Source organism: Gallinula chloropus (assembly GCF_964237585.1).
Source record: "Gallinula chloropus genome assembly, chromosome: 1".
In the NCBI taxonomy this organism is placed as follows: Eukaryota; Metazoa; Chordata; class Aves; order Gruiformes; family Rallidae; genus Gallinula; species Gallinula chloropus.
In genome coordinates, this window is record NC_140085.1 from 15,146,314 (window position 1) to 15,217,884 (window position 71,571).

Consider the following 71,571-nt stretch of genomic DNA (forward strand, 5'->3'; position numbering starts at 1 on the left):
CTCAGCAGCGACGTGCATGAGTGTGTGACCCGCTCACATCAGCTTCCTCCTTCAAGTGATCATCCTGAGGAATTTTTCCCGGATGACATCCACCATTCCACTCAGGACAGTACTTTGTTGTGTGCGAGTCGTTCTGCTGTGAGAATAGCCCGCACCTGAAAACTCTGGAGTGTTTCTGATCAACCTTCAATTCTTTTAACAGTTTGTATCGCTGAATAATCAGGATTTACAATTTTGTTTTAGAAACTTGAGATTTGTTTTGTTTCATCCTTTGGCAGGTTTCAGGATTTCATCGTTCTGAGTGGTGGGGTTTTTGCCCTCTAAAGACAATCACAAGCCGTCAAGAAGCCTTTACTACATTAGTGCTTTATAACCCAGGCTCCCTGAATTTGGGAACAAAGAAGAATGTGGAAATCCTGGTGAATTGCATCTCTTTTAGGTTTGATTAATATTTTTATTTTTAAAGAAGGATTTTATGCACTTTGGTTTCATTTGAGGACAAACTGAAATTGGTGCTTTCTGCTTGAAGGTACATTGGTTTCTAATTGTTCTGCTTGCCTCTGCATGTGTTTTGTCACTTCTCCAGGCATAAGCTTTTCTATCAGTCTCTCATTTCCCTTGTGTCCATTTTTTTTTTCTAGTGTCCGTTTTCAGTTCTTCATTTCAGCAAAACATTTTGGGTGTTTCTAAACAGTTTTTTGTGCCTCTTCACCCCAAGTTTGTGAACTCTACCAGGGAAAGTCCAGGTGATGAAGTCAGCAGCAGCTAACTTGTAACAGGTAACAACCCAGCATGTAGTGATTATCGAGTTAGTAATGAGTCTTCTTTTAAAATATACCCTTTACAGTTAAATAGAATATACTGTCTAGTGACTAGAGAAATAATATGGGATGATGCGTGTGGCTCTGAGATGCTGCTTTGTGCTTAGGCTATTTTCTTGGTAACAGTTGAATCCCCTTAATTTAGAAACTTGCCCGTTGTGGGCAAAACTGTCTTGACTCAGGGAGTTTAATTTATGGCCAGTTATCATAAACTTTTAATTATCAATTCAGCTAGTGAGACACAGTCAGCCAGTTAAACACTGGGAGGGAAGACTCCTTTCTTCCCCCTGCCCTTCATTGCCGACACCTCCCCTCCCCTGGTTGTCCCCATGGGTTACACTCTCTCCCTTGAGCGATGCAGTGCTGGTGCAGGAGGGTGGGGTTGCTGCTCCTTTGATGAGTTGGCGTTTTGTTGTGCAGTGGGTTTGGTCCATTATGGAGCAGCCGGAACTGGCCATGACCAGCACATGGCCTCTTCCCATGCAGCCCCCTGCTACCAAAACTTGTGGTGTATCCCCAATGCACTGTTGTGCCCATTGGATGGTGCTGGGCTTCTTTCATAAATAGAGACAAACATAAATAGAGACAAACATCTCTGCTGTAGCTTGCTAAATAGCAATATTGTGTTATGTCACTTGGGTGGTAAGACTTTTACAATTCTATTTGTTAACTTGTCTGCTGAGCAGTTGTTTCTGCTCTTGTAGAATTACTGATACCTGGGTTCAGAGGCACCAGCTTTCCATAATGATCACGTTGATACATGTTCTCACAGTCAGGCTTTTTTTCCCAAAACTTTCTCAAAGAGGTAGTTTTCCTCTTTTTTTCAGATCTGAAGGTACAAGTTGTTGCAAAGGTGACAGCTCAGGTTGCCAGAAAAGAGTCAGAGCTTTGCTCCACCAGTGTGAGTATTTATGTTCTCCTCGGAGAGAATTTCATTTCCTTCTTGGTTTGTTTCTCCCACTCATTGAACAATTTTGTTATCTCATTCCTTTTATCTTGGGATCTGAATTGCTGCCACCTGACTTCCATCTGGGATTGTGTATGTTAGAAGAGATGAGATTTCAGGTTTGGGGGAATTGAGCTGTCCTCCCAATCCTTGCAAGGTGAAATATGAGGAGAATGAGGAGTAATTGGGAACAGTCATATTTAACAGAAGGTTCAGGGGGGAAAAATTGTTCTTAGGTGCTAAATTGCTATTGACAGCAGAGCCTGTGTGCACAGAGCTGGATCCAGCTGTCATATGAGCTGGCAAGAGTGGCAGTAGTGGTAAACAGCCAGTAGGGTATATTGCTGTTGTGTAGTCTAACATGCATGCTGCCTTGGATGCGTAGTAAGACTCCCTTCCCAAGTCCATGTTGTTTTTAGCTGTACAAGATCTTTACTTAACTGTTTATCGTAAAAACGCTGAAAGTTATGTGGTTTTCCTGAACTTGTTGCAGGGGACAGAGTCCTTGGAGTGAAGAGACTGTGTATTGATATTGCTCTTGAGCAGACAGGAAAGAAGCCATTCTTCTTGCTCCTCAGGGCTTTCTGTCCTACACTGTGCCTTAAACATGGAAACTGTAGAAATGAATAGTGTATCCTTGAAACGTCCTCACGCTGAGGATGATGTGGCTACCGCAGACGAAATTAAAAGACAGAAGATCTCAGAGAAGTCTGAGGCAGGGAACGACTCTGGGCAGAGTGTTGAGACTGTGACAGAAGAAGCTGACAAACCTCTGCTTGAGGACACAAAAAATGAAATAATCCCCAGTGAGGAAAATGAGGAGCAGGAAGATGAGGAACTAGAGGACAGTGAAGAAGATGGAGACCCAGAGAGCTTTGCGGACATGATGAAGCATGGACTGACAGAAAGTGATGTTGGCATAACTAAATTTGTTAGCTCTCATAAAGGGTTTTCTGGAATCTTGAAAGAGAGGTAACTCTTTGTCTTGTTTTGTGTGTTAATTCCTTGCGTTAAGCAGCTGCTGTTCTCCATTTTCCTCTCTGACTTGTAGGCTGCAACTGGATTATGTGCAGTCACTTGGGAGGTTCATCGCCCTCTCTTTCTAGTGTTGAGACTGAAATAAAGGTCTAATTTGGGACCCTTCCAGGTGACGATTACATTGACCTTTGCCATTTGTGTTGCTCTCTAGTAGCAGCCTGCAGCATAAAAACTTGGGGGTACCCCCACCTTTTGTACCACTCTTCAGTGCTGATACAAGATGCACTGGAGAACAGCATTGAGACCACCACACTCTGGTGGTTCTTTGCTTTTCCCTGACTGTTTTGTGCTGATGTCTGGAGACGTGTGTATTGTCAGATGGTCTGTTGGGTTGAAAATGTATCTGATCAGTTGTAGTGTCATTTAGATAAAAGGGAATGATATAACTCAGGGTGTGGAATTTTGCATTGTGTGTTTAATAAGATGTTTGGGTTTTAGTAACTTTTTTATGAAACATCTAGGTTTTTCAAATTAAATAACAGCTTTGAATCAAAGAGAATGCAAATATAAAATCTCACTGAAATGAGAATCATTGTTGCCCTGATTTAGCAAAGCAGTTAAGGATGCTTTGTTTACACACCAAGAATTCCCTCTTTTTAAATATTGGCAAATGCTACTTAAATCACTTAGCAATTGCAACATAGACTGTGCTTTGTTACAGTCAAGATTTTTATTATGGACATAATGGCTTGATGGAAAATGTCACAACCAAATACTTTGTTGCTGTCATAGAGTATGCAAAGTAATGGTTTAAATGAAAAAAGTTCTCTCTTCCTGAATGTGTGCAGCAGAGGGGGATTTGTCCTGCTTTCCTTAAAGAGAGGGCTATGTGCACTTTATTCGGCAGGTTATTTGAAGTGACGGAGCTAATGCGTTAATGTTTGCAGTGTAGTGATGCAGCAGAGTCTTAATTCCCAGTAATGACTGGGACTGAGGGTGTGCATTACTGATCTCTGCAAGCTAGTGAGAAAATGACTCCAAATAAGGTCAGCAGGTGTTTGGTTATCTGCAAAGAAATCAGCTGTGTTGAGATGGGCCAGGCTTTCTCCTGTGTTCTCCTGGTGCCCTTCTGAGGGGTGAGAATAGGTACAGCTTTCTCATGGTTGAAGTTTCTTCTATGTGAATTCAGAATTCTTGAGTGATTTCTGCTAACAAACAGCTGCTTGGGAAAGGACTTTTACGTGATGTGAGACTTTTAACTTTCTTATTACAAATTTAACACGTGTTTCTTCCCATCAGATACTCAGACTTTGTTGTCCATGAAATAGGCAAAGACGGGCGTGTGAGCCATTTAGATGACTTTTCTGTTCCAGTGGATGCTGAGGTAAATTTTGAGGTAAAGATTTGGTAACAGCTGTGCTCTGTAAGCAGAAACATTCCAAAGCTGCAAGTTGTTCCATGTGGGTTACTGGATGTTTTTTTTTTCTCTGACAAATACATATTAGGACCCACCAGAAGAAACATTTACAGTTTTGTCGGAGGAAGACAAGAAGCGTTTAGAGGAGCTCCAGCTTGTTAAGAATAAGGAAACTAGTGTTGCCATAGAGGTAAAATCAATAAATAATGTAAAGTTTGGGGAGGGGGTAGGGGGGGACACGACAGTGAGGGAGTGAGTGGAAGGTATGTGCTTTCTGGTGTATGTAAGGTATAAGAGCGGCCTGAACATGATGCAGCAGGTGATACAGAAATGTTTGCAGTTTAGGGTCTAGTTCTGTAAAGCCTTACAGATATACTCAAATTCATGCACGTGAGTTTTCAGTTTGGTTTCAGTGGGACTGTACATGTGAATTTCTTAATTTCTGTGGTGTTAGAATTTTCTTGTAGTATTTTGGTTTTCTGTCTAGGGGTATTTTATAGAATAATTATGTAAAAAGATTAAATATCAGAGAGAATGATAAGGTGCTGGCACGAGCTGCCCAGAGAGGTGGTCGATGCCCCATCCCTGGAGGTGTTCAAGGCCAGGTTGGATGGGACCCTGGGCAACCTTGTCTAGATCATGCCTGGAGGTTGGTGGCCCTGCCTGTGGCAGGGGGGTTGGAAGTCTGTGATGCTTGGGGTCCCTTCCCACCCTGACCATTCTATGATCCATCCTGATGAAAGGCTCTTTTCAAGGTTAGTGTTCAGTCATTTAATAGAAAGGATCATCAATGTGCTTTTCTGTAACAAGAAAAATAGGATGCAAAATGAAATGAAAACTTGATTTTTTTAAGCATGTAGATACTCCATATACTTGAGGAATAACTGTTGAGCTATATTTGGGACACAGAGATGAGTAGGGATAAATCTGGCAATTTCAAATAAGCATTCACATGTTAAATATACTTATCTAGCCTCTTATTTTTTCCATTAATGCATATAGAAAGACAACTTTTGGCACAGTTTTCATTAGAAGAGGGAATTTTATTAAACACAGAAGCAGGGAATAAATCTTGACAATTTTCTTTTGGGAGTGTTGAGGCTGGGGTTTGTAGCAGTTATTTATTATTTTTCAAAATAATTTTAATACATAGGCCAGACTTTTAAAAGTATACCCGTTCAGTACTTTAGTGGGATCTGATAGGTTTTCTTTAAGCATACAGAACTTAACTAAGAGAAACCCTCCCCTGTTTGGTTTCTGCATGTGTGCATATTAACACAGGTAATTGAAGACACCAAAGAAAAAAGGACAGTTATCCATCAGGCTGTGAAGTCCTTGTTTCCTGGACTGGAGACCAAAACAGAAGATCGAGATGGGAAAAAATACATAATTGCTTATCATGCTGCTGGGAAGAAAGCACTGGCAAGTGAGTTTCAGTATGACAGCATTTGGGTAAAGTAAATGCTAAAATTATCCCCAAAGTAAAAATCGTTACTGAGTGCTTGACATGGAACGTACCTCCTAATGTAATCTGGCTTTTTTTTCCCTCTTTGCAGCTCATGCTGTGCATCTAAACTGGCTAGGAACTTAGTCTGAAATTTAACTTAAAATGTCTCAAATTTTTTTGTTTCCAAGTCATTCATTAAAAACAACTGTGTTAGAAGCAAGAACATCTTCTGCGATTTCGTGAGGAATAGGCAAAACAAGCCTTTATGTTCGGTATAGTTTGAACTTTGTTTTCATGAAGTTACCTGGATGTGCAGGTGTACGTTGTACACTGTAGTTGAAACGCATATGTTACGCTGACAGTGTCTTGAAAATCCATGCAAAATTCTCAGTGACTTGAGCAGACAGAAGTGCCTGTTTGCTTTCTCAGAGTTACGTTTTACGTAAACATATTTACCATGATCTTTAATGCTACTTTTGTTTCCATATTTGGAAGCTAAATACTACTTCTGTGTAGTCGTCTGTTTTTGCAGCGAATTGTCTTTATGGAGCACAGTTACTGTTTTGAAATAATGAAAATAATGGAGGAGTCTGAGAATGAAGTGTTACCCACTTGAATCCTGCCAAACACCATTTTGGTTACTGAGGATAAATTAATGTGTTCTACATCTTTTAATGTTATTACAAATTTGTTGCTTCTGTAAGTTCAGAGAATTCTCCGCATGGAGAATGTTTTACCAAAAGGTATTAAGGTTTGGTGTGAACTGATTATTTGTGTGCCATTTCAACCTTTTACAAATGACTACATAAGCCTAGCCCACTCATTTTATAGGTGAAGATGGAGAAAAGGGTAAGGAGATAAGATCTTTTAAAATTGGAAATAACACCATCTCCATGTTCAATTTAGTTACAATTTTTTAAAGGCTTATTCTAAGCAAGTATGGGAATCTTGTATTTTTTATTGGTACAATTATAATGTATGTATCTTGTTTAACCATGTTTAGAAAACTTGTATGTTTGCATGCTTTATGCATGGAGTATGTATATTTACCAGCACAAAATTCTCCTTGGCCAGTTTTGTTCTCTGTTTGTTTGTAATGGTTTTACCTCCACCTTTTCTTTATGCTGCTTCTGTTCTTGAACCATTGTTACAGTCAAGTGGTTAAGTCAAGTGTTAAGCTGCCCAGTCTGATTTAAGAAATACTGCATAAAAAAGAGTTTAAGTACTTGAAATAGCTGAAAAGAATTTAGTGATGTGTCTCTAGGATTAAAGTGTTATCTGGAGCACCATCTTGTGATGCAGAGAAGCATCATCCATTTAAATTGAATTCCTAAGTTGTGATGCTACAAAGACCTGTGCATGGAGACTGTGCAGTTGGAGTGAGTGTGTGTAAATACTTATGAATGTGCGATTTAAGAGTGCAAGTACTTTTTTTAGTCAGGATTATATTTATCTTTCATGCTTATTGTAGCCACTAAAATGTCTTTATCTTGAGTGGGTTCCCCAGGCAAGTAACACTTCAGAGATGTAGAATATTTGAATATTAGGTGAGATATCCGATTGCTTTTGTTGATAAAGTAAAAGTTTATCAAACATACTTTCCTAAAATTTAAAATTAGAAGCTGCTTTGTGTCTATGATGTTTACACCCCAAATAGTTAAAATACTGCCTCTCTAAATTGTCAGTAAACTGCTGTTTCATCATTGTCCACAAATGAAGTCTGTTGCATCTCCGATTGAAGCTTTCCATATGTTCACCGTATGCCTCTGCACGATTCCATTGCATAACTGTCTAAATTGCTGTCATCCACCACCTAACTGTTGGATGCCCCCAAAAGCATAAACAATCCCATAACCATAAACCTGCATGTTCACCTCTAAAAACCCTTCGACAGTCTAAAAATTAAATGCTACTCTCTTGTGCTCTTTATGCTATGCACTGGGACAGAGGTCAGAACTGCAACAGGTAAGAGATGTTGACATTTCATGCTAACAAAATGAAATGACAACCATTGTGACCTCCTAAATAGTGACAAGACTGGCCAAACCAGTAACAATTAATTCTTAAAAAACACCCTACCCATAAGTAATTCTTAAAATTCCCTGGAAGAGCCTTGTGCAGCCTCTTTTTCCTAGTGCAGTATGGGCAGTAGTCATTCAGTGCAGAGACAATCTGTCAGTAATAAGTGATGTGAATTATCAATTTTGACAATACTGTTTGACATCAATGGTAAAATTTCCATTGATTTCACCAAGCCTTTGCCCTTCATCCTTGTATTTCAGACACTACTGTCTGTATTTATACAGCTTTAAAACTGTATGTCATACACCCCTATATTTAAAAAGAGCTTCTAGCCCTTGAGTTGCACCAAAATGTTTGGGAAAAGGGCTGGGAAATACACTTTTAGTGTCAAAAATGTAACATCACTCTGAAACATAACCATGAGGACTGCAAGCTGTCCCTCTGGCCCACCTACCCAATTGAATACTTGGAAGTATTGGGTGAAGAACAGTTCAATACCAGGAACTGCAGCCTTCCGTTACCCAGCATGGCTGCAGTGATGCCCAAAGCGTAGGATCCCCTTGGTGTATATACAGCACACACATATATATATATACATACACACACTATATATAATATCTATGGAGTCTTTTTAGTGTAGCCCAGATTGGGGCTCACTTTTTGAAGATGTTTAAATGACCATGTGCAAGATGGATTAGTTAAATTGAAAGAATGATTCCAGCTGGAGAAGCCTTCCCTTGTGAAGCATGCTCTGTCTTCCTCTCTTCCCTGCTGATTACTGAGTTCTTCACAAAGGACCAAGCTGTTCAAGCTGAACGCAGTATTTCATGGACTGGATTGAAGAGTAGTGGTGGCTCAGAAGGGAGATCAGCAGGAATGTGAGGTCTTTTTAACTGGCTTTTTGGTCCAGTTTAGGTCCTCCAGAGAGAGGTCTTTGCTTAGAAACTGAGGGCGCAAGGCACATGTTGTAGTAGTTCTGAAACAACAACACATAAAGTATTGTTACTGTAGCATCCAAAATTGTTTTTGCAGAAGTGTGTGTATGGGTGGTATAAAAAAAAGCCAGAAGAATTCTTTTGCCAGCAAGCTTACTACAAATTAACCATACTTACTGTCTGTGATGTCTGGGATATCTGGGCTGTATTAAACTCATGTGAACCAAAAGAACAGAATCTCCCAAGTCCTTCCTTCCTTCCTGCATTGGTGTTCATCTACTGGAATAGGACTGGCTTTTTTCAGTCAGCTTTTGCTGCTTTAAGCCCTTACTGTACAAAACCAGGAATACCTGCTTTGAGAAATAAGGGGCTTCTTATTTAAAACAAAACAAATCCTTAGATTTGTTAATATAAAACAAAGAATTTATAAACAAAGCACCTCAAAATTGGGTGCTAAACCTGTGTAGAATCAGTCCCCCTTCCCAGGAATGCCATCAACAGTAGAAGATTGTAAAAGGAAGGTTTTATCTCTGGAGGCTTTTGTGTGCAACAAAATATTGACAAATACATTGACAGTTTTCATTTCTCTCCAGAGAAAGCCAAATAATTATACAGAATTGTTGTTAGTCTGAAGTTATCTCGCCCTCTGGGTTCTCTAAACACAGCACAGTATCTGGCATAAATTACTTGTCAATGCCTACTGTGACAGATGTTTCTCTCCCATAGGACTTTAAAAAATAATTCACCTTAAAGTAATTTTTTGTGAGCATACTTTTTTTTTTTTAGGCATTTTCAGAGGTACGGCTCAGGTATGACAGACAGCAACATCCTACAGAAATAAAGAATATGTTAGTTCTATAAATAATAATTGTAGTCTTCCCACAAACAGGGCTCCAGTGATCCTCATCCATTAATTATAGAGGGTGATAGATTAAATGTGGAGTGGCATTTATAGCTGAAAGTCAGTGCAATGTTAAGGTTTTTGAGACATTTAATTGGTCAATATGGCAGTTAAATGACTTGGATGTATTTTTAGATAATTTTGTGACAAAGGAACATGCACTGTTTGATTCTAGGAGGCAGAATTGATTACAGAAGTTTACAGCCCAGGGGAAAGGGAGGTCTCTTTCAATGCAATTTGCAGGTTTTGCTTTCAGTAACTCACTTTTCAATTGTCTTTTTCTTTTTTTCTTGAACAGATGGAAATTAGCAAAATTGACTCTTGTGCATTTGTTTTAAATGTAGCTGCAATGACAAAGATACTATTTTTTTTTTTAATTACACATCACAAATTTTAACCTTTTGTTTTTAAAGATCCAAGAAAACACTCTTGGCCAAAATCTAGGGGAAGCTACTGCCACTTTGTACTGTACAAGGAGAACAAGGATACTATGGATGCCATTAATGTCCTATCCAAATTTTTGAGGTAAGCCTGGCTGGCATGCAGTCCTCCCCCATCTGTTTCACATCACTATAAATGTTATGCTTCAGAACTATGTAAGAGCACCACAAGTGATGACTATTGCCTGATTTGTAGCCAGTGTTTTTTTTTTTTAAAAAAACAAATTATTTTAGCATATTAAATTTTGAAATTGCAAGTTTTGCAAGGAGGTGACAGTGGAACAAAATGATCCCAAGAAATTTGACTGAACTCTACTACTTCAGTGGGAAAATGTCTGTGATTGAAGTTGGCTGATTGAGAAAGGTTTGGCAGCTGAAAGCCTCAAGTGTGCATAACCTGAATTAAAAGCCATTTTTTCCCCAGTGTGTGAATATATGCAAGCATGTTTCAAACTTGTCAGATACTGTTGTGGCAATATGCTGATCAGTTCCTAAGCAGTTACAGTTGATAAACTGTTGTTCCATGAACTAATTTCTCCATGGCAACAGTCTTAGTTCCTCTCACCCTATCAACTGTGGCAACAAAAAGATTTGCCAAAGGCATGATGTGAGCACAGTGACTTGCAGAGGAAGAACTATTTTAACATTGAGTCAACTCAGTGATCTGCTTGTAGGGAAACTTCCCTGCTTCTCCCCTCCTTTTCCTTTCACCCTTCCTGTCAAAAAATAAATGCTTGTAGTCTGTACACTGCTAGTGTTTGAGAACAGATTGGAGGAGCATAGTTTGGTGGAAAAATGTATGTAATGGCATTCCTGGTTCCCCCTGGTGCCCGTAGCTGGAATAAGTGGAAATATTCCCTCCCAAGGAAAGAAATGGATCAAATTTAAATTAATTTCCTGTATTCTCACGTGATATGCATGCATGGTATTCAAACAGACATGTTACTTGAAGTTTAAGGAACAAATGGACATGAATTTATTTCTTTTTTAGTGAAATTAGTGGTGGCTGTGCATTTGAGTGGATCTGTGTGAGGAAGTACTTCAAAGCTGATATTCTGAAAGCACAGTTGTGGTAAAAGTGAATCTGCATCTAATTAAAACAGAAGTTTCCCTGTGGTTTATGCACTTACAGATGAGATTATAAAATGTCACATGCCAAAGTGTAGCCTAGTTCTGCAGAAAGGAAGGATGTATGTTTGCTATTTTTAATACAGAAGATTAATAAGTCTAGGTAATTATCCTTGAAAACTATGTTCACTCTGTGGCTATTTCAATATGCATAATATCTGTTACTGTTGCTTTTTAAGAGTGAAGCCAAACATATTTTCCTACATGGGAACTAAAGATAAAAGGGCTATAACAGTTCAAGAGATCGCTGTCCTTAGGTAAGTGAAAGTACACTGGAGTGTTTGCACTCCTACCATGATAGCTCAAATATCTCATGTGGTACCTTGGAGGCTCATTATGCATGTGACAGAAATGCTGGATTCAGGTTCTCATCGTGCAAGGCACGGGCATTAATGAAGATGATATAATGCTTTTTTTTTTTTTCTTATCCCATGGTAGTTGCTGGTATTTTCAGTCAGCGATGCTCCGAGTCATAGGCTGGATGCATACCTGCATTTGGCTGAGGCAGCAGCCCAGACTGCCTACCTGCTCTTAGGATACATGAGTCCCGTGCAACAGCAGCAGAACAGAATGACATGGGAAAACTACATCCTTCCTGAATTTCATTTTCTCCTTCTTCCAGCTGGAATCCTAATGTCTTTCTCGCTGAACTCTCTTAACAGCTCCAGAGGAAGCTAACCACTGCCTTTTGCTCACCTGTGAGCAACCAGAAGGGGCAAAACATGATGAGGATTACTTTTTCCTGCCTTAACCTACTCCCATAACTAACCTACTAAGAGAAAATAAAATTTAGCATATTCCAAGATAATTATGTGGTTTCTGGGCACTTGAAACTAGTGTTACATCCATAACTGAGAACGATGGATGCATCCGTCTCCATCTCTGGAGATACTAAAGACCTGTCTGGATGCCTGTCTGTGCAGTATGAGCTAGGGAGCTGCTTTGGCAGGGGGGTTGGACCCGATGATCTCTCAAGGTCCCTTCCAACCCCTGTGATTCTATGATCTCAGTCATACATTACAATATCTGTTCAGCTGTCTGGAATGCTCTGCCTGGACAATTATTTCAACTCTCTGAAAACCAAACTCAAGTGAGGAATTCCAATGTTTGAAAGCCAGAAATTTGATTAAATCCTTGTTAAAAGGAGGGCATTCACTGCTGAATTACTGATGTTTTCCATCCCAGTGGTTGGCATGTGCATCTGTTCACACTTACAAAAGGAATTACTAATTTGTGAGTCGTGCAGAGCCCCAGACCCCAGTAGTGCCACAGTACCCCACCCTCCTGCACAGCCTTGGAGAAGGGTGGTGTAGGAGAGGCAACATTACTGCTTGTTAGCCTGCTCTGAGATGAGTATGCTGGCCAAGCTACTTGATAAACATCTCTATCCTGCTGCAAATTTTAGTGGAAATACCAAAAGAGCAGTTCAGTGATGCAAAGAAGAGGGTATGCTTCCAGAATGTACTTGCAAAAGTGACAGATACCAGTGCCAGATTGAATTTTGTACTCCTTCATCTGTGTTAATTTTATGCAGTGGCTAATTACTTAACTATCATTTGTGACCAATACTAACTGGATTGTATTCACAGTGTAGTTACTCAAAGCAGAGTTCAGTTTGTAGGGTATAGTATATACATCAGTACTTTTTGTGAGTGCATGCAGTAACAGACATAAAGACAGTACTAACGGTCTTTGTCACAGTATACATGCTCTGTCTGTTCTTCTAGATATTTAATTAAAATACTTTGAAAAGGCAGCAATAGAAAATAAAGGTTACTCACTTTTTCTTTTTGAGGAGTTTTTTTGTGGATTGTTTTTTTTTTGTAAGTGGCAACATGTCTGTATTTATTTAACTATCTACTTTCCTAAGTGTAGGATGGTCACTGTGTCTGTCTTTTTTTTTAGAATCACTGCACAAAGACTTGCTCATTTGAATAAATGTTTAATGAACTTCAAATTAGGAAACTTCAGTTACAAGAACCATCCACTGAAACTGGGAGAACTGCAAGGGAACCATTTCACTGTTGTTCTCAGGTAATGTGTTAGTATGGATTTAGACAGTTCTGTTAGTATTTCTTTAAAGAGTTAAGGGATATCAGTGCATCTCTCGTTACAAAAAAGAAAAGTTCTGTTAGCAGAAGTCTGAATTTAAATGCTGTGTAATATTGCGCTTATTATGGGTCTCATAAAATAATGTAAGCCCTCAATAATCTGTCTATACCTTCTTTTTTAATGCTAGGAACATAACAGGAACTGATGACCAGATAGAGCAAGCAATGCACTCTCTCAGGGAAATAGGATTCATTAATTATTATGGAATGCAAAGATTTGGAACCACAGCAGTTCCTACATACCAAATTGGCAGGTATGTGTTGTTTCCATCTGCCACCCTCCTCCCCTTCTTTTTTTTTTTAAATTTTATTCAGTTTTTATCCCTGTTTTCTAATGCATTTCTGGGAATGTTTTTCTAGTGTCTTGAATGTGCTAGATTTAATTCTAGATTCAGAAAAGAACTTTTTTCTGAACTTGCTTTTCAGCAAGTGTCTTGCATAATACCACTACTTCTAATATTACATAAATCTAAACACTGATTCTTCTTTTTTTTTGATAATTTGGCTAAATCTTAAATATATTTTGCTGGCTTTTAAGAAACTTTTCTGTTTGAATCATAGAGCTATTCTACAGAACAACTGGAGTGAAGTAATGGATTTGATACTAAAACCACGACCAGGAGGTAAGGACTGAAAAAATTATACTTTAAATGTTTCTTCCTCTCCTCCTCCAAGAATTGTATGTTCAGGAGAAACACTTTCAGGTTCTTTCATTTTGAAAGTATGTTTGTGAGGACGGTGTTGTATGTGCTAAAATTTCATCCAGGCGAGCAATTTCAGACTCTCTGCCTTTCTCCTGTTTCCTCACTGTGCAGTTTCTTGCAATGGGAGTGAAAAGGGACCTGAATACTTAAACAGAGTCTGCTTAGCCTTCCAGCCTCAGTAATTCTCTTAATTACCCTGACTGAAACTTTGGTTTTTCAACTGTTTTAACAAAAGGTGAGATGGATGGCCTGTAGTTAAAATATTTTCATTTTACATCCTTATTCTAGCTGAAAAGGGATACTTGGTAAAATGCAGAGAAGAATGGGCAAAGACTAAAGATCCAGCAGCAGCCCTGAAGAAGCTACCCGTAAAAAGGTGCGTGGAAGGACAGCTTCTACGCGGGCTCTTAAAGTATGGAATGAAGAACATAATCTCTGCATTTGGCATAGTGAGTGTGAAAGTGCTGTGGGGTATTTACTTGAATCAACACGCTTTTCATGGTATCATGATGAATTTGGAATAGACTCGTAGATCCTTGATGAGTAGAAGGTTAAGTGCAAAATCTTTACATTTATGCTGCCTTTTTGCTTGAAGTACTGCTGCGTGGTAACTGATGACATCTGTAATTAATGTATACATAATGAGCTTTCCAATTTGTACAGTCTGTCTGGTACATTGGAAGCAATGCAGTTACACTTAGTAACCATGTATAATACAGCTCTGAGAATCCTGCAGAAGGTTGGTATCAGAGTTTTTCTGTTGCTTTAGAAGTATAAATCAAATTGATAGTGTGCTGATGAATCAGCTTGGCAAAGAGGTGGTGGGTTCAGTGTCATTTTCAAGTACTGTAATCAAGAGCAAGTGTTGGTAGAAAATACCTTATCATCAGCAATCTACTGGGCCCATTGTAGAAGCTGAGGAATAATCTCTTGTTTATGAAGAAGGTAATTAGAACTGTGCCTTTGCATCTGTAAAGTTCACTTAAGATTTTTGGTGGTTAAGTATGAACTCAGTGGTTCATGTATTTGAGCTGTTGAATAAAAAAAACCCCTTCTTTATTTAAGCACAGGGGTTTTGTGCAGATTTCAAGTGTATAAAAATGTTACTTCTTCACAACCCTCTTCCCCAAACAATGAACAAACCCAAAATCTATAGACTAAGAAATTGGGTTAGTCTTATTACCCAGAGAAGGTACATTTCAAATATATGCCTTTTGGGTTATGATTGACGAAAAAAACCCACAAGTACATCTTCCTAATGTTTCACTTCTTTTTTTTTTTTCTTTACCTCTAGATACCAAGAAATAATCGTTTAATGTATATTCATAGTTACCAGAGTTATGTGTGGAATAATATGGTGAGCAAGAGAATAGAAGAATACGGCCTTAGGGCGGTACCAGGAGATCTCACGCTTAAAGGAGGTAAAATTGGACGAACGAAGAGCCAGTGATTGTCTAGTTCAAACTCCTTGGAAACCAAGGCACATACCTGTTTATGTGATACTGCATACAAGTCTTCTTTTCCTATTTACCCATTATGGTCCAGTCACTTCTGTATCTGTTCACCAGTTTTAGTCAATTTTTGCAAGACATTGGAAGTTAGGTATTACTCTTCCATGAGCTATTAGTGTGCTTATTTTTCCAGTAGTTGGATAGGAAGGAGAGATTCTACAATGGACTGATAGTTCTTAAGAATGAACTCAAACCTGGTTCAACAGAACTACAGAAGGATGAGTGTTTTAATCAGACATTTTTATTTGTATGAGTATCTTGTAAAGCAAAGGTTTCACTCAGTTAAAACTTTCTTCACTTGGATTTGCTCTGGCATTTCCCTGGGGTGAAAATATCCACAGTATTTCTCCTCCTTGTATGCCTGATGCCGCCTTAGAGGACTGTTCACCTAGGAGTCCTTACTTAAGCTTCAGAAGTCACTGGAAACCAGGCTGTGGTTCTGACAGTAACTGTGACAACCTTGAATATTGTTATTTCTTCTCTTGGAAATTTTGTCTATTAAGTGGAGATAAAACACTGTAATTATCCCTCAAAGTAGGCTTGTTTCAATCAAATAGTTAATTTTAAATGTAGCTAATGTTAACTTTCACAGGTACCCATTCTGGTAACTCTTCATTTTTTCTGTCATGATTGTAGCCACAGCTGTTCATATCGAAGAAGGAGATGTCAATAACTACACTATCCATGATGTAGTGATGCCATTGCCTGGATTTGATGTTATTTACCCAAAGCATAAAAGTAAGTTTGACTGTTACATTTTCAGAGTGAGTATTTAAGTTAAGTCTGCTTTAAAATTTTTCTTGAAAGGAAGATTAGAACTTTGCAACCTTGGTGACCATTTAAAAGGTACACTGTTTCAGAGCTCCAATGCATTTGTCAGCCTTTATTATTGTGATAATAATCTGAATTGTAATTTGTTTCACTTCATGTAATCTGTTTCATATTTCTTCTCAGCAAGTAGCTTTTCCAAAAAAGAAATTTTTTACTGAGGTAAAATTATTTATCTTGGCACAATGGGGGAAAAAAAGGTGACATTTTTTAATTTATGTTTAAATATTAACCAATTTTTTTTTTTAAAAAAAGCATAGCTTTCATATCCTGTACATAAACTGTATTGGATCTAGAATGATCTGTAATTATCTGCATGTAGCATGGCGTCATTATTAAGGGACAGATCTGTAGAATCATTTTGGTTGGAAGGGACCTTAGGGGGCCATCTGGTCCAATCTTTCAGTGAAAGCAAGGTCCATTCAGGCTAGCTTGCTCAGGGCTTTGTCCTGTCAGGTGTGAAACTTTCAAGAACAAATATTCTCTAAGTCTTCTCTAAGCTGAAAAAGCTGTTATCTCAAACTCTTCTCGCAGGCCATATTGTACAACCCTTGGCCATTGGGCTGGTCCTCCATTGGACTTACTCAAGTTTATCATCTGGATGCATTATTCCAACTGTGGTCTCATGAGTGCCCAGTAAAGGGCAGTATTCATTTTCTTGGTGTTTCTAATAGCTACTGTTGCTATTAGCTTATTTTGCTGCCAGGGCAAAGTCTCCTTTCCAATGGGAGTCCCAGGTGACTGTGAGCAGAGTTGCTCTGTAGCCTGTACTGTTGAGAAAAGTTAATTGCTTTCAGGTACGAGACTTTGTCCTTACTGAATGTGATGAGGTTCATCTTGGCCCATTCCTTGAGCCTGCCTGGTTCTCTCTGAGTAGCAGTCCTGTCCTTTGGTATATCAACTGCTACCCTAGCTTGATTGTGCCCACAAACTTCTTGGGGTGAATTCCAGCTCCTCTTCCATGTATTTAAATACCTTTAGGTATTTAAACAACACATCCTGGCTCCCTGAGGAGCTCTGCTTGTAAGGAGCTTCTAGGTAGAGCTCGAACTGATAGCGACTATGAGCCAGATAGTTCTTAGCCCATCTAGCAATCCACCTACTTAATTTTATACCTTTGGATACAAGGATGTTGTGAGAACATATTGACAGCTTTGCTAAAGGCAAGGTAGGCAACAGTCACTACTCTCACCTCATCTACAGGTGTAATAATTTCATCATAGAAGGCAGTGAGGCAGGTGGGGTTTTGTTTTTTCTTCCCCCTTTGGAAAAGCCACGCTCTTTTATTCTCACTGTGTGCCCAGAAACGTGTCCCAAGATTAGCTCCATTTTTTTCCCAGGGACCAAAGTGATTCCCTAGATCATCCTTCTTTCTGAAGATGGGTGCAACACTTGGTTTTCTGTAGTTGCCTGGGACCTCCCCAGATCTCCATAATCTTTCAGAGATGATAGAGAAAAGCTGTACGAGGATATGAGCCAGCTGTCTCAGCCTGTGTCTTCCTCCAGTACTGGTGGACCCTCTCTTTCCTGAACCTGACCTCTAGGACCAGAGGCCTGGGAGACCTTACTTGTCAAGGCTGAGGCAGAGGAGGTGCTGAGACCATCAGCCTCATGTCTGTCACTAGACCACCTGCCCTGTTTAGCAGCAGGCCAATGTTTTCCTTCTTATATTTCATTCCTGTTGTTGCCACTTAACCCCTGTTGATGTCTGTTGCTGATTTGAACTCCAGCTGAGCTTTGGCTTTCCTAATGCTATCCCTACATGCCTGGACTATTTATCACCCATCTCTGAAACGCTTGGAAGGTAAAGATCTGTTTGCAGTGAGGTGTGGCTGTGAACCACACTGAGTTAAATGTTTGGAAAAAAACCTGAAGTTTCTAACATTGAATATATCTACACTGGGATTTATTCCTGTTTAAAATTCTGAACTGCATGAAGTAATGCTGGCAATCTCACTGCACATCAAAGGCAGGAGGCATTATTTAGATGCAGTGTGTTCTTGTATTTCCATTCCCTTCCTGTCTTCCCAGTGTGTGTACATGCATGCCCTTACTTTAGGATACAAGACTGTAATAGAATTGCTTCTCCGTTTTGCAGTGTATTTAAAGGTCCCTACAGGCTAATTTATTATTATTTGTTTTACCAGCTGCTAATTCAAAGATCCACCAATAGATAGCCTGGCTTGTTTGGGTTTTTTTTTCCTTCATATACCCGAGCTTTATCTGTGAAATTTGGAAAGCATGTGTCAGATGTCAATAAAATAAGTTGTAAAATTTGTTTTCAGCTGAAATTTTTATTTGCTAAGATTGTTTCCTGGTTATTGCTTCTACTGTTCAGGTTGTAGAAGTAAACATTGTTAGGTAGTAGGATTTGAAATAAGTAATTTTAAACTGCTATGGGACATTTATCCTTTAAATTTAGCAGTTTTCAGCATATAAGGGAAGGAATGATCCATGAATGTGCTGTACTACGGTCTCCCCTATTTAATATTTCCCTCTCTTGCAGTTGGAGAGGCCTACAAGGACATGCTGGTAGCTGACAATCTTGATATCAATAACATGAGGCATAAGATCAGAGATTATTCACTTTCTGGAGCATACAGAAAGATTATCATTCGACCTCAGAATGTCAGTTGGTAAGTAGGAGGATAAAGGAAATTACACTTGAATTGGCAGCCTAGAGTGTATGTGGGATGACTAAGTGCAAGAACCATTAGACTGACCCATGGGATGTAAGTGCGGGTTGCAGCGTAAGCAGGGAGGAACCTCTTTGCACCTTCCCTCAGGTTTTGTGTGCAGGTAAAGTTCTTCCTTGGACCTCTGGTTCTGTGATGCCTGAGCATCAAGACATGCACCTAGTTGTTACACTCCTTATGAGGGCTTGCCCAAACGCTTTATAGATAATTTATGTTGCAACCATGATGGGTAATATTAAAACCATTTTTTTGTCATCTTGCTATGAGAAAGTTGGTCTGTAATTACCTGTCACTGAGAAAGATCTGTATCACTTAAACCTACTAAATCACTTTTGTTTGAGAGACAGCCTAGTTGTAACATGGCAACTGAATAAATCCCTTTAAACAGGTGACTGTATAAATGTGCAGAAAGATTTCATCACTGATGCATAGAAACAACTATAGTGGGCTTAGGAAGGAGACAAAAAAATACTAATGTTTACACTGGATTTTAGTTAGTGCTGATGTTTGAAGCTTACCTACTTCCCAGGTAGTTTTTCAGCCTCGACATTATATATTGAATGATCTCTGTGAAATGAATAGCAGCAAGAGTAGAATATATATTTAAGCCCTTCCAAATAAGTTTAGGTGGCTTTCTTCAAAATGAACGTGGTTTGGTTTGGGGTTGGGGTTTTTTCTTTTCCCCCCCTCAAGAATTCTTAAAGCTAACACCATACTTCCTATAACTTCCTAAGCTATACTTCTTGTATAGCTGGAAATCTTGACAGCCCATGAAGGAAACCAGATGAGTCGATAATCTTCATCAAACAGAGTCAAGTCTTTAAAGCTTTATCAGTTACTGGACCACTAATGCACCTTACGTTATTTGATTAGAAAATCAATTCTATTTCAGCTGCAACTTCTGAATTGGAATAATAATATTATAAGAAAAACAACAGCTTATTATTTCTATAAAGTAATAAAGTTATAAATTTTATTCCAATTATTTTAAACTTGTAATTTTAAAATATTTTGCATATTATAAAGGGAGGTTGTTGCATATGACGATCCCAGAATCCCCTTATTTACTACGGATTTGGATAAGCTGGAGGGAAAACCATTACCAGTTCTTCCTACAGGTAAGTTGATTATTCTGCTGATGGTTAAAAACCAGAAGTTTGATCTGGCTGTTGAACTGCTACATATTGAAGGCTCTTTTAAGGAAGAGCTTTCTTTTAACTGGACTGTTCAGCAATGACGTTAAAGGTCGCTGAAGTTAGGTGTCTAAATGAGGACTCTTCTCAAGAGTGCAAATGATTCTTCTACCAGTCTCTATTGACTGTTACATTTCTTATAGGAGTATGTAAAGTCAAGCAAACATCTAGCTATAAATGTCTGTGAAATGCATGAAGGTGGAATTAAGCCACAAATTGTCTGTGAGTGTGTATTATCTGTGCTGAACATAAGAGACTACTCAAATATTTATTTCTTTTTAAATGTAACTGTAGCACAAGGTCCTTTGACACTCCTTTCCAGAAAAAGTGAAGAGAGGCTAGGAATTCAGTTTTGAAAGAACGGAAGTTTATTTTGCTTTTAAAACAAACACCCCCAAACACCACTCCCTAATGAGAGGAAGTATTAAAAATAAGTTGTTTTATGAAATTACACTACGGATGGTAAATTGCAGGGTGGTGGTGGACGTGGGTTTGTTTTATGGGTTGGGGGGGTGGTGGTTGTGGAAAACTTTGTAGTTTAGATGACATCCAGAGTAATCATTACTTACATCCTTAACTTTTTCTTGCTTTGTGTTTCCTCTTGCCCCTTATGATAGATGGTAAATTCAGGGCACTGAAGATGGAGTTCTCCCTTCCCCCATCCACTTATGCTACCATGGCAATCCGAGAAGTTTTAAAAATGGACACAAGCATAAAAAACCAGACACAACTGAATACTACCTGGCTACGCTGAATGAACTGCAAAAATTACTTAGATTTTAACATATATAAAGTGTTTTCCCTTTTACATGTTCTGTACAAATCTTTACAGATTGGTAGTAAGAGATTTGTATTTTTTTAAGTTTTTATTAGCTCTGGCATTTAACTTCAGTAGTGATTTGCAAGATGGTGGCTGTTAATATATTATAGATCTTAGTGACTGGTGCTTTTTTAATAAGTTGCTTGAGCTGTAACATAGGTGCATCTTTAAGAGAGGAGCTTACAGTATGTTTCAGAGGTAGAAGAATGTTTAGCTTGCCTTTTTTTCTTCTCTGGCAAGCACCATACTCATGGAAACACCTTTAACTCTCTTCCAATATGTTAAATTATGTCTTGGGAAAATAAGTGACAAAAAAATGAGGTAAGGATGACTGTTTGTATCACAGGGGCTCCTGCTGGTAGCGTTGGTGCTGATGCAGTAGAGGGTTCTGTTACAAGTCTCGTTGTGCACTGGGGAGAGGTGACAGCTGGTTTCATTTGTTGGTCTCTTCAATGAGAAAATTCTTGTGCCTATTTTCCAGTTTCTCTGGTGCCTGTACCAGAGAGCAGGTACTGAAAATAAAGTAACCTAACAGTCCAACTCTAACTCTTTCCTTTACATGGTTAATCTGGCCGGAGCCGGCACAAATACTCCATCACCCTTCTAAAACGCCACCGCATTTTGCACCCCTTCTGAACCAAAACAGAACTCGCTGTAGCGGTGCGAACGCCGGCGCAGCCGGGCGCCAGGCGGCACCGGTGTGTACCGTGGTGCCTGGAAGCCCCTTCGCGCCCCTCAGACGAGGACGGGTCTGAGGCGGCACGAAACGGTGGAGGCTCCCCCAGGAGCGGGGCTCCGCTTCCCGCCGCTCCTCCCACCCACCATCACGGGCCGCGCTGCTGCCGCCGCGGAGCTGTGTGCGAGCCGGCAGCGCGAGCCGGCTGCTCTCCGGCACATGCGCAGTGCTGACCGGACGCCTCACCTGCGCCGCGCCGGGCTGTTGTGAAAGAGGTCGGGCAATGCGCATGCGCCCTGTGGTCCGCCAGCCGCGCCTACAGGCGGTGTTGTGATCACGGGACCGGCCGGTCGGCACTGGGCTGCTGACGCGGCAGGGGCGGGGCCGCGGCCGGTGAGGGAGCCGCGGTTCTGTCAGCGGCGTGGCGGGTCGCCCGGTCCGTCCCCCGCCGCCGGGAGGGCGCTGAGGGACCGCTGCGGCTTCGAGGGTCGCTGCGGGACCCGGTCTAGTAGTTGTCCCTCCGGAGGGCTGAAGTCTAGCGGGAAGCGGCCGGCCGGGGACAGCCCTGGCCTGGCTCGGCGGGCCTGCGCGACCTCCGCTGCCCGTCGCCCCGAGCGAAAAACCGGCGCCGCGGAGGCAGAACCCGGGGCGGGGGAAGGGGCTGCTTTGTCGCCTGGCCCGGGCCGCGGGCGGCAGGGGGCTCGCCCGGAGCCAGCCCGGGGCCCGCGAAGGCTTTAACGCTCCTTGAAAAGGCCTGGTGCTCTGGCGAAGGTGGGTGCAGAGCTGCGTGTTGGAGCAGGGAGATTGAGGATGCTCTCCAGGGCTCTATTCGTCTCCCTGTGTCCCGATCCTTTAGTAAGAGTACCATTTGGCTAGCAGTCATCTGCAGTCCTGTTTTTCCTTTCTGCAAACAGCGTGTTGCTTTTTGCTACTCTAATTTATTTGCTTCTTCCTCAGCAGCACACTTGATCTCCCTCTGCTTTGATCTCTGCTGTCTGGTACTCTGTCTTGCTTCTACAGCTTTAGCTGATCAGTTGCACCGTTTTCTGACTCCTGTTGTCTGCTTAATAAGGGAATTCACTTAATCAAAGCTTGTAGCAGATGGAAGTGTGTAAATTACATTTTTAAATACTTTTGAAAGTCATATTATAAAGTTGAGAATTGAACTAGCCAAACACTGCTGCCTTTTTGTGTTTCGTTGTGCACGACCATCCTCTCAATTTCAAGTCTGATTTTCTCTGGCTGCTGCCAGGCGTGTGGATCAGCATGTGCCACTTGTGTTACACTGTGTGAGTTTCCTCATAAATGTGTCAGGAGCACATTTACTTTACAAATCATTGCAAGACCTGAGCGGATACTTTGTTAGTAATGTGTCACTCATCAATCGATACCTTTGATGCATCCTAAACTGTGTGAACAGGCAAAGCAGAACATTGTTACCTGTCTTTGTATTTTACAAAAATGCTGTTCAAGTACATCTCATTAAGTTGACTGTATTACCTATATAGATGATATATATATTTACACATATAGAAACTATATATCTATATTAAACTATTTTAAACAAAATTCACGATTTGGAGGAAGACAGAAATTAACAAGCATGTTTTTCTTCAGTAATTAATACATGATAAATCATCAGTTGAATGTGTAAGCAAGGTTTTAGAATATCTCAGGTAAGATTTATGCCAGCAAATTATCTCATTTAAAGCAGTATATTTACTGAATGTCTTATTTAAGTTTCAGTTTAAATTGAACTGCCCAGCTTTTCATGGAGCTTTCTGTCTTCCATAGATCAATAGTTGTTTGTGCTGTCTTAGTGGTAACTAATTAGAAACTGTATAATCAGTATTGCAGAGAAAGAAAACATGACAACCGTTGCTGTTAAGAAGAAAGAAGTCCCTAGAGATCTGGATCATTGTGACATCCCATACTATGTTTCTGAATTTGTGGAAAGAGAAGTTGGAAATAACTATGATTCTCTGAGGAAGCTAGACGACCTTATTGATAAGCTATCTGAAAACAAAAAGCTGTTAGAAGAACAGGTAAGTGTATTTTTTCCCCTCTTCTGAATATGCTTTATGATTAAGCTTATTTAACTAAAATAAAGCAATTTATTGATATCTCAAATGGCACTACTTTACGTAGTGCAGTGTTTTTATGTCAGACTTAATACTTCCCTGTGCATGTAGGTACTTACAGTTTCATCAGAAGTCCCTAAAAGAATTCAGCATGCCTTAAAGAATGCAGAAGACTCTAAAAAGTCTCTGACTCGGCTTCTAGAGGAAGAAACTCTTCTATCTGATTCAATCAATAGCCACTTACTGAAAGCTCAACCATGGATGGAGGATCTTGATGTACTGATTAGCCAGGTAGAAGAGATAGAACGACACCTGTCCTATCTTAAATGGATTTCACGAATAGAAGAGTTAAGGTAAAGTTTGAGTGCTGCATATATATTCTGAGACTGGTAACCTAGTTTGTCTCATCACTAAAATATTTTACATTTGAGAGATACTTAATTTTAACTTCTGAATACACAAATGATTCTCTTCTGTTATATTTAATGAATTTTTGACCTTGACTTTTCTTGTCTTTTAGTGATAGCATTCAGCAATACCTCCTAACCAACAATGTTCCAGAGGCAGCCAGTACTCTAGCATTCATGGCAGAATTAGATATTAAACTTCAGGAGTCGTCTTGTTCTCATCTTCTTGCTTTTGTGAGATCCACTGTTAAATTCTGGCATAAAATTCTGAAGGACAAATTGTCGAGGTAAGAGTCGTACTGTAACTCCATCATCTTTGTGTTGCAAAGTAAGCTTGTGTTAAAGTGCCTAGTTTGTGTTGCAGTGACTTTGAAGAAGTGCTAACCCAGCTTCGATGGCCATTTGTGGGGCCACCACAGTCACAGGCATTTGGCATTGGTGCTCCAGCCGTTGCTTCTGATGTATACAACAATTTGGAGATGCTCTTTTGCCAGCTTCTGAAATTGCAAACCTCGTATCCTTTGCAACAGGTGGAGTACATTTTAGTTAGAATAGTAAATGTCAGAGATGCTCATTCTCAAGACCTTTAAAAATCTTGTGCTCCCTAAAGACAGGGTAATTTGAATTTATGTTACTTTGTATTAACATCAGAATCTTGCTGGGGGTTTTTTGTTGTGGTTAATTTTTTTTATTTTTTTTTTTTCTTCAAAAAATGCCAGGTGCTAAAGTTGCAGTAGCAACATTTTAACTCTAAGTCATCAGATCTAGTGAACTCATGGTAGCTGACAGTTCAGATTTCATTATGAGGATCAGGCCTTAAATGCTTCAGCAAGATTATCCATGTTAATAAAAAATTGGTGATGTGTGTTTTATTATATCCACTATGCTTTTCCTTTTATAGCCTTATTTGAAATCACTTTAACTTTCCCTCCTGTCATTCAGGGACATATTAAAGATACATGTCTCTAAAGGAGACTCTGCAAAATGGGGAGACTACAGAAGGGTTTTCATTGTGCAGTGATGGTAGTCTGTCTTTAAGATTAATCAGAAAGCACTGCTGCTCTTTCTGTCAAAAGCTCAACTAGGCAATTCTTCCTCAAATGATTGTGACTGGTTTTTATAACTTTTTTTTATTATTTTTTTTATTTTTAAACCCCATGTAGCAGGAAGAAACAAGCCTGTTCTGCACAACCCTGAGTTGGTAACAGTTTCGGTATGGCATACTTGGTCACTTAAGTTAGTTGCATGAAAATGGGAAATCATGTATTGCATTTCTTAATCTCAGGAGTCTTTTATCCTCCTTTAACAAATATGAACAACCTTGGACAGACCCTGCCTTTGGTACTGATAATAGTGGTTTTCTGTGGGGTTTTTGTTTGTTTGTTTTTCAAATTATATGGGTTTTCTTAAGAGAAACACTTAAATGACTTGTGTTGTCATTGAATAAATAATCTGTACCAGCCCAGGTTGTACTAAATATTATCTAAATGCAAACATTTTTAGTATTGCATAATCCTGTCTTCATCCATTGAGGTTTAGAACTAAGAAATGTTAATTTTAATAAATTTTTTCTGTTGAGATTATGATGATGTGAGAATCAAGCACCATCCTTGACTGTCAAACTTAGAGATGAACTGTTAACCAAACCTAAACAATTGCCAGAAAAATACTCTTTACCCCCATCACCACCCATTATCCTTCCAATGCAAATCATGCTGAATCCTCTGCAGAAAAGATTCAAATATCATTTCACTGGGAATAAACAAACCAACGTTTTAAACAAGGTATGGGAGAAAACAGTTGTGGTTTGGTTTTGGGTTTTTTTTTAAGCAACAGATAGATTGTTGTTTTTAAATTCTATAGCTTTAACACTTTCCTTTCTGAAATTATGATTCTTCAAAACCATACAGTTCAGTGTGCATGGGCAAGAGAGCACTTGGAGACCTTTTGGAGGCACAAACATTTTCCCTGGGCCAGGTGATATTTGTCCCTTGCCCAGACCCATCAGAAAGCATTAATACAACCTTAGGCCGACTCCCATAATTTCAGAAGCTTTGATTAATTTCCTCTGTCTCCTTGCAAACAGTATTGCTTGAGCTCAGAGGCTGGACAGAGCCCTGACTGATTTTTGGCATTGTTTTTTGTTACCGCCATTTAACCGATAAAGTTGGATTCTGCTGTTGGTGTAAAAAATGTGTCTGGTTTAAAGGCATTCTTAGGTAATTAGTTTTCAGGTTTGGGGTTTTTTTATTGGTGTGAGAAGACATGTCCAGTTTACCAGTTGGAAACTGACTCGGTTTTTGTATGAATTATTTCCAAAGACTGAGGATTTTGATTGGAGACTTGTCACTGGAACAGGTTGTTAATGCTGCCATAACGCATCTGCGGCAGAGCCGGAGAGCTGTTTTGTAACAGTTGAGTTGCACAGGTCTCTGTGCTCACATTGACAATCCTGAGTAGATGTAAATGTATTTGCAGTCTCAATAATTGCAACTGCGGTGCTTTTAAAAATAATATTGCATGTATTAGTGGGGAAGAGGTGTTTTAGACATGAATGAAATGATTTCATGAGCAAACAGGAAAATGAGATGGAATTTGTGAACTAGTTTAAAAAAGTCATGAAGAAAAGTTTGCAGGTAATCTAGTGTCAGATCAGAAAGATATTCCAACAAGGCCTTGTGCAGATTTGGGTTGGGGTTTTTGTTTTGTTTGTTTGTGGGGTTTTTTAACAACTTGGATAATAGATTAAAGAAAATACCCATGGAAAATGTTGGAGCGACATCAACCTGAAAGAGGTTACAAGTATATCAGAGGACAGACTTAGAGTTTACAATGATCTGGGCATGTGTTAAATAAATAAATAAATCAGTAGATAAGGGCAAATAAATACAGAAGTGAGAAACAGACAAGCGAAATGTGCAGAATGTGAGTGCACTTCAGCAGAAGGTTCTTTGGCGATTGGAAGTGATGGGGGCAGGAACTGCTTACTCTTCCATTAACATTGAAAGAAGCATTCATCAAAAAATACAGCCCACATTTTGAGGTGTGGAAATTAAAAAAGCTTAAAGGCATTATGGTGTGAAATAAGAAGGTGGTAGATTCCCCACTTTCAGTGTGGGTTGTGGTTGGGTACAGTGACAGTAAGAACAGAGCTCCTGGGAAGAGTTTTCTGAAGAGTTCATCCTCTTTGCTGCACCAGAAAATAAAGAACAGACAGAAGGGGGACGTAGGCGAAGCAGAAAAGATGACCTCGTGAGCAAGAAGTCAGTAGAGAAGGGGGAGACAAAAATGAAGCTTTTGCTTGAGAAGAAACAGAATAATTGATGTATTTAAGACAAATGAAATCCAGCAATACTTCTCTGATACTGCTTTTCTAAAAATCAAAGCTCAGTAAAACATGGCAAAAGACTTGTGTGATCTGGGATCAAGGGAAGGCAGGGGAAGAGACTTGTATTTTTTGAGTTTGTCTTAAAATATTAGTAGCTCTTGAATCAGTGTATTTTGGATGCATTTAATATTTTCTTTTTTAAATAAGCCCGAGTGGTATTTAACACAAGTACTTATGTGGATTGGAAATCATTCAAAGTTCCTTGATGACAAAATCCAGCCAATACTGGACAAGGCAGGATCTTCAGTGAATGCTGGGGTAAGCACTTCCATGGTTTTATGTATCTGTATACCTAAATCAACTTCTGAAAGGCATTTGTGTGAGCCCACTGCCATGGATTTCATGACGTGTGTAGTGAGACTTAGCTCAGTCTAGTAGCAGTTTGTAACATGCATGCTTGAAAATGTTAATACTTCCAATCTCTGATTTTTTATGCCCTTTTTTTTCTTTCCAAAGCTTGAATTCTCTCGTGCACTGGTAATGCTGATTTTGGAGAAGCTGGCTGTTGATATTCCCTGCGTTTTGTATGATGATACACTCTTTTGCCACCTTGTGGATGAGGTACTTCTGTTTGAGAGAGAGTTATACAGCGTTCATGGTTACCTCAGCAGCTTTCCCAGTTGCATGCATATTCTCTCAGAAGAATCCTGCTTCCAAAGGTGGCTAACAGTGGAAAAGAAATGTAAGACTCCCAGTGGGTTTGTTGGCCTTTGTACTGCACAATCAGAAAGTATGTGTAGACTTAGACAAATAGCCTCCTCAAAGAGGATGTCACTTGTGCATATTTTTATACTCTGTGATTGTTTTGACTAAAAATTGGTCAGAATCTAATAGGTTTTTTAACAAAATATTAAATACACAAGCAATTTACGAGTTTTTTGCATCTCAGTTGCTCTTCAGAAAATGGACTCTATGCTTTCATCAGAGGCTGCATGGATATCACAATACAAAGATATCACTGATGTAGATGAAATGAAAGTCCCAGACTGCGCTGAAACTTTTATGACTCTGTTGTTAGTTATAACAGGTAATTATTAATCTATGGGCATTGCTGTTATTTGTAACTAATAGTAAAAAACTTCAGCTAACAGATTTAATTACTAATTCTCCGTTGTAAGCAGTAGTCACCAAATAACATTGCAGAGTTGTGGTATTTGCAACTTAATAAAATCTTTCCTGTTCTTTTTGCATTTTGGACACTGAAGAATGAATCATCTTGATGTAGTGACATGTTTACACAATAACTGTTAAAACCAACATTTGATATTTAACATATTAAAACTCATACTTGAGAGAGTATAATTTTTTACAGTGCAGTAAAAAATCCTACTACTCCATTTGAATCTGTGAAAATTTAGAGGATTTTAAGTAACATCTGCTTTCTTGGAACAGAACACAAGAGCAAGGAAGTTTTCAGGAGACAATTGCATATTGAGTGGCTTTATTGCACTCTGTGCAAGTATGCTTTAGGAGCTGCACTGGGTGGTGTATAATCACCTCCTGCTTCAAGTTTTAGAATACAAAATGCTGGGGGAATCAGGAGGGGAGGAATGTCCTGTCTTTATATGCTTAGCTTTGGCATTGAGTAGCTTCCCTGAAATTCTAGAAATGTCAGCTGTTCTAAATACTGTTTGATGTTCTCATGGGTGTCTTGTTCTGTAGCAAGATGACCATAATGTTTGTTTTTGAAAAGTTTTTATTCAGTGCTGGAAAACCTAAAAGCATTCTATTAATGTCTTTCCAGACAGGTATAAGAATCTTCCAACAGCTTCCAGGAAACTGCAGTTCCTGGGCTTACAGAAGGAGTTAGTTGATGATTTCAGGATACGATTAACTCAAGTAATGAAGGAAGAGACTAGAGCTTCCTTAGGATTCCGGTACTGTGCAATCCTTAATGCTGTTAACTATATAGCAACAGTGTTGGCAGACTGGGCTGACAATGTGGTAAGTAAATATTTTACTTTAAAACAAAATTTAAAAAATGCATTTTAAGTGTTTGTTTCATAGCATTGTATTTCCAGCACTCTAAGCATATTCAGAGGAATTAATTACTGAAAATATGCAATGATATATAAATTCAGATTTAATAAAAGGTGCATAAATAAGGGCAGATTTGTAGTTTGAGCTCTAAGTTGTATTAATTATACAGTTTTTAGGGAAGTGCAATGAGAGCCTGGGGAACAGAGTAATCTGAACAGACGAAGACGTAATCTTCTTTTCGTGCTTCGTATTGTGACAAAAGTAGTGAGTTGATTTTGGAGATCTCTGGGCCAGTGTTAACAGCACTGAGGTTGAAGTCCATGCAATAGTCCATGCACAACACTTGAACTACCCCCAAGGCAGGTGACCTAAAATGGATTCAGAATGGGTATCTGTGTTCCAAACCTGTTTAGGCATTGCTCAGAAAAACCACTTGCTGATAACTGGGAAGTGGGCGTGAATTATTTTGCTGTGTTAGCGCCTAGTGGCAGCATGGCTGTTCAGCTTTTCTGTGGTTATTGGTACAAAAGGACAAAAAAATCTCTTTCTGTGTGAAGTGTGTAGAAGTAGGCATTGTGTGTGAGATGGGCAGCCTCCAAGCTGTTCTTGTTTTCACAGGTACTGTGGCTCTATGGCAAAGGATAACCTTGACTCAGCACAGCAGCCTTTATGTTGAATTGCTGTGTTTACTTAGGTCTGTTTAAAGCAAAACCCACAATTTGATACTACTATGTCATATTAAACTCAATCCCTTTTCTTGCTGTTGTCAGCACAGTGAATTTATGCTTTAGTGAACGATTACTGTGATTTGTTTTAGAAATAAATATTCTAGTTAACTTTTGCAAAGGTCAAAATCAGATTTAAGGTTTTTTAGGCATTCTGCTCTGAGTTTTAAAGTTTTAGTATTTCTCTAGATATCTTCCAATTACCTGTCTGCTGTTGCATCTGAAATCTGTATCAGTTCCATCACTACGACTTAAACCACTGTGGGTTCTGGTTTTTTTGTGCCCCCCTGCCCAAGTCAGGACCACAGGGAAAAATAAGAAAGTGGTTTTAAAAATCTTAAAATTTTAAGTTGTGTAAATCTTAACATTTTAAGTTAATGTTTTCTAGAACTTTGTAAAAAAGTTAAACCAGTAACTTTTTATGAGGAAAGGCTGAATGAACTGGGACTGTTCAGCTTTGAGAAAAGAAGACTGAGAGGGGATCTTATTAATGTTTATAAATATCTGAAGGGTGGGACAGAGAGGGAAGTGGCCAACCCCTTTTCAATGGTCTGTGGAGAAGGGGCAAGAGGAGGACAAGGGGAAATGGCTTCAAGTTGGAGCACAGGAAGTCCTGCAGCGATATGTGGAAGAACTTTTTCACAGTGAGGGTGACAGAGCCCTGGGACAGGCTGCCCAGGGGCGTTGTGGAGTCTCCATCTCTGGAGATATTCAAGACCCGTCTGGATGCTGACCTATGCGACCCATCCTAGGGACCCTGCTTTGGCGGGGGGGTTGGACTCAATGGCCTCTGGAGGTCCCTTCCAACCCCTACAATTCTGTGAATCTGTGAACTTTCTACAGTAATATTATTTTTTGTAGTATTCATATCTGGTTTTGTTTCTCTAGTTCTTCCTGCAGCTGCAGCAGGCTGAACTGGAGGTTCGTGCAGAAAGCAGTGCTGTCAGCCAACTGCAGCTAGGGCAGCTGGCCTCGATGGAGAGTTCTGTGTTTGATGAAATGATCAACCTCCTGGAACGCCTGAAACATGACATGCTGACGCGACAAGTAGATCACGTCTTCAGAGAAGTCAAAGATGCTGCAAAGCTGTACAAAAAGGAGAGGTGATTCTGTCTGTTTATTCTCTTCCCATATTACAGTATTATTTCCAAATAAAATACTGAGCTAAATAAAGGCAGGAGTAGCTAATTGGCAAAATTATTTTCCTGAATAGGAATGCCACAGGGTAGTAAGTTTTGTAAAATAGTCTTGACATAAGTGGTAAGAGAATTTTAATGTTTTGCCTTCTAAAGTACCTCTGCAGTTAGTTGGCGTGTTGTCTTAAAAACCCTGGAAAGGATTCTGAATCACTGTAGTTGGGACAAGAATTATTATCTTCACAGTATTATTAAAGAGTTAATGCAAAGTGGCCTGTAATGACTGTCTTCACGTGCTCATAGGGCTTCTTGAATGTTTGCTCCTGAATAGAATGGCTGAAGTGTTTCATAGAAGGAATGCAACTCCTGAGTGATTTTCTAGAGTAGCTGGGGTTTCTTTGAATGGCATGATTGGAGCTTTATAACTAAAGCATGAGTTTGCTATTAATGAAATTGAAACATAGCATTTGACTGATTACTTTTAGATTTGAAATAGGAAGGGAGAAGTCTCTCTAAACCATTGTAAATTGGTAAGATTTTTTTTTAAAGGATAGTTTTAACTTCAGTTGTTGTAATATGAATCATTTCATTCTAATGACTTCAGTACTTTATTTCTTTCAGGTGGTTATCTTTGCCATCTCAAGCAGAGCAAGCAGTAATGTCTTTATCCAGCACAGCCTGCCCAATGTTGCTGACCCTACGAGACCGCTTGCTACAGCTAGAACAGCAGCTCTGTCACTCACTGTTCAAAATTTTCTGGCAAATGCTTGCAGAGAAGGTGGATGTATACATTTATCAGGAAGTAAGTATCAGCAAAACGTGACCAGTGCTAGGTATAAGTGACTGGTCCAAACAGCAACTGCTCTTTGTGTTTGTAGATAATTATGGCAAATCATTTCAATGAAGGAGGAGCAGCACAACTCCAGTTTGACATGAGTAGAAATCTGTTCCCTTTATTTTCACACTACTGCAAGAGGCCAGAAAACTACTTCAAGCAGTAAGTTGGCAAACTTCTGATTTACCGGTATTTCAGAAATAAGTGTCCAGATGAACACACGTGTCTTACCTATCACCAGGATTTTCTCACAGGTAGTTTTGATCCACACTTAAAATCTGTGGCTCATCTATGCTTCCTATTTACAACTAGGGGAGTTTTGATTCTGCAGCGTGTACTCCAATAGCAATTTTGTGCAGTCAGGATGTCGAGATAAATTAATTTACGGAAGGAATATGCGAAGCACAGACTTCTGAAACTGGGCCCAAAGAAACTACTCAAAAGATAGAGTTACAACACAGTTTATTGTTAACAGAAAGGCTATTTTAAGCTATGTTCCTGCTCAGAATTGCCTTGCATATCATAGCAGCCCAGTTGCTTTCATTGATGAGAAGCTACCTGCCTTGTGGTTAGTCTTTTTTAAATAGCTCACAGTCTTCTATAGACTCCAGCACTGAACTCCTCAGCTAGTTGGGGCGGAAATCTTAATATCATCTTGAACTCTCGAAGACAAAGACCATATACTGGCATTTTTAAATTGGAATATTCATGTAGGATCTTTGGGTTTGAGTTTTTTTGAGAACATGACCTTCATAAAGGTGGTTGATACATACATATTATTCCAGTATAAGAGGACACAGATGCCCAAAGGGACCATTAAAAATAGCGCATGATGGGTACATGGCCACTGTATTTAGGCTGAAAACCAGAATGACAAAGACAGGGTATCTGTTGGCTCCCCAGTGATACGAATTATCAACTGTCCATTAAACTGTGTTCTTAAAATATACCAAATAAGAAGTTTCTAATTATTTTAGGGAAAAATGTAGTTAGGGGAAGATAGATTAAGTGGTAAATTCTAATCTGTATTTTTAATACTGGTGGAAGAACTTAAGAACCAAAAACCAGGCTGAGCACTGGGAGGCAAAATGTTGATACTTGAAAGATAGGCATACATAACGGAAAAGGCTCAGGCAGTAAGAACAAATCTTCTGTTCCCCTTGATCTAAGCAGTACTTTCAGTCCAGTACTTCTGATCCTTTTCAGAAGTCTGTGGAGGGTTGTTTTTTTTTTGGTTAGACACTGTATGCACAAAACTAAGTGAGCTCATGGGTGCTTGCCATGTTAATCTGTGAACTTTTTCCTCTAGCATAAAAGAAGCCTGCATTATCCTGAACCTGAACGTCGGCTCTGCCTTGCTTCTGAAGGATGTACTACAGTCAGCTTCAGAAAGTGAGACATTAAAGCCAAACCAGCCATCTGCAACTGCAGCACTAAATGAACTTGGAGTTTATAAATTAGCTCAAAGCGATGTTGAGATTCTTCTCAATTTGAGAGCTAGTTGGCCAAACACAGGAAAATAAAGACTTCTTCAGAAATGGTTAAGAATGGTCTAGATCACCTATTTCAAACAAAAGCAAAGCAAATACGTTGTAACACACCTGGCTTCTTTTTTTTGATACTGCATGCTGAACCACTGGTTTAATCGAATCTTACACCTGGTACAGAGTTTAAAAAAAACCTAGGAAATGCTCCAGACTTAGTTTCAAACTGTGCAGATCTGATTTTCCATAGCCACCTTGGCATGGCAGCTAGAAGCTAAACCTATCTTCATGTCTAATGAACATGTTGTGTGCTGTAACTTCATGCTAAGGAATACAGAGTAGTAACAGTGTAAACACACTTCTGTACAATATGGACAACTGTCCCCTGTCGACTGCTCCACCTTCACTTAAACACCGATGTTTTACATCTCTAAATGCCAGGTAAGGGATGTTGGGATTAAAATGTGTATATGTAGGACAGAGAAGGAAGGAATGAAGGAATAGGTTGCTTTGGGTTTTTTTATTCATACTTTTTTTTTTTTTGCTGTACCAGAGTTTCTCCTCTTTTTAAAAATTTCTCCTTAAACATTGCATAAAAACTGTAAGTTTGGAAATAACATTTTACTTGGAAGTGCTGCCTTTGGTTAACCAGGGACAGTTGTCATGAGTTGCTGAAGTTGGTCTTTCCTTACAAAAACCACACCCCACACCCTCCCCCCAAAAAATTTTACTCAATGGTAATGAGCCCACAAGTCACAATTCCCTTTCCTGTAAGCTACATACTGAAACAGGAAATTCTGAAATGCTATTCTAGCTGTCTAAAAGAGATCTTTAATTTAACTAATTGTATTAAGCGGTTCTCAATACTTTTCCAGTGCCTGGTAAACATGAACAAGTTCTTGTCATTTGTCCTTTTCAGCTGATTGCTCAAATGGAGGGGGGATGAGAGGTGGGGAATGAGGAAGAGGACTGCACGAAAGCAGCTGTCCAGAGCAGACAAAATGCAGCAGAGCTGAGCAAGATGCCTATTTTTAATATATACAGCAAACCACTACTCAAACTAATACACAGCCCAGCTCTCCAGCATCTTTTTCTTCCTAGGACACAAAAAAAAAGGGGAATTGTAGTTAGGTAACAACAAGGATAATTGATGTAAGTTACCTTTCAGTGATTGCAATAGTTAACAAAAACTTGCCCCATGAACCCTACCTTGACCACGAGAAATTATTACAACTGTGAGCTGTTTCACCTACAGCCATGTTACTGCCTCTGGCAAAGATGGTAACGCTGCTGCGTCACTATTCCACATTTCTGGATCAGTATTTGAACCCCTGGGCTACCTGGTGACCTGTCTGACAGGAAGGGTATTATAACATGAGAAGCTGCTTTGAGAGGATCCTGGAACTGAGACGCTGGTGAGATGGCTATAGCAGGCCAGGCAAGGTCAGACAGTAACTGACCTTTTTTAAATCTTGCAGCACAGAGTAAAGGGATTAAGCTTAAGCCAGCAAGTCCTTTAAATGCATAGTTTTATACATAATAAATAAATCTCAGTAAAATACCTCTTGTGCATGTCCTTGCCCCCCCAAAACTTTTCAGTTAAACTTACACTTCTTCCTTGAATACGTCCAGTGTGATATTCATGTCATCTCCAAGCTGCAGATCTTCAGTGCTTAGACCCAAAGTTTTAAGAGCTAAAGAAAGAGAATTTCCTACACAAACCTTGGAAAGATTCATTTGACATCATAAAGCGATCGAAATACAAGCAAAGGTAAACACATCTAACAAGCACAGGGTTGGGGCTTTTTTTATAACTTTCTGAGTTCTGGGTTGTGTATTGCCAGCAGTGAGGATGGCTTTAAGGTACACATAAGCATAGGTTTGAAGGGATTTTAGTAATTCTGTGCAAATAGGCACAGCTCGACATGCCTGGCTGTTCAGGGGAGACGCACCTTCTCTGTACTGCGCTGGCCTGATGTGGCCTTGGCCCACAACATCCAGCAGCTCGAACATGGCGCCCAGGTTGGCCTCGTCCATCAGGTAAGGGTACTCCCCCTCCGCCCGCCTTCCAGCCTTCACCCTTTCCAGCGCCTGGATCAGGAACTCGCGTGGGTTTTCTGCAACGAGGTAAAATCGCCCCGAGCAAGTAATGACCGAAGGGCACACAGCCCCCTCCTCGCTCCCGCCCCATCCCCGCCCCGCTTTTCCCGGTGGGGGAGATCCCCACGGCTTCCCCGGCCAAGACGGAGGGCCCTGCCCGCCCCGCCCCGGGCCGCGGTGCCGCACCGGGGCGGTGGTAGAGCAGCAGCGCGCCGAGGCGCTGGAGCAGCTCGGGGATCCGGTGGCGCTGCAGGTAGTCGTGGCCTTGCTGCTCGCGCGCCGCCATCCCGCGTTGCCCGGAGACCGCGAGCGCCGCCCCGCCGCCGCGCGCGCGCAGGCCGTTAACCGTTCCCGCCTCACCGAGGCGTTGCGCGCGGTGAGGGCGGCGGGGCCGCCTCCGGGAGGTGAGCGGGGAGGGGACAGCGGGAGCAGGAAGCAAACGGCCGTGGGGGCTCGGCGGGAGGAGAAGCCAGAGCCGGCGGGGCGGCCCTTCACTCGGCTCGGGGCACCGGACGAGTAAATGGCGTTGCCGAGGCTTGGCTGACCGCGCAGCCCCTGCTCCAGCGGGCGGAAAGCGGGACGCAAAAGTTAATCTGCCGAGCTGTCATCACGTTAGCACTGGCACGGAAAACCCGCCGCTTCCAGCCAGGTTGTTAGTTTGCACCGCAGTTGCGTTAATTCACGGGGAAGGCGAGTTACACGCCGTTGCTTTTCACGTTCACTCAAGTCTTCTCAGTGTCAGCGCCACTTCCTCCCACATGCGGTAACGCGGAGCGCTCCTGCCGCGTTTCCCCGGGCTCCCGCCGAAGGCCAATCCTCCCACCTGCAGCCGGGCAGCCGAGCCCTCAGCTGCCGCCTAGCGGGGCGGGCGGGGCGTGCTGGGCGCTGCCGGGACCAGCAGAATCCCTGAATGGCAACCGGCAGCAGAAAGGTGACGTTCGTTTCAGTGGTCTGCGGGGACCGGACAAGGGGCAACCGTTTCCAGCTGGAGCACAGGAAGTTCCGCACCAACATGCGGAAGGACTTTTTCACAGTGAGGGTGACAGAGCCCTGGGACAGGCTGCCCAGGGGGGTTGTGGAGTCTCCTTCTCTGGAGATATTCAAGACCCGTCTGGACGCCTCCCTGTGCGACCTGTCCTAGGGAACCTGCTTTGGCGGGGGGTGGGGGGTGGGACACACACGACACGACTCGATGACCTCTGGAGGGGCCCTTCCAACCCCTCGGATTCTGTGATTTTTAAGTCGTTATTGAGGTGTGCAGCACAGCCTGTGCAGACAGAGAAGAGGCACCAAAGAACCTTGCTATTGTACTTCCCAAACAAAGCGAGTAGGAGAATGATAAAGGGTCCCACTAAAAACAAATTCAAACATAACCATCTGCCACCAAATAAAAATAGACAATGAATAAATGAGCATATAGTAAATAAAAAACATGGGTTCCTGTGAAAAGTCTAGCACTGTCTATATTTAACTATTTGCTGCAACCGTGATATCACATTAATAGAATGCTTTTGTTTTTCTTAGAGAAAAATTGGGCAGAATATTCAAAACTGAAGGGATTGTACAGCTACGCTGTGCAAGTATTATTTAGTATTTTTAACTCATTGTACTAGGTGCTTCCAGTCTTAATTAGAGCTAGAGGAAGTGTAGGTTTGTAACAGTTACCTCCCTTGACAGCTACCTGGCAGTAATGGAAATCTCCTTTTCCTAAGGAATATGATTCATAGGTACTGAACGTATGCCTGCATTTTGTCTATGTTTTTGCAAAGCACTAGCTAAGGGTTGGTTTTGTTTGTCTGGTTCTCCCCACCCCCAAGAAGGGCGATGGGGGAAAGTGTAGATTGTAGTGTCAAGTACAAATAAGACTGAGCTGGCCATCAGAGGAGAAATAAACACACAGAAGATATTTTGAAAATGAGAACCTAAGGATAGGGACATTGATTAGAAAGGAAGGAGCAAAGGAAAGACAGTGAAAATCTGTGATTTGGGCAGGGAAAGCAGCATTTAGCAAAGGAAGTTTCTCCTTTTTAATGGTCAAAGATAGCCAGTACTACATACATATGTTAAAGGCTGAAATTTTAAGATTGAACACGGGAATTAGATTGAAGTGTGTTTCTCTGAGGAATAGTTCAACAATCACTAGAGCAAACCAAAATTCCATTTACAACTGGGACTAATTTTTTTAAAACTTCTGGTTCACTGTTAAGCACCATTTATTTCCATGAAAAGATGTTTTGATAATAAATCACGTATTTATTATTTAATAAATTATTATCAGTTCATATGATGATAGTATCAGGTATATATATGAGTCCTGAAAGTATGATAGTTTAGGACAATTTGTGAGCAGTTGACATGGACTCTTGTAAGAAAAATTGAACTTCTGGTAGCTGGAAAAAATAGGATTTGACAAGCATCTGAAAGTTTTCTGGTTCTGTTACAGACATGCTGCTTATTGAATTTTAATCAGGAATTCAGGATCAAATCTATTTTCATGTCTTCAAAATGCCCTGGTTATTTAAAATTGTGTCATGCCATTTGTCCACCAGCCCCTTTTCCTGAAAAGTTGCTTTCTTGCCAATCATCACCCACCTTGTTCAATGGTCTTGGGTTACGCCCCCTCTCAAATGCAGGGCTCTGCATTTGTTGTTCATTTGCTGCACCTAATGGCAATCCCATCAGCCTAACTTTCTAGCCTGTTGTGGTCCCTCTTAAGGACAGCCCTGGCTCTACCCCCAATTTGTTGTTATCCATGAATTTGCCACCCATCCCAGCACCCAGGATGGTAATGAAACCCTTCAGTATTATTTTGCCCAGTGTTAACCCATGAGGCACGTATTACTAGTAACAATCAACCCACTGGACTTGTGAGCCGTGCTGTTAAGACAATTTTCCACCCACCTTTTTAGTTCCCACCTTGAATCCATATCTCTCCAATTTGTTGTAGGAATATAAAAACCTTGTTAAAAGCCTTCCTTTGGTCAAAGTAAACAACATTCACTGTGCTCTGCGGGCATTTCATCAGGGGAGGCAAGCAGGTTGGTCAGGTGTGGCTTCCCCTTGGTAAATGCATGTTGTCTGGGCATGGCTTCTGTAACCTGCCTGGGCTCAAGGTTGGGCTGAGCAGCCCGTTGTTCCCCGGGTCTTTCCTGAAAGCAGGCATTGCCTTTGCCTTTTTCCAGGCCTTAGAAACCCTGTCCCCTTCTCACCATGATCTTTCTCACTCCCCAGACTCCGCCCAAGTATCTGAGCACAGACGTCTTCAGTTAAAACCTGAAGCAAAGGCAACACTGAGTCCTTCCCATGTCCTTTGTCACTAGGTTACCCACCCCACATAGCGGAGCCCACAATGTCCTTAGCCTGCCTTCCACGTTAATATAAAGAAAGGGCCTTCCAACTCCAAATGAGCTGGCTGTCCTAGTGCTGCTTCAGCATGCCTGGGCAGCATTTCTCTATTCCTCTGGGGTAGCCTACCCCTGCCTCCACAGTCTGCATACTTGCCTTTTGGATTTGATTTCAACCAGGAGTTCCCCAGTCAGCCATGCTGGCCTTTTCCCACGTCTGCTCAACTTCCTGCATGTCAGAATGGACTGTTCTTGCCTTCAGCTAGCTCCCCTGGGCCCTTCAGGGCAGTCTTCTGTGGGGCTCTGCCAACTAAGTGTCGGCTGGAGACAAAGTCTGCTCTCCTGAATTCCAGGGCTGCAGCTCGACTATTTATCTTCCTCACTTCCCTCAGAATCTGAAGCATTGCTATCTCATAGTCACTACTGCCAAGGCTGCCACCAGTGTCACTGTTCCCAGCCAGCCCGCCCTTATGTGTGAGCAGCACGTCTAGCATAGCCAGACTCGGCCTGCCGAGCACTTCTGTCAAGAAATTGTCCTTGATGTAGTACAGAAGTACCCTGGATCAGTGTGTCTCCACCATGTTACCATCCAGTCCCCACTACAAGCGTGAGAGCCGGCAGGTTTAAGGCTAAGCTGTGACTGTGGACTGGTTTTTTTCAGCCAATGCGAAGTAAAGACTAAACCTGTCATCAGAAATCCTACACTGAGAAAAACATAGTATTGGGAATTGGACTAATACTCCCAGTTACTGTTTGTACATCAAAGAGAAGTAAAAACATGTCACAAAAGAAGCTACTTTAGTATCAGGAAACATGATTCTCTTACGGAACCGGCTACTTCCCAGTTGACTGAAAACCCAAGAAATTGATTTCCTAGAACTACAGTAGGACATTTGCTGAAGTCAAAGGGGAAAAAAGAAGATGTTAAGCAGGAGCCTTCATTCTTTCAGATATACAAGTATATTTGTCTGTTTAACTGTGGCTCTGAGCCCATAAGACCACAGATGCTTTTATTGTAGTAGTATCTGTAGAGCAAATTCACACTACACATCTCCATTGCGTTTTGAAAAAATGACCCTATGAGGTGAGCTGTTGAGAGAAGAGTTAGATCATCACTATTGCTTTCTTCCCATCTGGATCACAGGACAAGAAGGTCTGTAGTCCAGCTTCCATCTCTGAGGTCTGACGAGGTTGCTCAGAGCTTTACCCAGTTTGGGTCTGAAAGTCTCAAAAGCTGGAGATTTCACCTACCCCTCTAAGCAACTTTTTCTAATGCTTATCTCCATGGAAGGCAGGCTTTTTTTCCTTTGTATCCAGTCTAAACCTCCCTTATGTCCACTTAGGCTCATTGTGTCTCATTTTCCCACTGTGTAGCACTGAAGAGTCTGGCTCTCATCTTCTACTGAGTGACCCCCTCACAGGATTTGGCAGGCTGCTGACATGTCCTCGTAAGTCAGGGCAAGTGGGGAGATTACAGTTCATTACAGTGCTCACTCATTCGCTTTGTGCTTCAATTTCTTTCCCTTTCTTGGGATTTTGAAGGCCAGTGTGAGCACAAAGACTCTGGACAGAAGCTCAAAATGGAAAAGCAAGTATGTTTCAGGTTTTATTGGCATTTAACTGCAGATGAAAGGAGGTCAGGATTAGAAGATCAATAGTCAAGGTCACGGGAGTGAGTGGTCCAGTAATATGCTAGGGGCAAAGTAGAAGAGGCATTAGAGAACTGTCTGTAGGAATGAAAGGCCCAGCACCAAGTCTGTTATGTATTCCAGGAGCAAACAGGCAACTTGGTTTGTTCTAGGTTAAGGAGCACAAATGGAGCATTTTCCTTTTGAATGTTTTGTTTCTTGGGAAGCATCCATGCTCAGAGTGTGAAGCAGTAGCTTTGGAAGCACTCTGCAAAATAACACACGTGAAAAACAGCTTTCTGCACGTTCTTGGTGTCTCCTTGATAATGAAGCAGCAAGCCCGATGTGTTGGCATTACTGTTCAGGATATGTGATCCAACCACAAATCCTAAAGGGAATTAAGGAGGAAGGAGTAACATGAAGCAAGATTAAAAACCATCCCCACAAAAACCCAAACACAAAACATGCCACAAAACCACCCAATGGATTATGGGTCAAAGGAAGAGAGAACTAAAGAAAAAGGAAGTGAAATACTTGCAATTTAAGAGTGGAACTGACCAGAAGAGTTTCTTCTGCAGGCTGTTGAGAGAGTGTCTTCAGAACTAAGGCGACAGGCCTATATATTCTGCTTCTGCAGTGGAAATGTGAAAGAGTTAAGCCCCAGTAATCCATTTGCAGTGACCTGTCTGCTCACCCATGATACAGCTCTCCACATCGACACTGAGAAAATTTGCCACTGGGAAGGGATGATGGTTTCTCTTCTGCAGTGATGTCACCAGTCACCCCTCTGCCAGGCTGGAAGTTGCTGACAGAGACACAGGACTCAGGGGGTTGCACTCATGAGTTCATCAAGCCATTTGTTGTATTTACACCTTTACCCTTGTAGCCTTCTGCAAGCTGGACAGCTCTGAAAAACTGGTTTCTTGTGGTGTTGCATGAACCATGCTAGCAACTGCTCCAAGCTAATCAAACAACGAAGCTTCACTTCTCCCTTCTGTAGGGAGAGCAGATCACAGTCTAGATCTAAATATTTCAGCAGGTCAACAAAAGCCACACACACAAGAATCCTGCCAATGCCACTTGTGACGCCTTGCAAAATGAGGACAGGAACACGCACACATCTGCCATCGATTCTCCAGTCGAGGGGAAAACAGGGACCTGTGGCTGAACCACCAGTTGTATCTTTTGCAAATTCAGGAAAGTAGGTTTTAAAGGAGGTCTATGCTTGCTTCGAGTAGCGGCTTTCAAGAGGTACTCAAGGAGCAAAGCAGCATAAAAATTTGCATGAAATAAACATCTTTTTTTGTGTTCTGAATTCTGAATCTGTTGTATGAATCTTCTCCAAATATTTCTGGAATTGGTATCTGGCATTGTGAATCCTGACAGATTTGGAAGAGTAAAACAGATACTGGTTGCAGACAGCAACAACCTTCTTCTAAAATAAATATTTCTGTGGTAAAAACAGAAGCATAAAAACTAGAGTGAAGAAAAAGTTACACTGTGATCCACTTCCCTCCAAAACCAGTGGTATTGAGAGCGCATTAGACAGGAAAATACAAGCAAAAGAGTACAGCTACAAGCAAAATCATAGTTGCATAACTGAAAAAAAAGGGTGGGGGAAACAAGCTCCAAAGAGAGAACAGCCTGTAAATCGCTCTAATGAACCTGCGAGTGCTAAAAGGTGACTCAGTCACATTTGGAAAAGAAATGTAGCGGTCTTCAGCCTTCGCTGGCCATGGGCAGTGATGGGAAGCAACCCAGAACTCATGGCTGCAATGCTCCGTTTTCTTGGCTGTAGCTTTAATTTTTAATGGCTGCTGGAAATAGCAACGTGTCTCACAAAGGCGGCGTCACTCTTCGGCCGTATGCAAGGACCACTCGCTATCAGATGAAACTTCACTAGCTACTGTTTCTTCCCGATGGCCAGTCTTTCTGTACTAGAAAACATAAACTCAAGACTAAAAAAAGATAAAAGAGTTTTCAAAACATCAGCAGCTCAGACCAAGGCAGGAAGCGGACAGTAAGGAGGAAGTGCAGGATTAGCTTTTGCCACATGCACCAGAACACGACAGACATGACACAAAAAGCTAGAAGGTAAAATGCTCCTTTTCCGATGACTGCACCCTGTGATGCAGGACAGCTCTACCTCCTCTCCCATGTCGCAGTGTATGCATACAAAAATGCAGTTTGCAGTCCAAATGTCTTGCTTTAAAAAAAAAATCATACCATAATTGTAAACATCTTCTCTACAGTATCTCCAAGAATGAGTTTCCAGATACTTCAGTAAAAGGAGCATGTACATCTTCCCCAGCTTTGCAGAAGAGGTTTGCTGCGGGAGGAAAAAAACCGCAATCCTCTCTGCAGAGCTGTCAAGCCAGTGAACAATTTAAGTCTCATTTGATCTGTAATTGGAACAGGCTTTACACAGAACAAGAATCTTAATGCCTAGATAAAAGTTGCGTTTTTAGTATTAACCATGATAAAAAGACTGGTTATAAATTTGTGCTGCCCATTGAAGCGAGAATTCCTAAATCTAGCAGCTCAAGCAAAGTTAATTCTTACGCTGATAAGGAATGAGAAAACGCATTCAGCTAAGCAAAGGAGTTTAAAAATGATTTCTCAGTCCAAAAACCTCAGCAGCTGATCGTCACACATGTCCTGACATGTAAATACAGAAATATTTTAGAGGGGAATGCCAAAATGAATCCCAGAGCAATGCAGCCCCTACCGAGAGGTGGGCAGATGTGCGGAACTACCAGCGCAATCCTCAGCGCTGGCTGTCGGCACGGAGTACTCCAGCCTCTGGGAAGGAAAAGGGCAGTCTTGCTACAGACAGCATTTTTGCTTTGCAAAGGTAAATAATGACAACACCCGTCTGTTTCTTACAAACATATAAATTATTTTATTTACAAAGCCATGTTACAAAAAAAAATAATAATAATAAAGCAAAAAAACAAAAAATACAATCGCTCACTAGAGAATATCTCCAGGCCCGGTGTTGAACCATGGCAGTATCAATCAGATACATGTTTGTTCTGTTTTTCCTTTTTTAAACTGTAAGCCATAGAATTTACTATTTACACCTACTTTAGACATTTATTCTGCTTACAATTATCACAAGCATGGAATGAATTCTATTTGATACTGCTAATACATAAAGGTGCAGGACAAAGAATGAAAATACTTAGTGTTACAAAATATGGATTGTAGAAAAGAAATTGGCTGTACAAGTATGGCATTTTTTTTTTTCTTAGAATGATTGGACATGCTTTCTTCAAAAGTCTTCTGGAAAAGGTTCTAAAATCTGTAGTAGGAAAGCACAATATAGCAGGTGCAAATTCATTTCTGTGCAACAACAGTTATTTAATATATCCCATGACTGACCAGCTATGCAAAACCCACAGAGTTTTGTTAAAGTGCCATGGGTCAACAGCATAACAAAATATAAGGTGTAAATAGAAAAATTTCTTTTTTTCTTCTTTTTTTTAAAACAATAGTTCACTGAGAATCAGCAATAATAGAATATGCTGTATAAACTATTCTCTACAAAGGTCGATCAGCACTATTTACAATTGTTACATCGATACAAAAGAAGGCATACAAGTTATCCAAGTTGCTTTTTATGGCTGACGGGCCTATGCATTGCGTATGTGTAACAACCAAAGCTTCTGAGCCTCTATTGCTGGAAACAAATCACAAGATTTTCAGGCAAACGGGGGAAGAAAAAGAACTACCGAGTGAATGCTACACTAAGAATGCATTATAGGCTGGTCCAGTTTGGATTCGTCTGTTTCAAATGTTTGCTTCCATTTCACTGTTCAGGCTGAAGTTTTCCATACGAATAATTAAATAATGATGCTTTGATGATGACAGAACACTGTGGGATTTTACTGGGTGCTTAACTCTCCTGAAATGCTGTCAGGTGTAAGCCAGTCGAAAAAAAAAAATTAAGCAGCATTCAAAGGACAGGCTCCATATTCCAGCTTTCCAATCAAAAGATGCATGGAAAGAGCTAAAGCTTCCTAAAACTACAAAATTGCTCCTTCAGTCATTGATTAGCATTATTTCTCAGAAGCAACCACTGAATCTCACAACCACTGTTTTCCCCTCAACAACCAGAAATAGCAGTTCATTGATTACAGAGGATGACTTTGTTACTGAGATTTTTAAACTCCTGCAGTTTCATAACTCAAAATAAATTAAAAAAAATCAACATAGTACTGCTCCTAAAACTGAACAAGACAAAAATTGTGCAAAAATAACAAAGATATGTACACATTTTTCAGTCTGAAGAAATGTACAATAAAAACATAATTCAAAGAACATTTTAAAAATATAAACATTGCTTAAACTTTCCTAAGTTTCATACTGTTTCTGAAACTATACCGGTCAGTTAGCTCTGAAGTATAGCAAAACATAAATTATTACAAAATTAACACTATAAAAATTTATTTTAAGAATATTTCTAAACTTTTTTCAAAGGGTCTAGCCTTGTTTATAATTGCTTAAACATTTTTAGTCTTAAAATTTGCCTTAAGCCTTCTTTTTTTAAAAAAGAAAGTAGTAATAATCTCCCTATTTGCAGTCTCTCGCCTTTCCCCAAGATGTAAATAAACCAGCATATAAGTGCACTTTTAACACTGTAGAAATAAAAATTAACTCCTCTGTACTATTGTTCCAGTACCTAGTATTGGCTTCCTGATTATAAAATCTATATTTTATTAAAAAAATTATTCAGTAATCCTATAAGAAACACTGTCAGTGCAATTCTATTAATGCAAGCCAATCTGCTCAACTCCTGTCCTTGCGAACCCAAACCGTTTGCTGAGGTTACCACGTGCTGTGATCTTAAGTGTCCAGAAATCCACCAAGCTACGGGGATTTCACGTGTCGAGCCCCTGGCAACGTGAACTAGAGTTTGGTGCAAAATCCTCTCTGCATTCGTTGAAGTTTAGGTTCCTTATGAGCCTGGTCCTGGAAGAGGCTGAACGACCAGAGTTCCCACTGAAATTGTTAAATGCTGTAGGTACAGAGCACCAGTCAGGATTAGTCCCTAAAGTTGCAGTGCCCCAGCTGTTTGCAAATTACTAAGAAATGCACTCAATTTTTATCCATAGGACAAGCTTAAATACAGAATTACTGTAATTTTTATTTAATGAAAAAATTTGGAGATCTGTTAAATAAATTCAAATCATGATCTGGATTTTCTTTTGTTTGTTTTGTTTGTTTTCCTTTTTGGAATGTCTGCTGTGTTCTGGTAAGGAAACAAAGGGAGCATTGCAACGCTAACAGCTTTAAAAGGCATGAAACATAACCAAGCAGAATGCACAGATCAGTGGCAATACAAGTGAAAAACAAAACCAATCACTATTACAGTTTTCTGTAAATTTAATTCTCTTTAAAACCACAAATTCATAAAAGGTTAAATCCATCTGCAGGACATAGAAAAGAAAAACCCTGTGGAGTAGGGCTGCTGAGAGCTAGAGATTATAGGCTGGTTCCTTTTTCTTGTTATGGAAGAGTCCTTATTCTACCAGTCCGGTTTGATGTCTTCTAAAAGAGAAACCAGAGCCAGGTTCAAAATCACAAAATGTCTTTCAGTACATAACACTCTCCTAACAGCTGCATCTGACAGAACTCAAAGCAGGAATTTATTTCCAGTCCCTGAACTAAATTCCCTCCCTGGTTTACTGATGACATTAGACCTTCAAGAAAAGGAACTGCTTTGAATAAACAGCGTATTTCCTTTCGGGACTGCCTGATTTTAGCAAGCTTTGGTGACGCTCACGTTCATTAACTCGGCGTATCATTACAAATAAAGAGCAGCAATTAGACGACAACTCTGAAGACTCTTTTCCTCTACACAGCATGTTTCCATGCCCAAGGAATCCCCACACAGCGCACACGTTGTCACCTTCCCTTAAGAAAATGATCTAGTTACTCAGTATTTAAAAACCACCGTGTACTGAGGTCTTGAAGTGTTAACACATTCAGGCACCTAAAAGCACTATGAAGACAAAAACACTTGATTAGTTATAAACCTAGAACAAGGACAAAGTCTGGAAAAAACAAGCTTTTAACACGAAATTTGTATTAACAGGCACAAGTAATTTGACTGTGAAACCACTGTTCCATTAACGTTTGTTAAGAAACAAGCAGGTTTTGTAAGGAAAAGTAGTATTTTTCTTTTTATTAAAGCAAGAGCAGTTGGAAAAACAGGCACGCTTTCAGGCATACAAGCCCCAATCAGATCTCAAATAGACTCAGCAACAAGCAAATTAAACAGGAATTAAGAACAACGAAGGTTGGCCTGACAGAGGCTGTGTGACGGGCAGGAGCAGGCAGGGCCAACAGGTATCCTCACAGCCACCAGTGTGCCACAGGAGTACCTGAGCACAGTGTGCTTCAACAGATGTAGCAGTGACCAAAAGAGACTCCTTGGGTGACACTGAAAGAACCACAGGACACCTTCAGTGCCTGGCCCTCAGCAGGACTGCATGCAGGCCGTCGCAGGTTCAGACGTGACGGTTCAGTTGACCGCACTTTCCCTGGTGCCTCATTCTTACCCAGTTACTCAACCCAGCATTCTGCCTTCTTGTGAGAAATGGCAATCTCATCTTCTCTGTCAACTCCTACCCTGTGCTGGCAGACAACCCCAACAGGTTGCCTGACCAGGTTACACAGTGGAGGCAGCCCAGAGTAAATGCTCTGGACACACATTTAGCTTGATGGCTGTCATTCGACTTCAGACTACATCGTTCTTCTGACTTGCATTCAGAAAACTTGCCTGTTTTTCCAGCTACAATCCCCAGTGTATGGCAGAGGTTGTCTCTGCCTATTGACCTTGCTTCACTTGCATTCCCAGATTATCACAGTTATACCACCAGTAACATTAAAACTAAGAGGGCTCAGGTTCCCCCAGTAGTATCTTTACTGACACAGCAGATACTTGCAGATCCATTTATTGTGACCTAATAAATAACACCTTTATAAAGAAACACTATGGCAGAGTTTAAGACTAAATTTTTATTTAGAGACTATTCAGTTGCTAGATTGGTGATGAAAGCTGTCCACAAAGCAGCTCAGATTTATTTTGACAGTGACAGGCATTCATTAGATAGGTAATCATTATTCACAGTTCCAAACACAAATCCTGCGGTAGAGTTTGAAATAAAAAAAACTTTAACAAAACTTAATACATTCTTGTCATCTTCTGTATTTGTATTCTGAGCTTCCTATTCTCCTACCAAACTGACAGAAACATATTTTCAGCAATAAAGAGTTTTTGGGGCTTAAAACAAGCAAGCACTGCTGATTAAGTTACGGAAACAGGCAGCTGAAATGCTCAGCCACAGCCTCTGTTTACATAAGGCTGCCACAAAATTAATGTTTTGTACTGTTCAGTTTCCCCCATGGGATCCAGGCAACAGATCCCAACAAGCTCTGCTCCTCAGGTTGTGCGTGGTTTGTATTAACACAGGAGCAGGAGGTCAAAGCAAAAACAGTTTTGCACTTCAGAAGAGCCGTATCCCGTGTTTGTTACTGGCAGCTGGGCCACGGTGTCTCACACAGCAAAATGCCAGTCCCTAAGTATGAAAAAACTTTCCACATTTCTCCCTTCAGAGCAGCTCTTCCTTAGGTTTACTGCTTTGCATTCAGCACCAAGTGGGAAGAAAACCCTAAATTTATTGATTGGCAGTTCACCTACAGATGTGAGTGATTCAGAACATTTTTAATGGGAATATAGTTGTGGGTTATCATTACTACAAGGATACTATTATTTTGCTGTGACTACACAACAGAAACTAAGTGGCACAACCATCTGGAATAACTACTCCTGTATAATTCAGACAGAATATGTAACAATTCTAAAATACTGACTAGCTGTACAGAAAAATCATCTGGATTTTTTGTTTACCTGTGACTACACCTTGCTGAGGTGGGAAACCTTTTCATGCCAAAGATCTCAACTACGAATTCCTAATGAGCTACTCAACTTGGAGAGTCAAACAGTAGGGGCCGTCTTAAAAACCATGATCAGTCCCTCAACCAGGTGAGGGTGGGATCACAGGCCAAGCACACAGCAAAGCTGAGTTACAGAATTTATTCTCTGACTGGCACAGGGGGAGCTCTAAGGATTTCTCACAGTTTAAGAAGAACCCAAATGACACTTTGCTTAGTTATGCTTTCAGATGAGTTTATCTGAAAAGTCAGGTGCCCTGTCTTCTCTGTCCTGTTTCTGTCCTCCCTGTGCTGCTTTCTCTTCTGGCCTCATTTTAAATGCCATCTCTCCTGTGGCAGTCAGGGGACCCTGCTGTGCCACCTTGCTCAATGGGGGAGCCTGGAGAGAAAAATCCCATCAGCTTAGCTGGATCCTGCACAGACTTTCCCTGCCGCTCCTGAGCTGCTACCACCAAAGCAACAGCCGGTGAGCAGCACATCAGCCAACCTGGGGCTGAAAACAACCAACAGGTGGTGAAAAACAGGCAGAAAACTTGATACTCTCAAATCTCAGAGTGGTAAACAGCTGGAAAAAAATTAAATGAGTGGAGAAACCTAGTATTAGTTCACCAAAAGTTGGCTTCTATAGAAAACCGTATTCATAAAGAAATTGTATTTTAAGGTTTTACAGCACAAGATATTTCAAACCCGCTTACGGACTACTTAGGTACACTGTTATCCAAAGCAACTTACTTGTCTGTTGTGTACGGGGTTTGATGTACTCGAAGGACTGGATTGTGACAAAGCTACACTGCTATTTTTTCCAATCTGAAAGACATTAATTGAGCAGCATTGAGAGGCGTATTTGTCAGTTGAATGCAGATGCTGGTAATGGCCTTCCCTTTCCTGTGTGAAGTGCCACTAATTGCTTCGCATTTGGAACACAGGTATTTTGCTATTGCAAAAGATACACTTCTTCAGATAGAATCAAAATTATCTCTCACAGCCTGCATACTTCAAATGAACTCTTAAAAAGCAGATAAATACCATCACGGGTCAGAAAACAGCATACTAAACAGGGACTACAGATCGTCACTCGCCACCTCCCCAGACAGAAACGCTAGTTTCTCTAGTTACTGGACTCAGTGTAACTACTCAAGTGACTGAGAGAGCACAGAGCACTCAAGGTCACAGACTCCTCTTCAGGGAACCTTCTCCACTCCCAGGGAGTTTAAAGCAAGTGGCCAAGCACCACAGCATGCCCAACGTTACTCTGTTTTCTTCCATGTAGAGTCTTCATTTATTCTTGCTCAATCAAGCAAACATTAATCAGAAGAATCAAACTCCAGAGGTTTAAATTTGCAATTGTATCAATTTACTGCATCAGGGAATTTCTTTGGGAACAAGTGAAAATTGACAGTACACATCCACACATTTAAAAAGTACTTAATTAAAATACTGCAATATTCAGTCTGCAGATTTCAACGCCTGAGAGATTACAGCACTCTGCAAGGGCAGCCTGTCTTCTACAACAGCCCATAAACATATTGTAGATATTTCTGTTGCCACAGCAAAGGGGGGAGCACTGTTGAGTCACAGGAGCAGTTCTTAGGAGGCTGATAAAAACTGACCACAGACACCTGCCTGCAAATGGCAGAGGGCTGGATTTTGAATAGTTGTTCACAAGGTCACTGGACTTCAAGTAACGTCAACTTTAATCATTTGATGGAGAGGTTGCACAGACCTGTCTTCTAAACAGCCAGAAATGCAGTTGCAAGTTTCTTCCTGAATAGATGGGACCATGGCTTTGGCTGGCAGGCCTTGTCCCAACTTCACAGTTGTCCCCTCCCCTCTGCAACACCATCTGTTACTTTGCCCTTTCAGGTATACGGTGTGAGGCACGAGGCAGCCTTCCTTGGCCTCTCCGCACCTGCCCCTTCTCACACAGTGACTGTGTAAAACTGCTCTCTCTCCACATACTGTCCAGAAGAAAGGCTTCTGGTCTTTGTTTGCAGCCAGCTCTGAAGACAGGTCCTGTGCTGTGCAACGATTAAAAGGGAAGGCCTCTGCCTACCTTCTTTCCCCTCAGCTCGCTGTTTTGCGTGCCACAGCTCTTCTCTAGGTACTAACGTGCTTTTCTTCAACATACAAATCTTAGCTAAAGATACACAACCTTGGAAAACCTTTCCCAGCCATTCAGGACATCATGACACACCTGCGACTCTTTCTTCTCTACACCCTCCATTATAATACCCATAAATGCCTGCATAATAAAATGCATGTCCACCTTTTAAATGAGAAAATACCACTAGGAAATTGCCTTGCTGCATCCTAGAATCACGAGAGGGAGTATTATTCTTTAGGCTTCCATTCATTCCTTCATTCACTGCTCCTCTGTCTAACAGACTTGACTCTTCACAGAAGACAAAGCAAGGAGCAATGCAGCTTGCAGCACTGTGGTGGGCTTGGGGCTGCTTTGCCATCCCACCCTCATTCAGGGCTGGGAGGGCAGCGCCCCGGGACAGAAGGGAAATTCAGAGACACAGAACACTCAGTCGAAGGAAGGAAGAAACATTCCCAGTTCCATTGGGTCTTTACTGATGGGAAAACCATCGCAAGAGGACCAGGGTGAGGCCAGGACTAAAATTCCTCTTTTTCTTTTAAAAATAAGGTCTACTTAAAAATAAGGTATACTTCAAAACACAGGGATTAACACTTCCAGTTACTATCTGTCTGAGCCAGATTGGAATGAAATTAAAAAAACAAACTCAACAACCTGAGCCTGTTCACCAGTCACTCGAGGGTTTTTTCTAGGCTCTTCCTCTCTTAATTTGCCCTGTTACATCTGGAAACCTGAGCAAGATTTTAGGTAACACTGATTTTCTTTTTTTTTTAATGTGTTCTGTAATTGCATTTCTAGAACACTGCAAGTCAAAACAGCAGATCTTAGAAGTGATCCCAAGTATGGTATTCTCCAGGTTGAATACTCACAGAGAGTATGTAATGTTATTTGACCCATACACTGAAGTGGGTACAAATCCCATTACCTGCAGCACCCCTAAGGGGTAGAGAATGGCCACTTTGTTACCGTGGACTATTCAGTATTCTTGTCACAAAGACAATTTGCTGCCAGCTGGACACCTGAAATACAATCAACTCCATTTCACCCCCTACTTTTGATTCCTAGTGTAGCTCCAAAGACCAGCAGTGTAAGAGGAAACTGTGGCCAACTTTCACATACACACACACATACCTATCTGTGTGTATGCACCTGTACATGTATATACAATTTTAAGTTTAAAAACCTGTATATCGTTACTCTAATTACATCTATCTAACCCTCTTAAAAAAATACTACTGGGTATGACCTATTTAGAAATACCCAGACAAGAGCTCTGATTCTTTATAGGGCCTTTACTTCCATGACTGTGCAACATGCTGAAATACATGGCAATCGGGAACAGGAGTGTCCCTCAGGAACAGGTTTAATCACTTAGGGGTGTCTGAATTTGAACACAGAGTCTCCTGCATGTATCTGCAAGACTTCCTCAAACTGCATTACCTACAGGTCCAGGCTGTGTAGGATACAACCCATTTCCTACTACTCGTGTTTGCAGCACAGTAACAATTTGTACTTATTTTTTTATTCCCATGGGAGATCTTCTCTCTCAGGGCAATTTAAATTTTTTGGGCACATACACACTGAAAAACCCAGCTGTGTGACAGAATGAGGAATTTACAGCATCCTCTGCTGACTTAAACATCAGTTCTGACTGCAGGACACAAGGAACGGGCCTACAATAGAAAGACAATGCCACCACCCAGCTTTGAAAGCCAAATCACCTCAATTGCACCTCTGCTGGGAGCAGGAACCTGCTAAGCTGTTCTTTGTGACCTCCACTCTGGCTGCTACACCAGTGTTAGAACCGGTTTATTCCCTCCTCCTGCTCCCTTCTGTCTGCTGTTACCTACGGATTGCCTTGCCCAAGATCTTACCCTTTCCATTTCCAAATTCTCTCTTATGTGCAGCGTCCTTAGGAAACGAGAGTTTCACAAACAAAGAATACTCCTAAGCTACCCTCTCCTCATGTTCAGAGATATTGTATCTCCTATGGTATTGTCTTCCAGGTGCCAGGGCCAAGCTTTGTTGTCTGTGCACAACACTGGACACGGTAGCAGAATAAAACAGGAGCTTGTTATGAAGATTGTATTGGCAGGTTTTCCTCCAAATTTTACTTCACTTATACTTTTGACCTTATACAGCATCACTGAAAGAAATCCCAAAGCTCTATGGCTAGTGGCAATGACGTAAAAGCATGTCACCTCCTTGGCTGTTGCATTGACTTCAATATTCTGAACACACACACACACACACACACACACACACACACACGAGAAAAGATAACCCATTGTCCACTACAGGCCATCGGGCTACGAGCTTGATTTCTTAATTTTTCCAGAGTCAAAGAGGAAACAGCACCTGAGGTCAGGCACCTCAGACCCTCCCCAGGGGAAAGACAGCTGCAAGCATTTTACGCAAGAGAAACGAGGAGACTGGCATAACATTAAAAAATGAATCAGCAGCAAGTTTTGGAAAAGAAACAAACAGAAATGCTGACTCTTATCTTCCTGTTTTCATGACACAATTTATTTCAGAGATGAGAATTAAGATAAAAAAATTAATATCTAAAAATTCTTTATCCATTCTGGACATTAAATTTTACTTTCAGAGATACAAATGGCTATTTTATTAACTGAATAAAAAAAAACCTCATAAAAATATTTTAAGAAAGTTGATATATATTTTTTTTAACCCCCAAAGCATCTTTCTGTAATTGGTACAAAAAAAATACAAATCCGTTTCTGTACGAACCTAGAAAGTAAGTTGTGTGATGAAAGCCAATCTGAAGCAGGCACAGTATTTTCTTTCCCAAATGCATGACATATTTCAAGTAAGTCAGACATGACCTGCAGAAAAGTAACTGGAAGAGTCCCTTACCTGCCGAGAGATGGAACTGCTTGTAGGATCTGGCACCGCAGAAATAAGGTTGGCAGTGCTCTTTCTATGAACACTATTCATACCAGGCATTTTAGTGATTTTACAGGCTTTGCTACTAGAACTAGAGTTTTTACGTTTTTTTCCTTCTGATTTGTCGAACGAAAGGGGTAGAGAAGACACTGCGTTATGTGCTCCCAGGGAGTGGTCCCCCGAGTGGTGCACAAGAGAAGATACAGACAGATTAGAGGAGTCAATACTGCTTACTACCATGCTCATGTGTTTCACTGAGTCTGCTGAACTACTTGACAGTGAAGTCCGTCCTGAGGGCTCCGATTTGGCACTGAGTGGGCTTGTTCCATTATTTGTATTGTGCACAGACATACTGTTATAGGAAGATGCAGCCTGATAGGAGTTCAAAGTTGAACTGGGGTTCAGGACACAGTTCTTTTTGTGGGACCCTGAAAATGAAGACGAGGAAGATGTCTGCAAAGATAACGAGGACGACGAGGACGAGGACTGCAGCTTTTTCTTTTTGTTACTTGAGGACTCCTCACTCCGAGATGACAGGTCTTTCACTTTTGAGGATTTGCTGGTTTTTGTTTTGGATGGCTTGTGGGACGGGGAAGGGATGACGGCTGGCACTGGTGACACAGCGGAGGGCGCCTTGAAGGTTGAGTCCATGATACTTAGGCTGGCAGCCACATGAGGAAAAGCTGTAGTGTGTGACATAATGGAATTCGTATCTGACGTTGTCACAAAGGCTGCGTTGGATAACATGGCTGACGTCATTATGTAAGAAGAACCGATTCTGGAACTGATGGGTGTTGAGGGAATATACACTGTACTGGGGTTGCTGAAGGGCTGCAAGACTGATGCTGGAAAAGGAGTGGAGACGTGTGCTGCTGGAGAAGGCATGGGACTATCTGCTGCAGGAGGGATTTTCCTAAACAGAGAAGAACAAACAAACAAACAACAAACCCACACAACTTTTAGATACACAAAAAGTGGCACATGAACAATGCAGGCTGGAAAGGCTTTCGGGGAAGTACCAACTTACTAAAAAATAAACCAAACCTAGTTAATTCTAATTTTGATTCCTATTCTACCAATCACAAGAATTTTAATATTCACAGTTCAAAATCAGATCTGCATCCTACAACAGCTTGAAAATGCTTCTACTTCTGGTGCGTTTTCCCTCTTTTTAAACTTGCAATTCCATTATGAGCTTCTTTGGGATTTAAACAAACAACAAACCCCAAACCCTGCGTGTTTTAATATCATAAGGATGCAGAAAAGCTGGATCACAAAGTTTATGTTCTTACAAAATTAATTTTAAAGGAGGCACATTAAATCTGTGAAAGCAGCAGAGACCTAGCAGAAGATGATTAGGTAAACAACTGTGTGGTGTATTTTTCCCTATAAGATTCTGTCATGGTACATAAGCCCTGAACTTTCTAACAGTTAAACCAGAACTGAGCTCCACTTCAGCACGAGTGCCTCACACAGCAATCATGTGCGCAGCGTTACAATTTAATCACTATATTACAAGCTTAATTTCTCCTCTCCTATTTTACCCAACAATTAAAAATGCAAATCAAAAGCCTGATGGTGGTACCTGTAAACATTCTAGTCACTATGTCCCATTGGTTGTGTACGTTTTGCTTGAAAGTTCAAGCTGGGAAACAGTTTCAATATCAAGGTAAACTCACAGGTTAGATGTGATGACAGTAGTTAAATGAGCTGGTTTGGGGGTCTGTGAAGCACTTAATCACTAAGCTTAAAGGAGGCAAGGAGGAAAGCTCATCCCTTTCCCAAGGCAGTACTATTCCCAACAGCTCATTTAAGAGCTCGTTAAATGGGATTAACTAAGTAAATTAGTGATTAATTTCACTGATATCGAACAACTGACAAAACATTAAACAATGCTTGATAAGTAGTTGAATACAATCCTCAGTAAAATTTAATAATATTACCCATGAAATTAGTAGAATGCATTCAAATTCCTTTCCATTCACCCACTATCTTCTATTTTACCTAGTCCAGTGTTCATAATAAAGCCCCAGACTTCCATAATGTCTTGGAAAATTATGATGTGAGCTTCTCTCATTATTTAGACTAAAATTGAATTCACGGTTTAATCCTATTTCTTTGTTAAGAACCTACACACCACTGTAACTCTGCCCTTGTTATCCTTACTACTGACACCTTTTCAGTTTTTAAAGGCTTACTCTTGCCCTCAAAGTATGATACAAGAGCAGCACCGAGTGTGCTGGTTTACTATAAATCAAACCCTAATTACAAGTGTTCTCTCCTGGTATTCTTCCTATGGTGACTGTGTGACAGAACAGTGTTTATGGGATTTCATACAGTCCATGCAGCCAGAAATGAGGAAGTCCTACTGCCCTGACTCGCTACCCGAACAAAGCTGCTTATCAGATCTGTTCCTCCGTGTATTTTTAAAGAGAAGCTGACAATTCGTACCCACCTTTGCAAAGTACGTTGAGAACAAGGGATAAAAAGTACTTTGTGAACGTTACTCTGATTCTTAAAACGTGGCCTTGTGTCCCGGTACCTTTAGGCCCAGCTGCAGAGCTGCGCTGGCACCAGTTACAAAAGAACAAGGGCTTTATGCAAACCCCTGCTTGGGAAGGCAGGAAAAGATCAGTCCGGGGGAGGGTTGAGGACAATGGAAGAATACAATAGGGGTTAAGCACTGTGAGCTTCCTGTGTTATATAGATGAGTAAGTGCGGATGGAATTCATTAAAATATTAGAGATTACATCAACAGAATGTGGGAAAACGTTCACAATGGGATTTAGCGGGAGCAGGATGAGGCCTGTTTATTCCTTGTACCACACAACTACTAGAGGTTATTTTTGCTTTTCGTGATAGTAGTGGTACTAGTGACACATTTTCTCAGAGCATCTTTTCTCCCGACAAACAAAGCCAATAGACAACCAGGCTTAATCTTCCTATTCAAGGAAACCAAAATAGCTTAATTCGTGGAAGGCAACAGACACTAGTTAACTGCCAAATTTACAAAGGGGAAGAGAGGAACCCCTTGCAGGTCACACATTATCTGTCTCTAAACATTAGACAGGAAACTGGCCCTTCTACAGCAACCCCAACCATTTCCAAACTATGTCTCCCAGCATAGTAACACTGTTATCATCAGGTTACCAGGTTAGTCAGACAAGCCAAGCTTTAGTGTTTCAAAAATATATTTAAATGAAAAAAAATCAAACCTTGTTTATCTAATGGCTGCCATCCAATGAATATAACACAGTCCTGATAATAAACAGTGACATGAAACACTGCACTTTAGTGTCATCACATTGGAAGAAGAATGCATATTCTGTAGCAGAATATCCCCCAAAAATGAATCCTATCTGCAGATGCCATGAGTTTTTCAAATATTTATTTATTGAAAAAAAGAATTAATATATTTTTCCCAAAGTGCAGTCTGTTTTAATGTGTGTGTGCAGCCACGGCCTACACAGCTTGGAACCTGCATACATGATACAGTGGTGCTTCAATAGAGAGTAATCCTCAGAATTCTAAGGCCCTAAAGCCTTAAAAGTGAGCTACAGACTACAAAACTAACATGTTCCCTCTTAGGCACAGGCAAATGTGCACCGAGTTCCTTGTCTTGTAACATGAGTCTTACAGAGCAAAGTCTGAATGGGTGATATGGCTGCATGATGCAGGTATTAAAGTCTAGACAAAATCTAACCTGTGTGTTGTGAAATGATATCAAAACATAGCTCCAAGCCCAGAAAACACTGAGCTTTAATGCTTTTAAGTAATGGTAACAGAGCTACTGAAGTATTCCTCCCCAGATTTGGAGGGACTTAAACGAAGTCCTAAATCTGGCAGAAATCTACATCAGAATATGAGATGGTTCTGTTGTGCTGCATATTCCTTAACAGCAGGATTTGTACTCATATTACTGCTACGACTTATTACACAGGTAATTTTACAAACACTGCTAGTGCAATGTTTAATTCAGGCATTTTACAGAATTAAAATCGTTAAACTATTCAGCAAGTGTAAAAATCCCACTTACTTCCACATCTGTGAGTTCAAGTGTTTTTCTACCATGGAGTTTAGTGCGAATCGAAAATGGTCCCATCTTCTGTCAAAGACATAGTACCCTCTTCCCATTAAGCGACTGCCATATGAACAGAACTGAAAGAAAACATATTGCAATGTTGTTTATAAAAAAGTAGTAAGTATCAATTATAAAATAATGGTAATTTCTAGATCAAGGAACACCTGTGTAATTTGCATCACCCAGACAAAACACCTTTTAAAAGGTGTTTGTCACTGTCTGCAGCATAAATACTTTTTGCATGATATGACATACGTGCATAATATTCAGGCTTGGTGTAAAGTACACTTCACCCTTCACACACAAGTCAGTTTCCTCTCAGGTACCTACATCTGACATGGAAAGACCACAGGTGCTGAGGTACTATTAAAGAAGCAGTTCTGGCTAGGACGACTCTTACTGCCAGGGAAAGACAGTTACATTGTTCTGCACGCATTAAACCTTGTAAGCATGTAACAAGATTAAAAACACAACCTAGGGGAAAAAGGTGCCATGGCAGTACCCTGAGTATCCAATTAACAAACCAACCAACCAGTGACTTTTCAGTAAAAAACCTGATTATCGCCCGTGGCACCTGCACTACAGCAGAGCACCGGACAGAGTCTCCACAGTGCATGAAAATCATGTAGAGAGGCAGTAAATATTTTGAGAATACCACAGAGCTTGGGACTATTTGCACCACTGCCTCTGGAGAGCTTCCTGCAAAGTCCTACTACACTGAAACGGTAGGATCGGGAGTCTACCCTTTCTTCAGCTCATTCTTACTGATCTCATGTTCTGCAGAGAACCGCCACAACACCTATTTGTGGGAGAGAAACCTGTTATAAATCATTTTCAGAACACAAGACAAGTCTCCATCATACAGGGACCAAGTGACACAAATCCTGGCTGAGCGCAGAAGCTACTGAGGCAGCAGAAAAACATCCGGTCAAAGTACTTTTCAGCGCAATGGACAGTGAGTGGTGACTGGGACTGTTTAAGTCTGTTTCATGGCAAGGTTAAACAGGTTGATGAAAGCCACCACTGAGGTTGGTAAAGCAGCCTCACCTCCCAGTGCCACAGATCAGTCACCACTACAAGGCAGTTTAAGAAGCTCCTGCCATGCCCCCATCTGTTACTACCACCTAGCTGGGAGAGGGACAACATCGGGAAAACAGTTCACTTCATTATGAAATGTAGCCAGTTAGTGTGAACCTTACTGAAGGCCATTTACACCATCATTTCTGACTAAGAACAGTTGCACTGTCACTACCTGCTTCGGTTGAGATGCTCAGATTTCAGGGAACAGATGAGTGAGTCGGATTTGCCTTGAAACAGACCTGGGATCCTAAACCCAACTGGCTGCTGACAGCCACGCCTCACCAACGATGCCGGCACAAGAACTGCCTGTGCTTCGATTAGTTTTTAAATGGGGCAGACACACACAGTGAGCCTTTACTTTTTAATTTATAAAGCAGCCACCAGCAAAAATGACAAGAGTATGGAGGAAGCAGGAGGTTACCACGTATCAAATTGTACGGACTATAATTCTTATTCTCTGTGTAAGAACCAAAGGCGGAGTTCCATCCGACAGTCATTTTATGTTCAGCTCATACTTTTGCCTGGTGTCTGTCAGTACCAAGTTCTCCTTTGCTCCAGGGAATACAGACTGCTACAGTTACCACGGTGTTCATTTTATTCTGTGTATCGTATGGAACACACCTAAGTCAAGACTTCATTAATTTTATTCCTTGGCTCAATTTTGATGAGAACCAATTACTTCGAAGTTCAGGACTCCTTCTTGGTGTGTGCAGTATAAACAAATTCACACTGCAGAGATAATGCCACAGGGCAGCTCTTACTACTTACAAAGAAATTTCTCACTAACACAGGAGAAAGACAAAAACAGCTGCCAGAGAAGCACGTACCGAAGCCACCACCCGATGGGCTATGCTGTGCCCATATGTGGCTGACTTTCCATTTTTAGGCAAATGACAAAATAGCTTTTAAGTCCACATATCCTAACATAAATGATATTTAAATACTGCTTCGAACTATGATAAGAAAGAGATCATCTATTCATGTCATGTTTAAAACAATGCAGTTTTCCTCAGTTTAGCAGAACTATGCTCAAGTTGCAGACTACCGAGGGGGAAACCTAAAACTGGAACTTCTGATTTTCTGCTGCTCATCCTGTCCTACAACCAAAGCAAAGCTTGTCACATGCACTGACCAGTTTCCTCCCCCTACCTTATCCCATCCACACCATTTTCTATCAAACACATTTGTTCTCCTCAGAATGCAGTTTTCAGAATGTAAGGTCCCCCATCCTTACGTTTTTTTACCAAATTACTCCTTTTTTCTCCACTCTCTAATTACATAAGAATAATGGCAAGGCATGCCAGAGACAGACACATACCCCAAGAGGTCTGGGATGGTGTCCAGAAAAATGACAGTCTAATTTCTCAGATTCTTCAGCTCCATCCGCTTCGCCTTCATCACTGGACAATCTGCTCGTTAAATCTCCTCCCATGGAAGGCAGTGACAGTTCTGGTACGTACCCACTGTGGTTTGAAGAACTGTTGCTGTTTATGCTATTTGCAGATGATGGTCTAGAAAGAAAATAAGCATTTAAATCATTAGTGTTCAAAGGCTCTGCAAAGCTACCTGCCAGAGTCAAGCATCAAAGTAAATTATACCAGAAAGGACCATACGAAGAAGGACAGTAAGACACAGAACAGCTGACATTGGTCTTTGTCAGAAACAGGTGACAGGTTATCATCAAGTTAATGTCAGCAGAAGCACCTTTGTATTGCCTGAGATTTTAAATTTGCCACGAGGTTGAGCTGAAGATCTCCACAGGCAAAGCATATAAAAAATGCAAACAAAAATCAGACGTGTCTGATCTCCTTACACAGCACCACTGTGCTGCTAGACTTGATTGATCCCAAGGGCCCAGTTATGAAATTTTATTTTATACCAAAATACCACTGAAATTAGTGTACTAAATATGAGAGTGTTTAGCTGACACCCTCTACAGCTAGATTAGCAAGTGAAGTAACTGGGAGGACCTCTTACAGCATGTATGTTTTCTTCACTTTTGTCCAAAAATCCAGTAAAACAGAGTGGGAATGGCTTTGCACCACAGGGTACGATGGTGCCTTGCTTTTCAAAAGCAGCTTGGAAACAAATCAGATTAGAAGCAGGGGTGAAAAAGATTCTCAATTACAGTCTGTACAACCAAGTACGTGTGTGGACTCCTGAGGCTGGAGGAGACGTCCGAATTGAGCAAAATCTGAAAAAGATCTTCAATCTCATGAGTTTACGCTCTCAGGACACAGCAGTCACTAAGATTGTGGACAGGTGCCCTCTTCTGAACTGAGCAGGGATTGCTCAACAATGCCCGTCAGCTAGAAATAACTTCTGCAGTTGCTGTTGGGAGGGATAGATCGTGCCAGTGCTCCTCAGCCTTCAGGAGGAGTCAGCCAGGTCAAGCCGCATCACCTGCAGTGCAGCCAGCAAGCTTTGCCTCCGCAGAGCAGGGAGCGCTCCCAGAACCTCTCTCAGCAGAGCAGTAACAAGCCTTTCTGCTGGCATGGCTGCTTGCAAAAACAGACAGGACGACAGAACAGAGGCACTGCGGCAGAGAGAAGTGTAAATTGTAAAAACACAACGCCTGCCTGCTAAAATCCACCTCCTCATGAACCGCTACCGTGGCAATTTCTTCAGCTGCTTCTCACTGAATCACATGCCAGTTTTGTTTCTTTGACCGTAACACCTCCTGGAACCAAAGTCTGCCTGTCCCTCTGTGCTCCTCTCCATGCAAGGACTGCGTAAGGTCACTCCTTTTACAACAATCACAAGCACAGGGTCTGCCTGTCCCTCTGTGCTCCTCTTGATGTAAGGACTGTGTAAGGTCACTCCTTTCATAAGAATTACGTAGACTTCTCACCACTTTATTTACGGGTATTCTTTCATGGCCCTTTCACTCCAACCCTGTAAGACCCACCTCTGCCACTGTTTGAATAAAATTTCATTATGGCTTGACAAACACACAGAGAACACTGGAAATGGCTGTCTCTGTAAGGCCTAAAATAGCAAATACAACAAGTACTGCTTTGAAATAGGGACTATCTTAGTACAAAAGCCCTACAATGGGCACCCAATCCTGACCAAGGCTTCTGCAAAGAAAATCAGAAACAAAATAAATAGGAACGAACACAAGTAGTTTAACTCTGTCTACTCCAGCCAAATTTAGTACCAAAAAACCCCACTGGCCAACAGAACAAAACATATGGGAAGGTTACCAGAGGATAAATACAATTCAGTATCCTATAGCATTATTCTAGTTTTTTTAAAGGGATGTCTTTACACATTTGCATTGGCTTTCTGAAGACTGTTTTTGTCCTTTACAAGAAAAACCTTCAAAATGAGGAATGACTGCTGTGGACAGTTTCAAATCAATAGTTTTAAGAACTAGCCACTTACATTGCCATTTACACTAAAATACACCTTTTTTTAGATGGCACCCCATTAATGTAATTGGTGAAGTATCTGCAGAGAGAAGTGCTACAGAAATGTGCAGAATGTCACCACTGGTACCCACCCTGATTCATGCAGACAGACTTTTATTCCCAAAAGTGTCAGAATGAGTCAAATATAATTCTTCCTAATTATTACTGACTATTTTAGCAAAAAAACCACAGTTAGTCTGACAGTCCAGAGGGTGGACACGACTCCTCACCCCATTACCAGTCAGATCACAGGCAACCAAGACAGATTTAGGTTAACATAAACATAGTCAGTCTTCTACTCCTAAGAGGAACTCTTACATTAATACGTTTTACCATGCAATAGCCTGAAGAAATACCAAGTGCTTATAAAATAAGCTGTATGAAAGACCACGACATTTCTTACAGCACCTTCTGAATGCAACATCCCACGCTGGAGAACTGCTTACCTTGGAAGTACAGAATTTGGTGGTCTAGATTTTGCAGGAGATGTTACTTTAGATTCTTGCCCAGAGTTCACTGAAGATCCTGACAGAGAGTCTTGTGCTGGTGTGGGCTGGCTCTGATAGCTTTCCCTTGCAGATGGTGGATGCTCTTTGTCTTTTGCAACTTCTTTTTCCCTGGATCGAGCTTTGTGTTCAGCTAGAAGGATGTCAAACTGTTTTTTACGGCCTGGAACTGCTCGTCGATGATTAAGTGAATGAGTCTAAAAATAGGGTGGTTAAAAAGCATTTGTGTGTGCATGACATTGTTTATGAGTCCTCTATACTTCCGATACACCACAACTCTAAAAGATAAAATCTACTTCAAGCAACTTTAGCCACAGTTATGGAAATAAAGCTGTTATTCCATATTATCTTTGATAATTAATTCTTAAGAAATGGCAACATCAAGGCTAAGATTACTTTCTGCAACAACTGTCACATAATAGTCTATTGACTTACCTTCTCCAAAACAAGAAATGTAATTCCAATAATTCCAAAATATTAAGTAGTAACATCATTGTAGCTCTTAACTTACATTGGAAAACTTATTTCATTGGACTGAAAAAGGTGAATACGGTTTAAAGCAAATTTAACTGATCATCTGTACTGACAGGGAGCGTGTACACATACAAATGTCATAATAAATGTCTTACGTTGCTGCTACTTTTTGGCATGAAGCTTACTCTTATCATAAATGCAGCCTCCAAGTAATTTATTATACAAAAATCATGTTAATTTTTTACTAAAAATGGACTGTACTTCAACATTATTGCACACATGAACCAAAAAAGGAGCGTTTAAAATAACACTTGTGCTTCTACATGAAACGCTGATGCTTTTTGCATAGCAAAATGACAAGAAAAAAAAAATATCTTTTCAGTAATATCAGTGGAATAATGTAGATGCCCTGATTCAAAGAAACAGAATTACTCAAAAGAATTACCTGAAGACAGCGTCTGAATACCATACTCATTGTCTGTAAGACAGGAGCAGGTATGACCTCTCAAACTACTGTGGTAGGATTTAAACTATAACAAAGCATCTGATATTTTTATCTTCTAAGAAAAATACCTTGCAGGTGAGCGATCTTGTGCAAGGTTTCTTTGTTTCAGGATCCAGTACTCCACAGTGTTTATTTGGGTCAAATTCTCTTTCTGTTTGATGGGGGATGGTGGGAAGAAAAAAGGAGAAAAAAAGAGATTATTACAGCAATTTTAACCAGAGTAGCTGTAATTTTTGCCTGATAATATTTAATTCAACCATGTTCAGCCTGCACCGCTTTCCCAACACCAGCACCCCATCTGTGACAGCGTGATGTGCATCACACAGTTGTGCATTTTTTTGCCCTTACATGTTTCAAACAGTTTAGAGCTGGTTTTCAATCACAGACTTGATAGAAATAAGTCTGTTTACAGAACTGTGCTCAGCAGAGCGGCCCAAACACAGGACCAAGCCAAATACCCGCGAGTTCAATTCCCTCTCTAGCCCTGGCTGCCTGTGCGGCCGTGAAATCCAGCATCCGCACATTCAGCTTCCGAGTCTGGCTAAGGCACAGGCTAAATATCCCAAGTGCTTTGAACAACATTTCTCTGACACACTCAGAAGCTCTGAAAAACAACCTGTGGTGCCTCAAAAGTAAATGCAAGATTACTAGTGGCTTTTTATAAACAAAATTTATCTAAATCTGTCACCTAAGTCTGTGTAAAAATAACATGTATGTTAGTTCGCATTCCACTAAGCAAAGGGCAGCATGGAGTTTAAAGTCTGCAGAGATTTTGCAAAAAAAAGAAAAGTATTTACATGAGTTCTACTCACTATTAATGTTAAGTGAATTAATATTTAATATGCTGCATTTGCATATTTATTTTCATTAATATTTTAGTATTTATATAGCACAGATAGCATCACCTCCTCTAGGTTATGTTAATATAAATGTAGGGTTTGTATTACAGAGCTGTAACAAAACTACAGACGTACACTTTTGAGTTTGCACCACCAGAAAAACCCACTGTTACCTTTACACCCCTTGACATCTCATGATTTAATTGCAGACTGGTTTGCTTTTGTTTGGTAGTGGGATATAAACCATTTGCCAAAGCCGATTTTAACCATACAGCGGTGATACCTTCAGATGTAATAAACACCCTGCACTCAAATACAGCGCTTAATCTGAGGATCCAAAAATTCTTTATAAACAAACAAATCAGAGCTAAGATGAAGACAGCAATTCACAGCTACGTTACAATGTTATGACAGCATCACAGCAAGTAGAACAGCTGGAAGAAGATACGTGAGGCCAAGTAGCCTATGTTAGATGACAACTGTCATCCAGATATCACAACTGCTAGCAGCTTTATGTATTCTGCTATATGGACTTAAAAATGCTAAAGCAAACTTGGCAATGATATCGACCTATTAGCAGACGTGTACCAAAAAGTAAGCTTGGAAAAAAAAGAGGTGGCACTGGGTTTTTGGTAATATCTGTAACGGGACTGACATCTGTCAGGACAGTTGTAGCTTCTGTGGCCTTTACAGCACAACAGATGCAGACAAGTAGCTGTGTATGACTGAATATGATAAACAGTTCTTTCTACTTAATGCAAGAAAAGACGTTTGTGAACTGAAGGAGTTAATTACTCCTGGTTTTTGACTGTCTGGTGTTCCTATCACAGTTTCCTCAATCACCTGCCTGAAAACCTTCAATGCAAATTAAAAAACAAACGAAATAGACTATATGGACTTATAAATATGCCTTCAAATGAAAAATCCTGAGGGTAATCACAAGGCTGTGTGCTGTGTCCTGAAAGTCACCAAGTGAGAACTGTTTTGGACTGTCAGGGAAACATACTTCCAAAATCAGAAGTGCTCCTTTTAGGAGCACCCAGATTGGTATTTCTCTGTAAGAGTGCTCCACCCAAGCAGGACTTGCAGGACTGGCTACAGCAAAGCCAGTTTTTAGGACATCACACAGAGGTAAAATCAACAGAACAGATTACTGTCAGAAAAGCTGGCTGCCTCCACCATATGTCAAACAGCAAAATCCCACACTTCCCTGAGAAGCAGAAAATACTAAACACACAGGAGACCATTTCTGCTGGCTGAGGCATGCGTGGCTCTTCCAGAAGTCACAAACATCTAATTGCCAGCTACAGGCCTGCCTGGTTTGGGCAACACACAAAATGAAGTTTATCAGCTTATCAATACCAAAATGCAGCTTCATTAGAAAACGTGTAGTCTAGCTAGACTCCTGTGCACAGGCACAGCTTGAGAAAGATGTTTATTCAGAGTGGATCCCACCTCTTCACATTTGGTGGATGGAGTAAAGAGCATTCATGGTGACCTCAACCAAAAGAGGAGGAAGGGTCAAACCTGAATCATCCCAAACTCCTGTTTGCAACACAAGAGATACTCTTGGTGTAAACTGGCTATCTGCATTCTTTATCTTCATCACAAAAAGAAAAAGAACTTTGGAAGATTCAGAAAATATTTTTTTTTTCAGTTTGCTGCTAGGAACACTGATTCACTTATGCTGGGCAGCTACAGACTGGCTTTTGTGGTTCCACGAGCTGTTTCCTCCCTCTCACCAATGACAGCACTCCTGAAAAGAGGGCAGGTTCATTCATCACCCAAACAACCACCAGCTCTCAGCAAAGAAAAAAAAACAACAAACTTCAGCCACAGTCAAGGAGAGTGTGGATGTTGCTAAAAAGGAAAGGAAACAGATGCAAACTGGCCAGACCTATTAAGGAGCTTCAAAAATTAACAGCTGTACAGTTCCACAGCAGCATACTGAGTGAAACCTAAATCTGCCAGCCACTCTCTCATTTTTTTAATCTTAAATGAATGACATCTATGGGATATCTAAAATAATTCTCTCATAGATTTTCCAAGGTCTTTTTCTCAGCCTCTGCACAGTTCTGTATAATACCAGAAAGGAATCCATCACAGCAACATACAAACTACTGGCAATTCATCTAGGGTGCTCTAAGATTTCTCCTATTTGCATCATCACTAAATTACTGCATTGCTTCATCAGTATAGAAGGTATCAGCAGCAAGACTGAACAGATTCTGTATCAGATAAGGAAAGAGGGGCTTTAAAAAAAAGTATAAATTCTGTGGATTTGTAACCATGTAAAAGTAAAAAAACCCTGTACCAGTACCACCTACAGCCCCCAGGAAATCAGGTATCAGAAAGTATCAGCTTCAATTGCCCAAGCTGGAATCTAGAATTAGCTACCTAAATCAATCAGCTAAAGCATTAAAGGAAATAATGGATTAAAAGAAACCAATATTTTAAATTAACTGCAGAATCTATTTTTAGAATAACAGAGTGGATCTCAGCCAGTGAATTGTAAAGTTTAAAAGCCTCACCAGCTACTTTATCTTCCTATTTTTTCCATTTTGTGGAACACTATCATGAACAACAGTTCTGTTTTCTTAGACACCACCTTTAACTAGTTAAGAAAGCAATCAGTGTACTGAATCCTTTAAGGCAGTGGCATTGTTCCATACCCCACACAGCCCTTGCAAACACCTCGCACTGGTCTGGAGTCAAGCCAAGGTAGCAGTACCACAGGCTAACTGCCAAACTGAGAAAATGACAGAAATAAACCCGACATTCAGTCAAAAAGTAGGGCACACTCATCAACTGGGAATGAAATTATTTATCCTATACAACTTAGGCTTGGTTCAGAACTAGTGCACACTTAGAAATCACGTGAATGATCTTTCTGCCAAGCCGACGATGTAACGTGGATGATGCTGCCATTAGAAAACTTGGCCTTTCAGTACACACAAGAAGTTCCTGCCCAAATCACAAAATACCACCAGCTGATCAATAGATCCTGCACAGCTTCTGAAGCCCTAAACTTGGGTCAGTTACTTTTGTTAAAAAAACCCAAACCAAACCCACAAAAACCCCCCTCATGTTTTCAAGCTTTACGGGGCAAATTCTCTCATTGCTGCCTAACAGCTGGTAGGACTCACCTGCAGGCACCTCCGTGGAAAAGAACCCTTCCTCCCAGTGAACGGCAACCCTTCTGACACCCTTTCAGGGTGAGCTGTTCTGTGCTCTGGTGGCAGTCTGCACTGGGACCTATACCCTCTGTACTGCCATTTCCACGTGTAATGCCACTCCCTCAGCCCCACCATCCTTTCTTCTTGAGAAAGACAGAGACCCCCAAGCTCCAAATCCCTTCGCTTGTGTGAATCACAGGGAGACAGGGGTGGAGGGGAATTATGGCTTTTAAGACTTGACCAGCATTTCCCAGATCTTAGAATTTCCTTGCATTTAGAAGCAAGAAAGAAGATTCTTTAAAAAATCGTGCCTGGGTGGATAAAGCAGTATCTCAAAACTCAACTGTTCCACTTGACCATAACTACAGTATAGTCACCCAACCAAGGCACATTTCCTTTTGTTGCAAACAGACCCAAGTCACATAATGGCTCAAGGAAACCTTCTGCCTTTCTGTTTTAATGAATTTACTAAGAATTATTTTAGAACTGTTTTAGAACTGTTTTGATGAATTTACTAAGAATTATATCTGGCCTGCTGACCAGCTGAGAAATGCATTAAACACACCAATTTCAAGCTAAACAGATTGTGTACCTGGAAAACACACGTGCTAAGAGTGTGAAAGCTTTCTTTTTCGTGTATGCAAACTGGGATCTTACAAGGGGAAAAATAACCTAAACCAGGCTTCTGCATTTTGTTAGTACATTATTTTTGAGGTACAGAAATATTAATGAAGATGGACCACCTCAAAAGGTGAACATTACAACATCACTCACCTGAAAGTCTTTTGTAAGGCTTGTTACTGCTTTTAGTGCCATTTTGGTGTTTCTTGTCTATTGATGGAGCTATAATTCCTTTGCCGTTCAGAATCTTTTCTGGTGATGGTGGCACCGACTTGGATGTCAAACCAGATTTAACCAAAGTTGGAGCAGGTATGGTGGATGAAGAAGCTGAGGAGGAGCTGATCGTAGTAGTGGTTGCAGAATTCATTTTAACATTGGCACCATCTGCCTTCACTAGGTTAGGAATTTTCTCTAGACTGACTACTGGAACAGGAACACTGCAAAACAAAAGAAAAATCTTCAAGTTGTATTTTCTACATCAAAGATTTCAAGTTACTTAATTCCCTTCCACAGGTAGAAAAAAACTGATGCAAATGACACTGTATCTTCAGACCAGACTAAAATGAGATACTTAATACCAGTATTGACTATTTTTTCCTCAATCAAATGGTTACAACCCAGGCACTCAGAAAGCCTGGCAATGTAGAGCATCATGAAAATAATGTTTTAAGATCCTCCCCTACTATTTGTAAACAAAATAATTCTTTGGTTATAAGCAAAACATACCCCCTTATATATATGGTCTCATGCCTTTAACACAAGCACATATGAGATACATGTACACTGTACTGAACTCACCAGGACAACAAAGTAGTTTGCTAATGGTGTTTTTAAGAAACAGAAAAATAATTCATTTGCTCAAAAGTGTCTGAGTGACACATAACTTCTGGAAACAAGGAGAAAAGAGATTTTAAGCACAGAAATCTTAACAGCAGTCCTTCTAAAAGTATCCTTGAACAATTTGAGCATTACTAAAGTATTTTTTTTAATAAAATTCTGTGAACTTAAAAATAAAAATTCCCAATATAATCATCATCTTAGTCCTTTTCAGAATAGTTTTCAGCAACTAACTTCTCCTAACTTACCTACCACCACAGTGTACTTGTGACACTAACAAATGTTACCTTCTCAATTTGGCAGCAAGAAAGATTAAGATGGGTCTTTTTCAATTCCAACATTAGTTTAAAATTTCTGTCTCCTACATGCATGAGGAAACATTCAACAACTGTAGCAGCTTTTTACCTACCCAAAAGCTCCAAAATTTGATGTCTTCTGATCACCAATTAATATATAATATATAAATTACATTCCCCTCCTTACTAAAACAAACCCAGAAATAAAATACTAATTAAAAAGCTAATTCAGAGCTTTAAGTCCAGGTTTCGTTAGAGGCACAAATGAAAGCATCCCACTTATGCATTTCTTCCCATACACTGCCTTAAGAATTGCTTTTGCCAACTAGTTGACTATGTGCCCTGTAAGCAAATTCACACACGAATTGTGCAAAAGTGACATTTTTCAGTCTATCATTCTACACTGGGCTAAAAAAGAAACACAAGTTTTCTTAAATACAAATGCAGGGACGATGTTTAACTGGCAAAATAAATTCCTCATCTAGAGACATGAGAGGCTCCTTAACACTATTCGTATCTTTTCCTTTCTGAACTGCACAAAACTAAGCTAACCTCTGTGTTTTGGATCCACAGCATAAAGGTGACAGTTGAAGAGGCTCTCCCATAGGGAAAAAGATTCTCAAGAACTCTGGGATTCTTTCATCTACTATCTTAAAGGTTTAACTTGATGTACATACTTAACAGCAAAGGGAAACATATTTATAAAGAGTGCAGAATGACTCCTTAGCAAACTACGTACTTCAGGAACAATCTGCTGCTTGCACATCACTGCACCAATTTTGCATGGCACTGCAGAGCCTCTACACGTGTTACTCAGGTGACGTTTGCTCAACACACAACCGCTGGCAAACCAGTACATATTCTGAAGTACACTGCAGTTTGGGTAAGCAGAGTTCCTTACTAGAGACCACACTGGTGTCAGTGTCCCAGGACAGGCAGCCTTTGCCTGCCTGCAGACCACTGTATGGTTTGGGGCTTCCCCCCATTCACAAGTCTCACATAATTGCAATCTTTTATGCCTGAAAAAGCTTGCCCTCCCCACACTGTTCCTATGGAAGAAACAGTTCGCAGGCGTGGAGTTTCTACATCCAGAAAAAGATTACTTTGAGATTACATTCTCCATGGGACGTCCTTCTGAAGCAGGATACAAAGTAAGTCAAGTCTCAGCCTCCCAGGGTTACTACAAAACCTCTGTTTCTTCGGGGCTACTGAAGATAAGCACAACGCAAAGCACATGTGGCTGGAGCCAGCTCTCCCATACTGGGAAGTTGTTAATTTTTGTTCTAAGGGCATTTTAACATAGAAAAATATATGAACCTTGATATAAACAATATGTATATAAAGCAGAAAATATTTAGGCATCAAGACATATTCTAGAGCTGCAATTAAATTATATGAAACTTCCATATCCTGTGGTACCATAAATATAGCAGTCAGCTCGTCAGAATACAGCCTCAATGGCAGTAAAATACAGAGAGCTGGCCAGTAACTAAATTAAAAATAAAAAAAAAGGACTCTCAAACCCAGAAATGTGTTAAGTATTTCAATGACATTGCAAACATGGAGCTAGGAAAGAGAGGATTTGATCCTCTGTCTACTTTTTTTAAACTGCTCTGAATTCATTAAGTTAAATGACAGACACAAATTATAACATCTCAGTGTAAGAATTATATCTTTTTTGCTTTTAAACAGATGGCGATTACATTTTCTGAAAATATGAGAATTTTTTTACTTTAGATCAAGTATTTTTACTATATAAAAGCTATGGAAAAACATACGAACAAATGTTCGTGCCCAGCTTCTAAGATTTAGCATAATTCAAAGTAGTGAAACACACTGAAGGAAGGGGTCAAGGGTATTATCTGGTTTTGTAGTAAAATACGGTTAATATATATTAAAAAAAATCTGTTTTGCAATGCTCAGAAACTCAAATCCTCAGGCACATACGGCTGGATCGCTGCGAGAAACGAAAACAGCCCATTCTGGCTTCGTTTTGTAACAGATCAACAAGTCAACTTTCATCACGTGTTTCACTGCAACGCAGAAGAGAAAAGTACTACTGTACTCGAAGACACACATTCTGTAGGACTG

The 71,571-nt window shown here is 40.6% G+C and overlaps 4 protein-coding genes across 5 annotated transcripts in view; 2 read left to right on the top strand and 2 right to left on the bottom strand.

Annotated features, from left to right (window-relative positions):
* Positions 1-393: 393 nt before the first annotated feature.
* Positions 394-21,433, top strand: PUS7 (pseudouridine synthase 7). The gene is made up of 18 exons (XM_084266499.1): positions 394-529; positions 642-779; positions 1,649-1,722; positions 2,261-2,739; positions 4,045-4,129; positions 4,251-4,352; positions 5,444-5,588; positions 9,881-9,992; positions 11,215-11,292; positions 12,941-13,069; positions 13,275-13,400; positions 13,708-13,769; positions 14,139-14,299; positions 15,145-15,271; positions 15,998-16,099; positions 18,696-18,825; positions 19,912-20,003; positions 20,696-21,433. Exons 4-18 carry the CDS (start codon positions 2,375-2,377, stop codon positions 20,830-20,832), a joined length of 1,953 nt encoding a protein of 650 aa, XP_084122625.1. The 5' UTR covers positions 394-529; positions 642-779; positions 1,649-1,722; positions 2,261-2,374; the 3' UTR covers positions 20,833-21,433.
* A 2,009-nt stretch (positions 21,434-23,442) lies between these two features.
* On the top strand, positions 23,443-33,825 carry RINT1 (RAD50 interactor 1; the record flags this gene model as incomplete). The annotated part of the gene is made up of 13 exons (XM_084263314.1): positions 23,443-23,619; positions 23,767-24,008; positions 24,176-24,349; positions 24,427-24,576; positions 25,690-25,846; positions 27,598-27,708; positions 27,907-28,132; positions 28,340-28,477; positions 29,195-29,394; positions 31,044-31,258; positions 31,913-32,093; positions 32,170-32,288; positions 33,436-33,825. 13 exons carry the CDS (start codon positions 23,443-23,445, stop codon positions 33,647-33,649), a joined length of 2,304 nt encoding a protein of 767 aa, XP_084119440.1. The 3' UTR covers positions 33,650-33,825.
* Positions 33,826-34,670: 845 nt separating this feature from the next.
* EFCAB10 (EF-hand calcium binding domain 10) lies at positions 34,671-35,996 on the bottom strand (the record flags this gene model as incomplete). Its single annotated transcript, XM_084279075.1, has 4 exons — positions 34,671-34,707; positions 35,220-35,304; positions 35,563-35,727; positions 35,897-35,996. 4 exons carry the CDS (start codon positions 35,994-35,996, stop codon positions 34,671-34,673), a joined length of 387 nt encoding a protein of 128 aa, XP_084135201.1.
* Positions 35,997-46,061: 10,065 nt separating this feature from the next.
* ATXN7L1 (ataxin 7 like 1) overlaps positions 46,062-71,571 on the bottom strand; it is a 31,758-nt gene continuing 6,248 nt past the window's right edge. The window contains exons 2-9 of one of the 2 annotated variants that reach the window (XM_084268364.1): positions 68,501-68,784; positions 63,780-63,862; positions 62,673-62,929; positions 60,132-60,324; positions 57,689-57,810; positions 53,623-54,565; positions 49,377-49,451; positions 46,062-46,232 (exon numbers count right to left, since the gene is read on the bottom strand). In XM_084268364.1, coding sequence (XP_084124490.1) covers positions 46,194-46,232; positions 49,377-49,451; positions 53,623-54,565; positions 57,689-57,810; positions 60,132-60,324; positions 62,673-62,929; positions 63,780-63,862; positions 68,501-68,784 — 1,996 coding nt within the window. In that variant the 3' untranslated portion in view covers positions 46,062-46,193. Of the gene's footprint in view, positions 46,236-49,376; positions 49,452-53,622; positions 54,566-57,688; positions 57,811-60,131; positions 60,325-62,672; positions 62,930-63,779; positions 63,863-68,500; positions 68,785-71,571 lie in introns of both variants that reach the window. The other variant, XM_084268363.1, reaches the window with a different exon arrangement.

Coding starts and splice junctions, on each gene's coding strand:
- PUS7 (XM_084266499.1), top strand. CDS start 2,375: ATGGAAACTGTAGAAATGAATAGTGTATCCTTGAAACGTCCTCACGCT. Junction 4,353..5,443: donor AAACTAGTGTTGCCATAGAG/GTAAAATCAATA, acceptor ATATTAACACAG/GTAATTGAAGACACCAAAGA. Junction 13,070..13,274: donor CATTTCACTGTTGTTCTCAG/GTAATGTGTTAG, acceptor TTTTAATGCTAG/GAACATAACAGGAACTGATG.